Consider the following 72,089-nt stretch of genomic DNA (forward strand, 5'->3'; position numbering starts at 1 on the left):
TTTAAATGTATGTATTTGGGACAAACCTTTATATATAGCCCCCAACACATTAGACGGACGCGATATGGTATCGAAAATTTTGATCTACAAAGTGGTGCAGGGTATAATATAGTCGGCCCCGCCCGACTTTTGACTTTCCTTACTTGTTTTAATTCTAAGTTAGTTCATACACTGAAAAAACAAATATTATAGTGATGCTAAAGTTTTCTTATCCGTAAAATATGAATGCGAATACGCATTTCTCTTATGTTACATAAAGTCATTTTCTTTGTCATCGGAAGCTTTTCAATGAAGTCATTATGAGCTTATAGTTAAGTGGTTAGGCTTAAAAATGAGTTTCTTTATATAAAAGAACATTTTATGGGCCTAATGTTAACTTGGCTTAAATAATTCTGAAAAGTTGTTCAAATCCAATGAAATTGTGTTTAAATTTGTTAACTTTTTGTTGCCTGACTACAAAACTAAAAACCTTTAAAAAATAGGAGATGTTTCGTAAAATTTTATTTCAGGTTGTCGTTTACCCGTCTTTGAAAGACTTTGATAACACAGGAGAAACAAATAAATTCATATTTCTCTCCTACACTGAAAAAAATATTGTCGTGTAAGGCCAAAGAATTCATGTCCTTAAAATACGAATGCGAGTTTTTTCTTAGAATAGAAGACGCATTTCTCTGATATGAAGTTTTTTGTCTTGTCCAAAATTCTACAAAACTCAAATTTAGAAGAGAATTATATCTTGAATCCATTAGGCTCAAGAAGTTCAATATGGTGATCGGTTTATATGAGGCTACCTCTAATTATGGACTGATATAGAAAGCTTTTTTAACATTTCTTAGTGAGCATATACTGACATAACAACCGGATTTAATGAAATTTTTTCTTACATCAGGCTCCAGAACTTAAATCTAGGGATCTATTGTGGCTGTACCTAAAAGTTGTCAGTTAAGGCCCATTTCCAAAACCATCGCGCCTACGTCAATAACAACTACTTGTGTAAAGTCGTTTCAAATCGATAACTTTTTTCGTTTGGATGTTAGCGTGATTTCAGCCGTCCGTCCGGCTTTAAGAAAATGCAAATTTTCATTAATATTACGAAATATTTTGTTATTAAATAGAATAAATACATTACATTGTAATTATGACATTGCTTCTCCGGCTCAATTTAAATAACAAAGATCGTAACAAAATTTAGTATATTTTACCAGTATACAATATATCGAGAAAGAGAGAGAGAGCACAATTAATAGCGCTTTTTGTTTCCCTGTTTTACATTACCCACAACGACATGAATTTTTAGATTGAGTTTTGAAAATAAATTCTAATCGCGAATATACAATATCTATATCCCTAATATTCATTGTGACTACATAGCTAATGTACATACATACATATGTAGTAAAGATCTCTTATATATGGATATAATTTCATGTTCTTATGCTTGCTTAAATATACCATTCGTTTTTTTTTTTTTGCTATGACTGTACGGGGTCATGTGATGTTGTTTTGTTACTCTGCCATACAAAGCTCTGCCAAAACAATTCACTCTTTTAGAATTTTTCTGCAACTAAAATAAAATCCCCAAGAATGATGAAGGACATTTCTTAACGGCAATCTTCTGCTGTCGATGTTGTCATGCTGTCTGGGATGTCGGATGTCTTCCTTTATGCTTTCATTCATTCCGTCGCTCATACAACGCCCTCCATTCATGTATGTACGTTGAGTAAGTGTGAGAGGTTTATTCGCCTAATATGGAACAGCCTCCATTCATGTTAGCATCTTCGACCCTACTGAAAGTGGTTTGTGTTTACATGAACTCCTTAAAAACAACAACAAGATATGACACCAAAATAATATGAAAGCGATGAGAACAAAAAAAAAACAACAGCAATCTTAAAGGAACATAACCGAAGAAGGCAAACGAACAAACATACAACCACCCCCAACAGTGAATCAAAAGGAGAACGAGAACATTTACAAACTATTATTCGGAACACGTACACGTACAGAATGGGGCGCTGCAAAAGCCACCTCGACAATGACGGCGGCGATGTGAGCTAAAATAGCACTAGCTAAATCACTACAACAAACAGCTACGAGTACCTAAAGCATGTTGTTGTTATTCTTAAAACAAAAACTCCCACTCTAAGCGTAAATAATAGAGCAGAAGAATAAGAAAGCAAAGAACGTAACATCAAAAACAAAGAGCAAACAAAAAAAACAAATAGAACAGTGTCCTCTTTCTCACATTCAAACACTACAGTGTTTGATTATGTGTGTCTGTGACTCTGTGTAGTTTTTTGTGTGTGTTGCAAAATGAAGCTAAAACACTTAACAGCAATTGTATGATTATTGTTGTTAAAAACAAAATGTATCCAATTATTCATACAAACGCCACACACTGGTACACACTTGAATAACATAAACATCGCAGTACAATACACCAACTCCCCCACTCAACATCTCTGGCTGTTAGTCGTTGACTTTTTTTGTTGGTTTTCTTCATTCAGTCATTGCCACCCAGCACCATTTGAGCATAGTAATAGAAACAAAACACTCACCCACACAAAGGCACACAGTAAAGCCAAAAACAAGAGAACACCACGAGTGTAGAAAACAGAACTCTTGGCCTCTCGGTAAACAAAAGTACCATCGACTACTGTTTATTAAGAGTTTGGCTCGTTGAAAGTTCGGTTAAGATTTGTGAAAGAGAAGTGTAGAAGCAATGAAAACACAATGAAATGTAAAGGAATTAAGGTTGTTGGTAGCACCAACATCAACTGAATAAATTACAACAACATTCAACATAAGTGTCATGATACTCAATCACATTACAAGACAAACAATTATGATATGGGGTGAAAAGATTTTCTGAGTTAACACCACGGTAAATGAACATTTATGGCGGGGGAAATGGCTACACGTGGGTCACAGCACAAGAGACATCAATAATCTAACATTTGTCAATGTGTCAAATATATGCGCATATAAATATGGTTATTTTTTGATTGTGCTCAAAATGTGTCACATCATTTATGATTTCTTATTCCTTCAACGAACGTATAGAACATGGGTTAACGTACATATATTTAGGAGCCTACGTCCACCCAAATGTTTTTGAACTAGTTGTAGTAGGGTAATATAAATTCAGTTATCAGCTGAAATAGAGAAGAAAACTACCGATTTCATTATGCGCGAAGAAGAATCTAAGAATGGGAATACACACGTGACCATATTTTAACCTTGTGGACATTTTAATATTGAATTTAATTTGAGTAGAATATGAGAAGAGTAGAATTGCGAGAAGTTCAACACTGTGTTATCATTATAGACTGAAATTGCGATCGTGCGATTTAACGTCTTTAGATTACTTTTTGTTGAAGCTATACAAACAAATCCGCTTCAATAAGCGCATTGGAAGATACAATTTAAGCATTTATTTGTGAGACACCGGATGAAAAAGTATGTCAAAATTGGACTAAATTTATAATTTATAATAAAACGATTAAGTAAAGAGAGGGGGCGACTATTTCATACCCTTTGTGGGTATCAATGAAATAGGTTTGGGAAATAAACCGTAAGGGTTATACAGTGCACTCGCGGTAACGTGAACTAATTAAAACCAAGAGAGTTAAAGTTATCGAAAATGTTCACGTTAGCGAACATCAGCGAATTTCAGAATAAAACATTTGGGAATTTTTACACGTTCTAGCGTGATAGTCTTTTATTTTTGTTATTAGTATATTAAAAACTTAATTTAATTTCATGAAAAAATTAAAAAAAAGATCGGAAAAATATCAGTTGGTATTGGATTATAAAGCAATTTAAAGTAATTATTAAAATTCACGAATAAAACCAAACTAGATCACTAAGAGATTCCGTAAGTTTATTTGAAATTGTATTTGGCATTGTAAATCTGCCTTTAACATAGAATTTTATGTTTTTCAGCATTACGGAGTAGTTAATGTAAAGGTGAGTATTAAGTTCGAGTTTAGCCGCTAAAATCGCTAAAGTGAAAACTAAATCACTAAGAAAAAGGCATGAAATTATACGTATTTGTTGCAAATTTGATTATAACTTGATGGGGAAAAGTGCAAAGCAAATTTTCACAAAGTTTGTATTCCTTAAAATAGATTATTATAGAAAAGTAATCGTGAAAAAATGACGTTTTTAGCGGCTAAACTCGAACTTAATACCCACCTTAAGGAAAAGCATGTTCACGTTATGCGGTGTTCACGTTACCGCGAGTGCACTGCATGGTTTCATCTAAATCTGAACAGAAACCCCTGTTGTTGGGAGCTGTACTTAAATTTACACCTACAGAGTTAGTAGCCCAGCAAAAAATGGAGCACTATTTCAGCAGGATTGTAAGGGAGAGAGGAAGTACCAACGCTGATTTGTGTGGGCGATGTCCCGATTTATAGCAGCTTCAACATAGCGCTGATATAATTGCTCATTTCAATAACAATTTTGCTCAGAAGTGAGTAATATTGTTATTGGTATGAAGGAAAACAGCGCTACCTTTCGCGCATCTATACTGCATGAATTGGTTGCAATAACGTAAACGAATGATCATAAACTTGTTTGATTACTCGTTTACATTATTGCCGCCGATACATGTAGTGCGGCTGCACTACCTACTTAATTGCATACCAAAAAGCGCAACTAAATTTTACTGCTGAAATATTTTTTGCTGGGAGGCCACTAATATTGAGACAAAAAAGCGTCGCCGAAAAAGTAGTGACAAATTTCTTTTTGGATGCGTACACGCAAAAAAATAATTCTTTCCTCCCAAACAAAATTTTAGACAAACAAAGTTCGTTTCTCATTTGCTTTTCGTTGAAAGGAAGTGTATTTGGAAGAAAAGTATATACTTTTTGTGATAAACGCTTATTCTTTTCCAGGATGTAAAAGCAATTTCATAAAGACTAACTCAATAAAATTTTTTTCTGGCTAATTGCATTTTCCCTCACATCTTTCTCACTTCCACGAAGTTTTTTAGTTCTTTGCACCTTTTTCTGTAATACAAACAATGTAGAAGAAATTATACGATTTTATAAATTTTTAAATTTTTTTTACCTTTCGCCTGGACTGAGAATCGAACCGCGGACCATGCAATTTGTAAGGCAGCACACTATCCACTGAGCTACGTAGCTGTTATTGTCATCAATAGCTAATTATCCATATAAGTTATATTAATATAGCATAGCTTGCGGCGCCCACGAGCCGATTAAACAAAGTTTATTTGACAGAAAAATACATTTAGTTTGGGACCGTGGAGCAGTGGTTGCTACGTCGGACTTGCATGCCAAGGGTCGTGGGTTCGATCCCTGCTTCGACCAATTTTTTTTTTTTTTTTACATATATTCCAGATATGGTCGGAAGATTCCGAAAAAAATTTTCAACATTACATTCTACTATATTAAATTTTTACTATGAACTGTAAAATGTGTCTTATTAAAGATCTAAAGTCAGAAAAGAACAGTGTTTGATATAAACGAAATGGGCTGTGTTGTTGGTTCAAAAATAACTCTTTTTATTGAAAAAATAAAAATTGTGTAACAAACGAATTTTTTTGGTGATAAAAGTGTATACTTTTCGAAGCAATTCAAAAACTCTAACAAAAGAAAAACGTTTTCGGTACACGTTTTCCAAACGTTTTTTTTTCTTTGCGTGTAAGTGGTGCAAAATTGGCGCAGAAGCGATGAATTAATGAATTTTCATAGAATCGATGATCACCATTTCAACACCCGTTGCACTGAATTTACATCACTTTTTAAGGTGTAATGCGAATATATATGTGAATTAAAACAAGCATATACGGCCGTAAGTTCGGCCCGTTTGAATCTTATGTACCCTCCACCATGGATTGCGTAGAAACTTCTACGAAAGACTGTCATCGAAAATCGAATTATTTGGTTTGTGGTATCTTAAAACTTCTTAACATCGTTTTCTAAATTGTGAGTTAGTTCATACGTGGTATGTATTAGACAATACGTAGAGAGCCAGAATTGAAATATGGGGGTCGATTATATGGGGGCTATATAAAATTATGAACTTGATATGGACCAATTTTTGTGTGATTGGGGATCGATTTTTCTGGTGGCTATATATAACTGTAGACCTATATGGACCTAGTTATGCATGGTTGTTAACGGCCATATACTAGCACAATGTACTTAATTTCAGCTGACTCGTATGAAATTTGCTCTTCCAAAAGGCTCCAAAACCAAATCTCGGGATCGGTTTATATATGGGGGCTATATATGATTATGGACTGATATGGACCACTTTTGGCATAGTTGTTAAATATCATATACTACCACCACGTACCAAATTTCAACCAGATCGGATGAATTTTGCTTTTCCAAAAGGCACCGGAGGTCAAATCTGGGGATCGGTTTTATGGGGGCTATATATACTTATAGACTGATATGAACCAATTCCTGCATTGTTGTTGGATACCATATACTAACTTCAGGTACCAAATTTCAACCGAATCGGATGAATTTTGCTCTTCCAAGAGGTTCCGGAGTTCAAATCTGGGGATCGGTTTATATAGGGCCTTTATATAATTATGGACCGATCTCGACCAATTTTTGCATGGGGGTTTGAGGCCATATATTAACACCACGTACCAAATTTCAACTGAATCAGATGAATTTTGGTCTTCCAAGAGGCTCCGGAAGTCAAATCGGGGGATCGGTCATATGGGGGCTATATATAATTATGGACCGATGTGGACCAATTTTTGCGTGGTTGTTAGAGACCATATACTAACACCATGTACCAAATTTCAGCCGCATCGGATGAAATTTGCTTCTCTTAGAGGATTCGCAAGCCAAATTTGGGGGTCAGTTTATATGGGGGCTATACGTAAAAGTGGACCTATATGGCCCATTTGCAATACCGTCCGACCTACATCAATAACAACTACTTGTGCAAAGTTTCAAGTCGATAGCTTGTTTTGTTCGGAAGTTAGCGTGATTTCAACGGACGGACGGACATGCTCAGATCGATTTAGAATTTCACCACTACCCAGAATATATATATATATACCTTATGGGGTTTTAGAGCAATATTTCGATGTGTTACAAACGGAATGACAAAGTTAATATACCCCCCATCCTATGGTGGAGGGTATAAAAGTGTATGATATTTTGCCAAATAAATATTTTTTCAAATTTTAAAATGCAATATGATCTAAAGTAAATGAAAATTTTCGCACGGTTCCCAAAAATAGTAAGAATGAACTACTGTATGGTTAAAATGGTCATGATTTGGCGCCAATGATTTTCTTCTTTAATGTTAGTTCATCTTTTCTTAGAAAGTACAACATGGCATTATATTTTCCTGGTTTTAACAACACTTTGTGGAAATCTCAAAACAATTATACAATTTAGTTCAATTTTCGCTCAAGGTATTTCATTCTTCCTATAAAACAGTTTACTTTTTTTCGGTGTATGAAACGTTTGACCTCAAATATCTTCAAAAATACGCAATTTTTCTAGAATGGATTTTTGTCGGAAAAGTTTAAATTGTGTATCATTTTATTAATTCTTACTCCGTTTTTAACTTATTTGAAACAGAGAAGTTAAAATCGCCCTTTAAAAATTGAGCAAAAGCGATTAATACTAAATTCAATTAAAAGAACTTCCTGTGTAGTTAAAATAAAGATTTGTTTTAGGGAGAACATTTTTGGAAGTGCTTTTAAAGTTGTGCCTTTAGAAGTACTTCCAATCTTTTTTTTTTGCTGGGTAGTGTGGGTAATGTAACCAAATTTGTGAAAATCAGGCAACATATTTATAAAACAGCTATATGTAAGCCTGAATAAGATCAGCCAATACTTCTAAATTTTAAATTTGAGCATCATTGGGTAATAAATAAGAGTATTATTAAATAGTGGGAAATATATATATGGGAGCTATATCTAAATATGAACCGATCTCTATAATTTTTTGCAAGCATAATTTTTACTACAGAAGATAACACTGGACAATCATTACGTAGCGTAGGTTATAGTAATTAAGAATATTATGGCCAAATTTAGGAAAATCGGGAGACACATATATATGAGAGCTATATCTAAATCTGAATCGATCTCGATGAAATTTGCAGGATTTATTGATACTATAGAAGGTTATCTTGTGCTAAATGTGAGTAAGATCAGTTAATAAACAAGGCTATTATGAAAAATTTTTTGGAAACCATATACCTTCTTTTTATTTATTTATATATATTCATCTTTATTTACCATTTGTTCAGCCAATATTTACAAAGTTACGAGATTTAATATAATATATTACAGCGAGTGAGACTTTAATAAACTTTTTTGCACACTTGAACACTGAAAAAAATATTGTCGTGAGGCCAAATATTCCATGTCTTCAAACTACGAATGCAAATTTTGCTTAGCGTAGAAGAAGCATTTCTCTAATATAAAGTTTTTTTTCTTTGTCCAAAAGTCGATAATTTTTTCAATGAAATCGTATTGTCCTTATAATTAAGTGATTTCACTTAAAAATGGGTATCATAACATGAAAGAAAAAATGGTCAACTTGACTTTAATAATTCACAAAAATTCTTTAAAATTAATGAAATTTTCTTTAAATTTGTTGTCTATTTGCATCTTGACTACAAAGCAAAAAATCGTTCTAATATAGGACATGTTTTTCAACACTATATTTTAAAGACTTTTTACTGGAAACATAGCGTAATTTCTACTGGAAGTCGAGTCTGTATTTGGAAAATAAAGTTGCCGTTAACTCATTATTAAAGCATATGAAGAAAAAGAGCTGAAAAAAAAACAAAAAAAAAATAAGATTTGCTTCCTAGAAGCAAGTACACACCGTGGTGCAATGGTTAGCATGCCCGCCTTGCATACACAAGGTCGTTGGTTCGATTTCTGCTTCAACCGAACACCAAAAAGTTTTTCAGCGGTGGATTATCCCACCTCAGTAATGCTGGTGACATTTCTGAGGATTTCAAAGCTTCTCTAAGTGGTTTCACTGCAATGTGGAACGCCGTTTGGACTCGGCTATAAAAAGGAGGTCCCTTGTCATTGAGCTTAACATGTAATTGGGCAGCACTCAGTGATAAGGGAGAAGTTCACCAATGTGGTATCACAATGGACTGAATTGTCTAAGTGAGCCTGATATATCGGGCTGCCACCTAACCTAACCTAAGTACACAAAACCCTAATTTAAAAGACTATTTTGTCTTAAAACTATCCTTACTTTTAGTCTCCGCTTCTTTGGCTCGGAATCAATACCAAAATTGTTAAAGTAAAGACAAAATCTTTGGAACCGGGCATGCTTTTTTTCAGTGAAGGATGGTGACTTAGAATACTTTGTGATGAATTTGACGTCGATCGGTTAGTAATTTGATCCGATTTTTTCCAAATTCAATAGCGACCGAAATCCTTCCAACAATAAAAACATGGTCAGACGGACGGACACCAAGAGCTATGTCGACTCAGTAGGTGATTCTGAGTTAGGAGGTGGCTCTGGCCACTATGCGGTTTGGGGTATAAATATATATTTTTCCTTTTGTGTTTGTATTGCAATTTTCTTTAAAAATTCCACGGTTAATAGTAACATTGACAAAGCTATTGTCGATGTTACCATTTGGCCACAAATTTGTCCCTTTCGAAATCTCCTCACTTAATAAAAATTCAATTTGTTTCAGTAGATTTTAGCATTGTAAGTACTTTGTCATTTATCCAGTTAGATTTCCACTTCTTAGAGCAGTCCGTATCTCTCCTTCTTCAAATAGACCCCTTACGACCAAGAAACTCTTCGAAAACAATTGGTATGTATTGAAATGTAATAAATCTTTGTAATTTTATTTGCGCACTGACTCAAACCAAAAGAAACAGACAATAGAGGACAACAGCAGTATCAGGGAGCTATTCGACTGCTATTACTTGGTGGTTGGTTGATGGTTAAAGGCAGTGGTGGTATCATTGCTGGTTGTGACACTTTGTTTGCAACACGTTTTTCACTTCATTGCATATGTAATTTTATTTAAATAACATTTGAGACAAACAACTTGTATTGAATACAAACAGACGAAGAAACCGAAAGAACAAACTTGCAACTCGTGCAAAATGTAAATGCTGCATTGCAAGGACATTGGACAGAGAATGAGGACATAAGACAATTTGCAATGCTAAGGACCTAAGACTTGGTAGCTCTTCCAAAATGCCTAAGTCTTAAAAAGTAGGAGGGAAATAAAGAATAGCTTACAAATGCACTTTTAAGAAATAAAATAAAATATATTTTTTTTAAATATTTTTAAAAACCTTTGACCGCCTTAATACTAATTGCAATTTGAGTACTCCTTGTTTTCAATTTCAGTGCCTAAATTTTCCTCTTTTTTCGAAATTTTCACGAGTTAACCAATACTGCAATTCAAAGCTATTGCTGTTTTGGTGAAAAATTTCCCCCCATAATGCCATTTATAACCTATTTATTCATTGAATCCTAGTTATTCCTATAAACGCCCCCAAATTTCTCCGTTAACGATTTTTCTATGCAATTTTCTCACTTTTCTAAGACGATTAGTGGCTTTGGCGAAAGCGGAGAGTTGCAGGATACAACTGAAGTGTTATGGAATGTTGCAACATACTTGCACTTTGAAATATTTTTCGGTTGCATATATAACACGCACACACACAAGAAACACGTTAGCACACTTTTACCAAAAAGCAGTTTTTGGGGGTTGCATGCAAATGCCTTTTAAGTGTTCCCAATTCGAAGAGATTCCAGCCCCAAATACAATTTACATGGCCATAAACATGCTTTTTGCTAGTTAGCTACGTGTCAAGCACCAAACTATATATGGGTCATTTACCATTAAAAGAGGCTAGAGGCCTTTATAAGAGAAAAGTCTAATATGCCGCAAAGCAAATTGATCGCAATTCATATGGGACAAAGACTTCGTACTTTTTATACTTGTTTACATACCATTTCCGTTCGTTTCAATCACAAATATCCAAATGGGAATAAAAGGAATTGCTAAATGCAAGGATGTTAATCAAAATCGAAATTCAAATTTTAAACCTTAGAACGTTTTCAAAATTTCGGAAAATTTGATTTTTGGAGTTTTTTAGCTTTTTCACAATAATCGAAAATCGAGTTTTTGATGTTTTCAAAATTTGGAAAAAAATACATTGTATTCCGCTCCAAAGATTTAGGTAAAGATTCCAAGAAAATGATGCGGCTTTTTCTTAAATTGAGACAATCGATACCAAATAAAATTGAAATTAGAAAAATTGTAATTTTATTTTTGTGATATATTGACATAACTATCGAAATTCTAAAATCGAAATTGTAACAGATATCTCAAAACATCAAAAGTTTTCTTACTTTCAAATAAGAACGAATAAGGCAAGTCTAAAATCGTGCGGTGCTGGCTATATTATACCCTTCGCTACTTTGTAGACCAATAGTTGTGATACCACTTCGAATCCCTTAAATTACTAAACGTGCTATCGTCTTGAAACTTAGCACAAGTGATTGTTATTGATGTAGGTCGGATGTTTTTGCAAATGGTCCATATAGAACCAGTTTTAGGTATGGACCCAATATACCTAAATCGAGGCCTAGGTTTGGCTTGCGGAAGAGGCTAAAATTTTATCTAAACCGCTTGAAATTTTGACCTCTAATTACAGTGCGAAAATTGTTTCGGCTCATAATTATTTATAGACTCCTCCAGATATAAACCTATCAAGAATTGAGTTGGGGTGTATAATCTGCCGTTTTTTTGTCTAACATAGACGCCATATGAACTAATTTACAATTTAGAAGACAATGTTGAAAAGGTTTCATATATCTTGCCATCGATAACTTTTACCACAACCCAAGTAATTCGATTGTGGATAAAAATTTTTAGTATAACTTTTTACGTAATTCATATTGGGGGGAACATAAGATGTTGTTTTCAACAACTGCTCAATTTGGAAGGGCTTCATAGAAAACTAAATTCGGTAACTGTCCATTTTAGTACAAGCGTAGCAACCTCAAGGCTCTTTCCCGTCTTACTTTTTGTGCGTCGGTGAGCTCTTGCACTTTTCGGACCATGCTAATATTTCAATAGATTTTGCAATCCGTTCTGGCGATATGTTTAGCTCACGAGCAAGCTTATTGCCCCTGCTTCGTGAATTTCGAACAAATCTGGTCAAAACCTTTCCGATCAATTCTGGTGTTGTCACAGTTTTGTCGTTCAATTTTTGGACGCTATGCAACACTTCCAGTATTACGGAAAGGAGCTAAGGTTCGAGAATCAAAAGATATAATCACATTTAAATTCCGGAGTTCGATAAATGCTTGTGGGTTGCCAGCTAAATAAAAAGCATTCACAATATCACGGTTGAATTCCAAAATAGTTTTGTTAACTTGTAAACTATAAAATTAACTGTCTTAGTTTTCAGATGAGCACTTTAGAAATGATAGCAACCCAGCAAAAAATAATTGTAAATTTGGAAGCAGTAAAAATACAGTAAAGGGTGATACGGTCAAAATTTGGTCAATATAAACTTGTCGTATTTCTTTCAATTTTGCATTTAAAAAACCTGAACACCCCTCATTTTGAAGGTGTGTGTGTGTAGAATGTTGCTTCTATTTTGATTTTGGAATTCACTCTTCAGTTGTCAAAATGCCGTCGAAGCAAGAAGAGCAGTGTATCAAAATTTTGCTCGCGCATCGCGAAAATCCGAGCTAATCGCACGCAAAGCTGGCAAAATCGCTAAAAGTTGCCAAATCAACCGTTACAAATGTAATTAAAGTGTTTGGGGAACGTTTGTCGACAGCCAGGAAGTCTGGATCGGGGGGAAATCGAAAACCGGAAGCCGCTGAGACGACAAAGAGAGTTGCCGGTAGTTTCAAGCGAAACCCTAACCTCTCTCTCCGAGATGCCGCAAATAAGATGGGTGTATCGTCTACAACCGTGCATCGAGCCAAAAAACGAGCCGGACTATCGACTTACAAAAAGGTAGTGACTCCAAATCGCGATGATAAACAAAATACGACGGCCAAAGCGCGATCCCGGGGGCTATACACGACAATGCTGGCGAAGTTTGACTGCGTGGTAATGGACGACGAAACCTACGTCAAAGCGGACTACAAGCAGCTTCCGGGACAGGAGTTTTATACGGCAAAAGGAAGGGGAAAGGTAGCAGATATTTTCAAGCACATAAAACTGTCAAAGTTCGTAAAGAAATATCTGGTTTGGCAAGCCATCTGTACCCGTGGCTTGAAAAGCAGCATTTTCATAGCTTCCGGGACTGTCAACCAAGAAATTTACATGAAAGAGTGTTTGAATAAACGTCTGCTGCCTTTCCTGAAGAAACACGGTTGTTCCGTACTGTTTTGGCCGGATTTGGCATCTTGCCATTACGGTAAAAAGGCCATGGAGTGGTACGCCGCCAACAACGTGCAGGTGGTTCCCAAGGACAAGAACCCTCCCAACACGACATAGCTCCGCCAATTGAGAAATACTGGGCTATTGTCAAGCGGAACCTAAAGAAGACCAAAAAAACTGCTAAGGACGAGCAGCAGTTCAAGACAAACTGGCTTTCTGCGGCGAAGAAGGTGGACAAGGTGGCTGTACAAAATCTGATGGCAGATGTCAAGCGTGAGGCCCGGCAATTCGGATTTGGAAAAGCGAAAGCCTAACTGAATATTTTTCCTGAATTTTATACTAATTGAACTTGAAAAAAATTTAATTTGATTTTCTAAATAAACGATTTCACCGATTTACACGCGTTTTCCCTTGACCAAATTTTGATCGTATCACCCTTTAGCCACTACTTTTCCTTACAACATTTTCAGTGCAGAATATAGCACTTCATTCTACACATATAAGACGAACAACGTACTTAAAATCTGTAAATAATGGTGGTGCTGAAATTAGCGCATCGTCATTCGTCTCATCCATATTTTGTGCTTCTGATAGCATTGAAATTCACACGTAGAAGAAGCACATTTAAGTCAGACATTTCATTATAAATTTATGGATGAATTCCTTGCAAGGGTTAGGTAGGTGGCAGCCCTATGTATCAGGCTCACTTAGACTATTCAGTCCATTGTGATACCATATTCGTTAACTTCTCTCTTATCACTGAGTACTACCCGATTCCATGTTAAGCTCAATGACAAGGGACCTCCTTTTTATAGCCGAGTCCGAACGGCGTTCCACATTGCAGTGAAACCACTTAGAGAAGCTTTGAAACCCTCAGAAATGTCACCAGCATTACTGAGATGGGATAATCCACCGCTGAAAAACTTTTTGGTGTTCGGTCGAAGCAGGAATCGAACCCACGACCTTGTGTATGCAACGCGTGCATGCTAACCATTGCACTACGGTGGCTCCCAAGGGTTAGTGCTGCTTGACTGTTCTTCCTTTATAAAGCTACTGAAAATTCAGTAAGTTTTTTTTGCTGGGAACCTGAAGTTGGTTGCAATACCAGCTGGTTGCAATATCAGCCACCCTGTATAACATAATTTATGGCTTTGGTTAATTTAATAATGAATTGTCCATACTAATACAGTTTAGAAGAATTTCCAAATATATTGTTCGACAACAAATTCATTTTCCAAACTCACTTGAACGTGAATGCATCCGCAGGGTTCATGTTGTACAGTGGTTTTGGAATTTACATGGAATCGTAGCAAGTGCTCAATGAAATAAAGTCAATTTGTTATCGGAAGAAATTTTAGTTATTTCTAATAATTTTGAATTTAGTTTAATTTAAAACACAACTAAATTTAAATAAACAATTTTAAAATATGGAAAGCTTATTGCTTGTCACATAATTCCTATTTCTAATGTAACTACTGTTCATCATTCTTTTCAACGACCGGTAACGATATTGCAAATTGATTGTTTGTCGTTAGGTTTGCATGTTAAGCACGTGACTATTGAAAACGACCAAGAACTTTGGAGAAAACAACAAAACAAGGATATCTAGGAAATCTTTCATCACCAAACAAAATTTGGGGTTTGCTGACGATACTACTATACACTACACAACTTCATTTTCATTGAATCTGATGAGAGAGTGCGGAAAACCAAATTGAGAGGCAAAGAAAAGTATTTCGATTGCATGCAGAGATTTTTTTCCTTCGATATCCTTTTAAACTATTGCGGTAGAGTAAGAAATTTTGATATGATGCAAAAAGGAATTTGAGGTATTTTTTTTTTTTTTGCATTGCTTCATCATCAAGCATTCGAATAACATTATCGTCTAATATAACAATCATTATCGTTTTGCTTGACTTCTTTTTGGCACGTATAAAATGCTTTCTGTTTCTTCGTTGTTCTTTTTTCTTTCTTATATACAAAAGAAAAATAAGGTTTAGTGCATTTTGCCCCAAAATGGTTCTCAATATGTCTGTTCTCTAATTTGATTTGAGTATTTGTTAAGAATATCGATTAAAGTGGGATTGGTAAATATTACTGAGGCAGCATTTGTGAAAAGGAGTTGATTGTGATTTTCACTATGAAACAGTAAAAAAAAAAACTAAAAAAGGCAAAAAAACATTTGAATGTTCCTATCCTGGATAGGATGTCATATCGAGAACAAAATTGTTGCATGTTTTGAGGAATTTTCTTCCACGCCCTAACAAACTCTAAAGTGTTCCCAAACACACTATGAATGAAATAGCATTTATATTTTGTGCTTCATAAACTAAACAAGTTAATCGGACATGCAAGTTATTTAAGTAGTAAATCATTTAATAGTTTTTATACCATCCACCATAGGATGGGGGTATATTAACTATGTCATTCCGTTTGTAACATATCGAAATATTGCTCTAAGACCCCGTAAAGTATATATATTCTGGGTCGTGGTGAAATTCTGAATCGATCTGAGCATGTCCGTCCGTCCGTCCGTCTGTTGAAATCACGCTAACTTCCGAACGAAACAAGCTATCGACTTGAAACTTGGCACAATTAGTTGTTATTGGTGTAGGAGGTCGGATGGTATTGCAACTGGGCCATATCGGTTCACTTTTACGTATAGCCCCCATATAAACGGACCCCCATATTTGGCTTGCGATTGCTCTAAGAGAAGCAAATTTCATCCGATCCGGCTGAAATTTGGTACATAGTATAAGTATATGGTCTCTAACAACCATGAAAGAATTGATTCACATCGGTCTATAATTACATATAGCACCCATATAAACCGTTCCCCCGATTTGGATTGCGGAGCCCCTAAGAAAAGCAAATTTCATCCGATCCGGTTGAAATTTGGTACATGGTGTTAGTATATGTTCTCTAACAACCATGCAAAAATTGGTCCACATCGGCCAATAATATATAGCCCCCATATAAAGCGATCCCCCGATTTGGCTTGAGGAGCCTCTAAGAGAAGCAAATTTCATCCGATTCGGCTGAAATTTGGTACATGGTGTATATGGTCTCTAATGACCATGCAAAAATTGGTCGAAATCGGTCAATAATTATATATAGGCCCCATATAAACCGATCCCCAGATTTGACCTACGGAGCCCCTTGGAAGAGCAAAATTCTTCCGATTCGGTTGAAATTTGGTACGTGATGTTAGTATATGGTATCCAACAACCATGCAGGAATTGGTTCATATCAGTCCATAATTATATATAGCCCCCATATAAACCGATTCCCAGATTTCACCTCTGGTGCCTTTTGGAGAAGCAAAATTCATCCGATCTGGTTGAAATTTGGTACGTGGTGGTAGTATATGATATTTAACAACCATGCCAAAAGTGGTCCATATCAGTCCATAATCATATATAGCCCCCATATAAACCGATCCCGAGATTTGGTTTTGGAGCCTTTTGCACCCAGAGAAGGAATATGATCACTTCAAACATGTTTTAAGAGCAAAATGTTATTTTTGGGTGGTGACCATGTAACACGGTTTTCGCAACCATGTTATTTTCTCGGAAATCATGTATCTGATTTCGGCAAGCAGGTTATATTTGACGAGAAAATAACATTTGAATGGCAAACATGTTACATGGTCACCATACAAAACTATCATTTTGCTCTTGAAACATGTTTGAGGTGATCATATTCCTTCTCTGCGTGTGGAGGAGCAAATTTCATCCGAGTCAGTTGAAATTTGGTACATTGTGCTAGTATATGGCCGTTAACAACCATGCCTAACTAGGTTCATATCGGTCTATAGTTATATATAGCCCTCAGATAAATCAATCACACAAAAATTGGTCCATATCAAGTTCATAATTCTATATAGCCCCGATATAAACGACCCCCAAGTCCATGTCGATTCGTAATTATTTGTAGACTTACCTATACATTTTTATACCCTCCACCATAGGATGGGGGTATATTAACTTTGTCATTCCGTTTGTAACACATCGAAATATTGCTCTAAGACCCCATAAAGTATATATATTCTGGGTCGTGGTGAAATTCTGAGTCGATCTAAGCATGTCCGTCCGTCCGTCCGTCTGTCCGTCTGTCCGTCTGTCCGTCTGTCCGGCTGTCCGTCCGTCTGTGGAAATCACGCTAACTTCCGAACGAAACTAGCTATCGACTTGAAACTTGGCACAAGTAGTTGTTATTGATGTAGGTCGGATGGTATTGAAAATGGGCCATATCGGCCCACGTTTACGTATAGCCCCCATATAAACCGATCCCCAAATTTGGCTTGCGGAGCCTTCCGGAGCAGCAAAATTCATCTGATCCGGTTGAAATTTGGTACGTGGTCTAAGTATACGGTCTCTAACAACCATGCAAAAATTGGTCCATATCGGTCCATAATTATATATAGCCCCATATAAACCGATCCCCAGATTTGACCTCCGGAGCCTCTTGGAGGGGCAAAATTCATCCGATCCGGTTGAAATTTGGTACCTGATGTTAGTATACGGTCTATAACAACCATGCAAAAATTGGTCCATATCGGTCCATAAATATATATAGCTCCCATATAAACCGATCCCCAGATTTGACCTCCGGAGCCTCTTGGAGGAGCAAACTTCATCCTACCCGATTGAAATTTGGTACGTGGTGTTAGTATATGGTCTTTAACAACCATGCAAAAACTGGTCCATATCGGTCCATAATTATATATAGCTCCCATATAAACCGATCCCCAGATTTGACCTCCGGAGCCTCTTGGAGGGGCAAAATTCATCCGATCCGTTTGAAATTGGGTACCTGATGTTAGTATACGGTCTCTAACAAGCATGCAAAAATTGGTCCATATCGGTCCATAATTATATATAGCTCCCGTATAAACCGATCCCCAGATTTGAACTCTGGAGCCTCTTGGATGAGCAAAATTCATCCGATCCAATTGAAATTTAGTACGTGGTGTTAGTATATGGTCTCTAACAACCATGCGAAAATTGGTCCATATCGGTCCATAATTATATATAGCTCCCATATAAACCGATCCCCAGATTTGACCTCCGGAGCCTCTTGAAGGGGCAAAATTCATCCGATCCGTTTGAAATTGGGTACCTGATGTTAGTATATGGTCCCTAACAAGCATGCAAAAATTGGTCCATATCGGTCCATAATTATATATAGCTCCCATATAAACCGATCCCCAGATTTGACCTCCGGAGCCTCTTGGAGGAGCAAAAGTCATCCGATGCGGTTGAAATTTGGTACATTTCGTTAGTATATGGCCTCTAACAGCCATGTAAAAATTGTCAAATTTTATTACTATAGAAAGTTTTGTCAAAATTTCATTTCTATAGAAAGTTTTGTAAAAAGTTTATTTCTATAGCAATGTTTGCCAACATTTTATTTCCATAGAAAATTTTGTCAAAATTTTATTTCTATAGAAAATTTTGTAAAAATTTTATTGCTATAGAAAATTTTGTCAACATTTTACTTCCATAGAAAATTTTGTCAACATTTTATTTCTATAGAAAATTTTGTCAAGTTTTTATTTCTATAGAAAATTTTGTCAAAATTTTATTTCTATAAAAAATTTTGTCAAACTGAATTATATACGTATTTAATCGGCTTTTTTTTTTGTTTAATATATACCCCTTATGGACTTACTTACAATTTAGAAGACAGTGTTAAAAAGTTTTACGATACCTTGCCATCGGCAAGTGTTATCGCAACCCAAGTAATTCGATTGTGGATGACAGCCTTTAGTAGAAGTTCCTACGCAATCCATGGTGGAGGGTACATAAGATTCGGCCTGGCCGAACTTACGGCCGTATATACTTGTTTTGTCTAATATATACCACGTATGGACTAACTCACAATTTAGGAAACGATGTTAAGATACCACAACCCAAGTAATTTGATTGTTGATTAAAGTCTTTCGTAGAGGTGGTGGAGGGTACATAAGATTCGGACTGGCCGAACTTACGGCCGTATATACTTGTTATACCCTCCACCATAGGATGGGGGTATATTAACTTTGTCATTCCGTTTGTAACACATCGAAATATTGCTCTAAGACCCCATAAAGTATATATATTCTGGGTCGTGGTGAAATTCTGAGTCGATCTAAGCATGTCCGTCCGTCCGTCCGTCTGTCCGGCTGTCCGTCCGTCTGTGGAAATCACGCTAACTTCCGAACGAAACTAGCTATCGACTGGAAACTTGGCACAAGCAGTTATTATTGATGTAGGTCGGATGGTATTGAAAATGGGCCATATCGGCCCACGTTTACGTATAGCCCCCATATAAACCGATCCCCAAATTTGGGTTGCGGAGCCTTCCGGAGCAGCAAAATTCATCCGATCCGGTTGAAATTTGGTACGTGGTCTAAGTATACGGTATCTAACAACCATGCAAAAATTGGTCCATATCGGTCCATAATTATATATAGCCCCCATATAAACCGATCCCCAGATTTGACCTCCGGAGCCTCTTGGAGGGGCAAAATTCATCCGATCCGGTTGAAATTTGGTACCTGATGTTAGTATACGGTCTCTAACAACTATGCAAAAATTGGTCCATATCGGTCCATAAATATATATAGCTCCCATATAAACCGATCCCCAGATTTGACCTCCGGAGCCTCTTGGAGGAGCAAACTTCATCCTACCCGATTGAAATTTGGTACGTGGTGTTAGTATATGGTCTCTAACAACCATGCAAAAACTGGTCCATATCGGTCCATAATTATATATAGCTCCCATATAAACCGATCCCCAGATTTGACCTCCGGAGCCTCTTGGAGGGGCAAAATTCATCCGATCCGTTTGAAATTGGGTACCTGATGTTAGTATACGGTCTCTAACAAGCATGCAAAAATTGGTCCATATCGGTCCATAATTATATATAGCTCCCATATAAACCGATCCCCAGATTTGAACTCTGGAGCCTCTTGGATGAGCAAAATTCATCCGATCCAATTGAAATTTAGTACGTGGTGTTAGTGTATGGTCTCTAACAACCATGCAAAAATTGGTCCACATCGGTCCATAATTATATATAGCTCCCATATAAACCGATCCCCAGATTTGACCTCCGGAGCCTCTTGGAGGAGCAAAAGTCATCCGATGCGGTTGAAATTTGGTACATTTCGTTAGTATATGGCCTCTAACAGCCATGTAAAAATTGTCAAATTTTATTACTATAGAAAGTTTTGTCAAAATTTCATTTCTATAGAAAGTTTTGTAAAAAGTTTATTTCTATAGCAATGTTTGTCAACATTTTATTTCCATAGAAAATTTTGTCAAAATTTTACCATTTTATGAATTCTTAAACTGTTTTTAACCAATTTGAAACAAAAAAAGTTAAAATTACCCATTAACACCCATTTGCATGAATCCCCGTTAGTTCTCCGTTAGCTAACGAACTTTTAAACCGTACTACGGACATATCTGACATCTTGCTTATATATTCCATATGTTAGTTAGGATCTTAACTGCTGAAAAATTCTCAGTTAACGTTAACCGGAGAGACGATATTTCGATTTTACTTTCTGTTAACTGGTAGTTAAAACCTAGCAGAGCTACATGAAAATGGCCGTAAAAATATGAAAAAAGCATGTTATAAAAAATTGAATGAAAAGAACTTTCTTTGTAGTTAAAATAAATCACATCATTGGGAGTACATCTTCTGGAAGTGATTTTAAAGTTGTACCTTTGGAAGAACTTCCAAATTTTTTTTCCTGGGTTACTATAGAATGTTAAAAGATATTTTTTTTTTTGGATTTTGCATTCCCAAACAATACCCATCTTTACAATACTGATGTTGTCATAAAGAAAAAAAAAAAAACAATTGCAATTGACACATTTGAGTAATACATTCTCACAAACCTCTCCTTAAATAAAACTTCAGCGATATTATGTTGCATGTCACGTAACGAGGTCGAGGTGAATAAAAACATTGTCTATTTTTTGTTATACGAAATTCATATTTTTGTGACATAAGTGCCAAAAAATTATGAAAATATTTTGGATAATAGGTGAAAGTAGAAGATAAGACAGGTCAACTGAAAATAAACGTAAGTGGCTGCAATTTCACAGGGTCTGTGTCAAAAAAATGCTATTAATATGCCCTAAGAGTTCAGCGCTTTTATTTCATGGGAAAGCTAAAATTGGATTTCGCTTGTGACCTCTATATTTTTTTAATTTTTATTCAAATATTTTTTTCATTTTCTTATCACAAATCTATTCACTTTATACCTGACATTTCGGCAAGGAGACCAATTGGAATGAAAGTGAAACAGAAAATTGCAGTCGGTATTCATAAATGTCTGACAAATGAAAATACCGGTATTTCTTGATTGACATGTTACCGATTAAAAAAAAAAAACAAAAACATCGGAGATACGTGATGGCACACTTCAACAGCTCCAGCAAGGACGTGTGGAAATATAACTTCAATGTATAACGATTTATGTATTGGAATCTTTAAAAGATATACGAATTTTGTGATTAAGAAAACTTAAAATATGACAAATAAGAAAAATTTATTGACTTTAATTTTCGATTGTATAAAAAATTTCATTACATACGAGAGCTTGGGAGCCACAGTGGTGCAATGGTTAGCAAGGCTGCCTTGCATACACAAGGTCGTGATTTCGATTCCTGCTTCGACCGAACACCAAAAAGTTTTTTCAGCGGTGGATTATCCCACCTCAGTAATGCTGGTGACATTTCTGAGGGTTTCAAAGCTTCTCTAAGTGGTTTCACTGTAATGTGGAACGCCGTTCGGACTCGGCTATAAAAAGGAGGTCCCTTGTAATTGAGCTTAACATGGAATCGGGCAGCACTCAGTGATAAGAGAGAAGTTCACCAATGTGGTATCACAATGGACTGAATAGTCTAAGTGAGCCTGATACATCGGGCTGCCACCTAACCTAACCTAACCTACGAGAGCTTATTTTTAGCTACTATTTTTGATATTTTCAGTTAAACAGGACAAACAAAGTTCATCTAAATGTTTACATTTAAATGACTTTAAGGCCCAGACGAATCTTAAATTACCATAAATCTTAAATACCATAAATATATAAATATAGACTAATAGATTAAATATAGACTAAAATATCAATATAACAAAATATAAATATAGACTAAAATATCTCTAGATCTCGAATTTAAGGTCAATTAGAGAAAAATTGCGAAGTTATCTAGAAGTTATCGGAAGAACTGTCTATAGAGGGCTTTATCAAACCATGGATCTATAAAAACCAAACTCAGCAGATATATTTGTGGATCTAGAGTACATCCAGATTTCCACGCAAATCAGTAGGACTAATTGTTTCTTACTTAATTTTTGTATTGTCCATAGGATGGCAGTTTTATTAACTTTGTCATTCTGTTGGTAAGCCATCGAAGTATTGTTTTCAAATCCCATAAAGTATATAAATATATATTCTGGATCTTGGATGAAATACTGAGTCCATCTAGCCATGTGAAATACTCAGTCCATCTAGCCATTGAAATCACGCAAACTTCCGAAAAAAAAATCCCATAAAGTATATAAATATATATTCTGGATCTTGGATGAAATACTGAGTCCATCTAGCCATGTGAAATACTCAGTCCATCTAGCCATTGAAATCACGCAAACTTCCGAAAAAAAACAAGCTAACAACTTTAAACTTGAAACAAGTACTTTTTATTGATGTATGGTATTGCAAATGGGCCATATCGAACCACTTTAAGATACAGCCCCCATGTAAATCAAACCCCATCGGTTTTCAACCGATCCGAATATATTTTGCTACTTTATGCTAGCATATGATTTCAACTTGTAATGAAACAAGTAAGGAAAGTCTAAAGTCGAGCGGGGCCGACCACTTTGTAAATCCACATTTTCGATACTATATCAAATCCGTCAAATGTGTTGGGTGCTATATATAAAGGTTTTTGTCCCAAATACATACATTTAAATCTGACTCCATCTGAACAAAATGTATAATCTACAGACTTAAAATTTAAGCCGGCTAATGCCCAGGGACGTTACACTATGTTAGTAAAAACAAGTAAGGAAAGTCTAAAGTCGGACGAGGCCGACCATATTATACCCTGCACCACTTTGTAGATCTAAATTTTGGATACCATGTCACATCCGTCAAGGTTTGTCTCATATACATACATTTAAATATCACTCGATTTGGACAGAATTTGATAGACTTTTACAAAATCTATAGACTCAAAATTTAAGTTGGCTAATGCACTAGGGTGGAACACAATTTTAGTAAAAAATTTAAATCTGAAAAAATTTTAAGAAAACTTTTATACTAATTGTACTCCTTGTGCAAAATTTCAAGCTAACCGGGATAAAACTCTGGCTTCTGGGTCCATATAAGTGGATATCGGGCGAAAGATATATATGGGAGCTATATCTAAATCTGAACCGATTTCAACCAAATTTGGCACGCATAGCTACAATGCTAAATCTACTCCCTGTGCAAAATGTCAACCAAATTGGGCCAAAACTCTGGCTTTTAGGACCATATTAGTCCATATCGGGCGAAAGATATATATGGGAGCTATATCTAAATCTGAAGTGATTTCAATCAAATTTTGCACACTTGACTATACTACTAATTGTACTCCTAGTGCAAAATTTCAACCAAATTCGGCCAAAAATCTGGCTTCTGGGGCCATATAAATCCATATCGGGCGAAAGATATATATGGGAGCTATATCTAAATCTGAACCGATTTCAATCAAATTTTGCACACTTGACTATGCGACTAAGTGTTATGTTTGTACAAAATTTCAAGCAAATCGGTATAAAACTCTGGCTGCTGGGTCCATATTAGTGCATATCGGGCGAAAGATATATATAGGAGCTATATCTAAATCTGAACCGATTTCTTCCAAAATCAATAGGGTTCTATTCTGACGCAAATTAGGAACATGTGCCAAATTTGAAGGCGATTGGACTTAAATTGCGACCTAGACTTTGATCACAAAAATGTGTTCACGGACAGACGGACGGACGGACGGACGGACAGACGTACATGGTTATATCGACTCAGCGACCTACCCTGAGCATTATTGCCAAAGACACCATGTGTCTATCTCGTCTCCTTCTGGGTGTTACAAACATATGCACTAACTTATAATACCCTGTTCCACAGTGTGGCACAGGGTATAAAAATATGGGAATCATTTTAATCTAAACCAATTTTGAGGCAACTTCGCAAAAGTGTATTTATGATTTATCGGTCGATAGATATGTAATAGAAATAAAGGAAAATTTGAGTCACTTTTAGAAGTTTTCAACTTAGCAGTGGCGATTTTTTAAGGAAAATGTGGGTATTCTGGCCATTTTTGCCCAAATCGGAAAAACATATATATGGAAGCTATATAGAAATCTGAACCGATTTCAACCAAATTTGACATGCAAACTTAGTATTTTATTTCTACTTCTTGTGCCAAATTTCACGTAAATCAGACTACAACTTTGAACTCTGTGGCCATATGACGGAAAATCGGGCGAAAGATATATATGGGAGCTATATCTAAATCTGAACCGATTGCAATAAAATTTAGCACACTTGACTACACTACTAATTGTATTCCTAGTGCAAAATTTCAACCAAATTGGTCTTAAACTCTGGCTTCTGGGGCCATATAAGTCAATATCGGGCGAAAGATATATATGGAAGCTCTATCTAAATCTGAACCGATTTCTTGTGTCAAATTTGAAGTCGATTGGACTTAAATTGCGACCTAGACTTTGATTACCCCATATAAATCGACTGTCAAAATTTGACTTCTTGAGCCTCATGGCGGAACATATTTCATCCGATAAGGTGGGTATTAAGCTCGTATTTAGCCGCTAAAAACGCCATTTTTTCACGATTACTTTTCTTTCGTAATCCATTGCAAAGAATATAAAATTTATAAAAAGATGGTTTGGGCTATTCCCGACCATGCTACATATATTGAAATTTGCATCAAAGAAGTAAAATTTTAAACTTGTTTTGCTGATTTATTTTTGATTTTAGCGGCTAAACTCGAACTTAGTACTCACCTATAGGGTTGAATTTGGCTCTCTAATTACCATGCGAAAATTGGTTCATATCGCTTCATAATTATTTACACACAAAAAAATAATACATTTATTTTATGAATAGTGTTCACAAAAATTTTCCAAACACGGGATTCATAAATTATATGAAAACAATTCATAAAATAAAAAATACAGGTTTTCATTGGCTACGAATGTATACATAATATGAATGGAGTTTTTAATATTATAAATGAAGTATACATATTTTTCGCCATTGAAAAATATGACTTTTCCTTAATATATATTAAAAACGTCATGCAATACATGTAACTTTTCCTTTAGATTTTTCCCGTGATTCTTAATGCCTGCATAATTGGTCAAAATTTATGAACCCATTTACTAAAAACCGCATTATAGTCCAACCAGTAAAGAACATAATTTTATAATATTTTATATTACTTATGAGCACCAACGCTTCCATTTAATATTGTTTTTTTGTCAATTTTTTTACAGCAATAAAAAATTCTTCGAATCGCGACGGCGACTCAAACTGTACTGAAAAACTCAAACACACGTGTTGCCTTCAAAACGTTATGTTTCGTTTTTTTTTGTCTCGTATTATATGCTTGTATTGTTACATATGAGAGTAACTCTATGTTTTGGTTCTCTCACGCTAAGAGAAAACCAGTATTTTTTGATATATTAAGTAAAGTTTCATTGATTTTATGAAACCGTCCATATATATTACTAAAAAATTCATAATTTCACAACAAGTATTTACGAAAACAGTATATAATGTAAGTGTACATAATTTTTATGAAAAAGTCCATAAATTTATAAAAATGTACAAATATATGTACAAATTCAAATTTTATTTTTTTGTGTGTATGGACTTCTCTATATAAACATTCTAAGAACAGAGTTGACTTATATAGGTATTCATATATATGGACTAACTTATAATGTATAAGACTATGATATGTTTTAAGATACCTTATCATCAGCAAGTGTTTCCACAACTTCCATTGTGGATAACAGACTTTCTATGCAATCCATGGTGGAGAATACATAAGATTCTGCTGGCTGAACTTACGGCCATATACCTGTTCCTGTTTCTATTTTAATTTAGTATCTATATATGGCAGAAGACATTGTATAAATTTCTTATCCAAAATTAAACATTGCCCAAAATATACTACAGACTTCACATCATTATCGGTGTATTCCTAAGAAATCCGTGCGAAATTAAATGGGCTAATAATAAACTTAATCAACATTTGTACATCTGTAGGCTGTCACGTGTTCAACAAAAAAAAAATTCCATTGAAAAGCGTGCAAATCAAAACTCTTGATAACATCTCATTTATGTTGATTTACAGAATATTTGTGCTTTGTGTCGTGGTATTGTGTATTAGAAAAATTCCAATTTATTTCATCATTAACCCATGTCTTCAAGAACAAAGATCATGCGATTTCATTTGCCAACAAGCATTTCACAAAATTACAAATCACAAATAATTGGAAAATATTTTCCCAAGCACTAACGTATGACACATTTCTAACTGGGGAGGGATCTCATCACTGATGAAAACAAAGGAAACTCGGCGAAACAAAAACAAGAGGGAAAATTATCTGCAAAGACGTTAGGCATTTTCATTTTAGGAAGATTTCGTGGAAGTGGAAAGTGTTGTCAAGATGGAAGCCCCAAGTGTTAATTGACATCTCGAAAGGTTAAATGATATCCCAAACACTCATATGCCATCTTCTATTTCTGATTAAATATATCTAGAGAGAAAGATAAATGGAATTTAATAAGAAAGTCGTCAAAACCAAAGCCATACCAATGATTAATCTTAAAAATTCTAATAGATTGGGTCAAATTTTAACTAGGGCTCGATTTATATTTCATATCAAAATCCTGAAAAAAAATTCTTTGTAATAAACTATTGCAAATAATTGCTAAAAAGCATTTTTATACCCACCACCATAGAATGGAGATGGGGGTATAATAAGTTTGTAACACATCGAAGTATCAATTTCCGACTATAACATATAAAGTATATATATATTTTTGATCAGGAAGAAATTGTAAGACGATACAAGTATATACGGCCGTAAGTTAGGTCAGGCCGAATCTTATGTACCCTCCGCCATGTATTGCTTAGAAACTTCTACTAAAGTTTGTGATTGTGGTAATGCTTACCGATGGCCAGGTATCTTAAAACATGTTAACACCGTCTTCTAAATTGTAAGTTAGTCCATTTGTGGTATATATTAGGCAAAAAAAGGTATATACAGGGAGTTTTATGGGGATATTTTTATGGAAAACGATTCAGTATAATAAATTGGGTTTACATTAACATTTTTTATTTCTATATTACACAGAAAAAAATAACACCAATATATTTCCAATTAAAAAGTTAATTGAAGTTGAAATTTTTTTCAATTATTAAATTAATTGGTACAATTAACTTTTTAATCAAGATAGAAAAATTAAGTTAATTAATTCAATGATTGAAAATTTTAAAATTTTTAATTAAAAAGTTAATTGATACAATAAACTTTTAATCAAATTCGGAAGACTAAGTCAGTTTATGATGATGATGAACATTTTTTTTAAATTTTTAATTACATTTTTTTCAAACAATCAATTGTTAATCCAAGTAAAAATTCTAAGACAATTCAGAATGTAATTGAAAATAGTTACCTTTTTTAATTAATAAATTAATTGAGTTTTGCAATCAACATCAATTAAATTTTTAATTGAAATTTGGCAATGAAATCAATTAATTTTTTAATCAAGAATTTTTTCTATGCCCAATTAAAATTGTGATTGATACTATCATTTTCGTGATTGAAGACATTTCAATTAAAAAATTAATTGGATCAATTAATTTCGAGATTGAATCAAAAAAAAAATTTTTTTTGTGTGTATTAAAGAAGAGTCAAAGCGCATTTTCAAAATTAAAATTCATTGCTCCTCTTTATTCCAAAATTTTATTTCTATAGAAAATTTTTTCAAAGAATTTCTAGAGAAAATTTTATCAATATTTTATTTCTATAGAAAATTTTGTCAAAATTTATTTCTATGAAAATTTAAATACCTCTTAGTTGGAGAGGAATGTTTTGCAAAATATACAAAAAATCAACCCTTTTTTGGTAGAATTCTACCAACTGTGGCAACCGTGTCTACCACCCATTTTTACTACTTAAGATACATGGTAAATTTATTATTTCTATAGATAATTTTGTCAAAATTTAATTTGTATAGATAATTTTGTAAAAATGTAATTTGTAGAGAAAATTTTGACAAAATTTTATTTCTATAAAAAATTTTATTTCTATAGAAAATTTTGTCAAAATTTTATTTCTATAGAAAATTTTGTCAAAATTTTATTCCTATAGAAAATTTTGTCAAAATTTTATTTCTATAGAAAAATTTGTCAAAATTTAATTTCTATAGAAAATTTTCTCGAAATTTTATTTCTATAGAAAATTTTCTCAAAATTTTATTTCTATAGAAAATTTTCTCAAAAGTTTATTTCTATAGAAAATTTTGTCAAAATTTTTTTTCTATAGAAAAGTTTGTCAAAATTTTATTTCTATAGAAAATTTTGTCAAAATTTTATTTTTATAAAAAAATTTTGTGAAAATTTTATTTCTATAGATAATTTTTTCAAAATTTTATTTGTATACAAAATTTTGTCAAAATTTTATTTGTAGAGAAAATTTTGTCAAAATTTTATTTCTATAGAAAATTTTGTAAAAATGTTATTTCTATAGAAATTTTTATCACAATGTTATTCCTATAGGAAATTTTGTCAAAATTTTATATCTATAGGAAATTTTGTCAAAATTTTATTTCCATAGAACATTTTGTCAAAATTTTATTCCTATAGAAAATTTTGTCAAATTGTATTTCTATAGAAAATTTTGTCAAAATTTTATTTCTATAGAAAATTTTGTCAAAATTTTATTTCTATAGAAAATTTTGTCAAAATTTTATTTCTATAAAAAATTTTGTCAAAATTTTATTTCTATAAAAAATTTTGTCAAAATTTTATTTCTATAGAAAATTTTGTCAACATTTTATTCCTAAAGAAAATTTTGTCAAATTGTGTTTCTATAGCAAATTTTGTCAAAATTTTATTTCTAAAGTAAATTTTGTCAAAATTTTATTTCTATAGAAAATTTTCTCAAAATTTTATTTCTATAGAAAATTTTCTCAAAATTTTATTTCTATAGAAAATTTTCTCAAAATTTTATTTCTATAGAAAAATTTGTCAAAATTTAATTTCTATAGAAAATTTTCTCGAAATTTTATTTCTATAGAAAATTTTCTCAAAATTTTATTTCTATAGAAAATTTTCTCAAAAGTTTATTTCTATAGAAAATTTTGTCAAATTTTTTTTTTCTATAGAAAAGTTTGTCAAAATTTTATTTCTATAGAAAATTTTGTCAAAATTTTATTTCTATAGAAAATTTTGTAAACATTTTATTTCTATAAAAAAATTTTGTGAAAATTTTATTTCTATAGATAATTTTTTCAAAATTTTATTTGTATACAAAATTTTGTCAAAATTTTATTTGTAGAGAAAATTTTGTCAAAATTTTATTTCTATAGAAAATTTTGTCAAAATTTTATTTCTATAGAAAATTTTGTCAAAATTTTATTTCTATAGAAGATTTTGTCAAAATTTTATTTCTATAAAAATCTTTGTCAAAATTTTATTTCTATAGAAAATTTTCTCAAAATTTTATTTGTATAGGAAATTTTGTCAAAATTTTATTTCTATAGAAAATTTTCTCAAAATTTTATTTCTATAGAAAATTTTGTTAAAATTTAATTTCTATAGAAAATTTTGTCAAAATTTTATTTCTATAGAAAATTTTGTCAAAATTTTATTTCTATAGAAGATTTTGTCAAAATTTTATTTCTATAAAAATCTTTGTCAAAATTTTATTTCTATAGAAAATTTTCTCAAAATTTTATTTGTATAGAAATTTTTGTCAAAATTTTATTTCTATAGAAAATTTTCTCAAAATTTTATTTCTATAGAAAATTTTCTCAAAATTTTATTTCTATAGAAAATTTTGTTAAAATTTAATTTCTATAGAAAATTTTGTCAAAATTTTATTTCTGTAGAAAAACTTTGTCAAAATTTTATTTCTATAGGAAATTTTGTCAAAATTTTATTTCTAAAGAAAATTTTGTCAAAATTTTATTTCTATAGAAAATTTTGTCAAAATGTATTTTTATAAAAATTTAAGTAACATAACTCTTAGTTAGAGAGGAATATTTTGCAAAATCTACCCTTTTTTGGTGGAATTCTACCAACTGTGGCAACCGTGTCTACCATCCAATGTTACTACTTAAGATACATGGCGATCACAGGTCTCCTGGTTTTGTGTTTCGATATCTTGATTTTATCTTATATTATTACTGATTTTCTACAGCAGAGCCATTTCCATGATTTTTTATTTGTCATAAAAACTTGCCAACAATTTATAGTTTTTTTTTGTTTAATTAAATTGGAAATTTTAAATTAAATTGGGGACAAAAGCCAAAAAATGCTGGCAACACTAACACCTCGTCTCAAATTTCAACCGGATTTTGCTCCTAGAGGCTCCGGAGGTCAAATATGGTGATCGGTTTATATGGGGCCTATATATAATTATGGATCGATATGGACCAATTTTTGCATGGTGGGTAGATATCATATACTAAGACCACGTACCAAATTTCAACTGGATCGGTTGAATTTTGCTCCCCCAATTGGCTGCACAGTTCAAATTTGACTGATCTGCTTGGGAGAATATCTGTCATGGAACCCCCCTGAAATTTTCAAAGGAAACTATTATATTTGATTCATGGTGGTGGGTATTTAGCCTTGGGCCTGGCCGAACTTATGGCCGTATATACTTGTTTTAATCTAAGTTAGTGAAATATTCACAATATTCCGAACAGTGCTTCTAAATCCCTTTTATTATGTGGTTAAAGTTTTTGCATTCTTTTTTATTTACAATGAAGTTTCAGACAAAAAATTCTTTAAGTAAATATTTCACTTTATCATCTCTATTACAAAATGTAAATAATTCTACTTTACTCAATGGCCTAATGATCTTCCTTTCGAACTGTTGTATTTGTTTACAGCTCAATTTGCCTTCTCATAAACGGCAAACGAAACTATTTCCCACTGAGAATATTTACAAAAGGGATTATTAGTTCATATACGACAAGAAATCCTTCAAAATCGAAAAGATATGAAAGAAATCTTTTTTGTAGTAATTTCCTATTTTAAATGACATCATAAATTGCACATAATTCAGGCAGTCTTACAATCACTTCCTGTGTCAATCACAAACAGCAAATTTATAGATATTCTAAAAGATTTGACATTCACACAAACACATTCATTCAAAATAATTGCGTGTGTGTGAAGTGTGTATATATCAAAAGATGTACGAATGTATGTAACAGCCGAAGCCTGAGGCTTTGAATATACAAAGAAATGCGAATTAGTGTCAATATGAAAGAGGACACGGATACATATTAGAATAAAATGTTACAAAAGGATAATGAAATTTAAAATTATTGTCAAATAAATAGGACGATTCATTTATACAAAGTCCTGGACAGGATTCCTATATACCTTCATACATTTGTTGTCAAATGCAATTATCCATATATTGTAGCGGATATAGATATTAAAAAAAACATGAAAATTTAAAATTCGATTGAAATACGAATAAAATTATACAAATTTTAGTAAAGGTACAAGCACTTTTACAGAAATAACGCCCAAATATATCGAACTACCAGAAGCATTTCAATTAAAGTTGAAAATTTTATGAAAATATAATTTTTATAGGAAATTTAAAGAAAATTGAATTACATACAAGCAGTAATGTATGTAACGAATTTTCAAAGTATTCGATGAAAATTCTTCGAATTCTCATAAAATAGATTGTATGAAAATAGAATGTCCATAACCAATTTTATAAAATCGAATTTTCATAGAAATTGTGATTAAAATCAAATCACATAGATTTTTAATTTTCATAGAAAATAAAATTCGAACGTTTATGTGAAATTTTATTAAAATCATGTTACATAGAAGATCTAATGAAAATTAAATTTTCATAGAATATTTTATAAAATTAAAAACTATTAAAATCGAATTTTCATAAGAAGTTTAATGAAAATCGATTTTTATAGACATTGTGATTAAAATCAAATTATACAGAAATTTTATTCATTTTAATAAAAATCAAATTTTCATAAAGCCACCTGCCGTGGTCATAGTAATTCTAATTACAAATAAAAATTATATAAACATATAAAAATAAGTGTGATGAAAACCGAATTAAAAAAATTCGATTTTTTGAGAAAACTGAATTTTATTAAGAGATGTAAAATATTCTAGTTTTTATAGAAAATGTGATGAAAGATGAATTTCTATAGAAAATTTTATGAACATGTTATTTTCTTGAAAGAAATGTGATGAAAATGAAATGAATTTGATTCAAATGAAATATTTTGAAAATTGAAATTATTTATGTAAGAAAGTAGAGTAAAACCGACTTTGCATAAAATTTGATTTGTTAAAATCGCCATTCCTTAGAACATTCTATGAACATGACTTTTTTACAGATATATTTTTCCATTGATTTACGGACACCGAGTTGTCGTAGAAAATTTTATGAAAATCCAATTTTCGTATAAAAGTTTGTGAAAATCGTTGAATCATTGAAATTTTATAAATTTCAATTTTGATAAAAATTGAATTTGCATAACAAAGTTGATAATGGATTTTGAGGCCATATATGTTCAAATCGGACGAAAGATATATAAGGGAGCTATATCTAAACCTGAATCGATTTTGACCATATTTAGCACATACAATAGTATCGTTAAAAGTACCGCTTGTGCAAAATTTGAAGTAAGTCAGGGCAAAACTCTGGCTTTTGAGACCATATAAGTCCAAATCGGGCGAAAGATATATATGTGAGCTATATCTAAATCTGAACCGATGTTAACAAAATTTGACACACTTAACGATACTATTAAACGTACCCCATGTGCAAAATTTGAAGCAAATCACGGCAAAACTCTGGCTTTTGTGGCCATATAAGTTTAAATCGGACGAAAGATATATATGGGAGCTATATCTAAATTTGAACCGATTTCAATCAAATTTTCGAGACTTGTAATATATTTGGATGTACGATATTTCAAGAAAATCGGTTGATAAACACGCTAACTATGACCAAATCGGGGATAAATATATATGGGAGCTATATCTAAATTTGAACCGATTTCAATCAAATTTTCGAGACTTGTAATATATTTGGATGTACGATATTTCAAGAAAATCGGTTGATAAACACGCTAACTATGACCAAATCGGGGATAAATATATGGCAGCTATATCTAAATCTGAACCGATTTTTTCCAAAACCAATAGCGATTGTCTCTGTCCCAAGAAACGGCCCTATGCCAAATTTAAGGACGATCGGACTTAAATTGCGAGCTGTACTTTGTGCACAAAATTACATATACAGACAGACGGACGGACATCGCTAAATCGACTCAGAATTTAATTCTAAGCCGATCGGTATACTAAAAGATGGGTCTATGGCAATATTTCTAGGCGTTACATACAAATGCACAAACTTATTATACCCTGTACCACAGTAGTGGTGAAGGGTATAAAAATTAGAAAAAAATGCTGTAGAAGATTTTATGAAAACCGAATTTTATAAATTGAATTTGCATAAGAAAGTTGATAAAATCGCCATTGCATAACAAATTTTAGTAGACATTTTTTTAATATCAAATTTCTGTAGAAATTTTTATGAAAATCGAAATTTCATTAAACTTTGTAAAAGAATTTTTATACAATATTATATAAAAATTGAATTTCTATAAAAAAAATAGAAAAAATGCTGTAGAAGAGTTTATGAAAATGGAATTTCCATTAACATTTTTAGAAAGTTTTGTGAAAACCAAATCTCATATAAAATTTTATTAAAATCAAGATTTAATTAACATTTTGTGAAAATCGAATTGTTTTAGAAAATTTTGTGAAAATCGAATATTCTTAGAAAATTTTGTAAAAATCGAATTTTTGAAGAAGGCTAGGTTATGTTAGCTATATTGCAGCCAGTTATTTCTGTCGCACATGGACTATGGCCAACTTGTCTCCTATCAATGTGTGGTCATACAATGAAAGAAATATTTACTTGATATTAAAGATAACGCAACTAAATTTTAAGATGCGAAATTTACAAAATATTAAGGACAAATTTCTTTAAAATAATGGAATTTTAATTAATATAAAGTTCATATTCTTAGCTTAAATTTTTTTCATTAAATTTAGGACACAAATTTTGTAAATTTGCTTCCCTCCGTTAAAGTCGCATGCCTTTGAACTACGGCTATTTTTCCTTAAAGTAAAGAAACACATTTTTGATTTAAAGTAAAAGTTCTTAAATTAACTGAAATATTGAAACTTTAGATTTAAGATAAAAACGCTTCAAATATAGGCTATGACTTATTTTGTGGATTTAGCGTCTTTGGTTTCAAGTTTTTTTTTTGGAATTAAGAAAACATTTTTTTACTTTGAAGTATCCGTTATAATTTGGATTTTTAAACTAGCATTTGTTTGTACGTGAATACCTTTATTAATAAACCGCGAAAAGGGAATGAAAAGTTGATAAATGAGATCTGTATTCTAATTTTAATTTTATTGGTCCTAGAGTTAAAGCCAGATAGGTCGCTAAAAAATCCTTTATTTTAAAGAAGCTGCATCTTTGGCTCGGAATCAATACCAAAATCCTTAGGGGAAGGTCAAAAACTTTGGATCCAAGCAAACTTTTTTTTCAGTGTGCGTGAGTAGCTTTATTAGTAAACCGCGAAAAGATAATGAAAATTTGATAAATGAGATCTGTATCCTAATTTTAATTTTATTGGTCCTAGATTTAAAGCCAGATAGGTCGCTAAAAAATTTCTTTATATTAAGATGCAGCTTCATCTTTGGCTCGGAATCAATGCCAAAATCCTTAGGGGAAGGTCAAAAACTTTGGATCCAAGTAAACTCTTTTTTGAGTGTATGTTTAGCCCAATGATAAGGGACCACCTTTAATAACCGAGTATGAAGGACGTTCCACATTCACCGCTGAAAAGTTTTTTTGGCGTTTGGTCGAACTTGGGATTGAACCCATTATGCTTTGTTTGCAAGGCAGGCATACTAACCATTGCACCTATATAAAAAACCTATATACAATTTAAAAAAAAATTGTATCTCTATTGAGGTTTAATTAAAAATGGATTTTCATAGAAAAAAATGATAAAATTTGAAACTTCATAGAAAATCAAATTTGATAAAATCATACCAGAATTTCTATCCACAAGTCCGACGAAATAATAATGGACAATCCCTTAAAAAAACATTTAAAAAAACCGGCCCTCACAGCACATTGCACGATTTCAGGCTCAACCCATTTGTCAATAACATGGAAAAAATGCCGATGCTGCTCCACATAATAAATACTCCTACTAATAAAAGTATGAATCACAAAACCAAACCACAGACCAATGTGCACCGACATAAATCTTAAATAAAATCATAAATGACCATGAACTTTGTAAGAAGAAAATCTATAGCTTTTTAATGCCAAACCTTGAGAAATATTTTTTTAATTATTCATTTATTAAAGAGTTTAAAACCATAATAAATTATGATATTTAATGAGATAGCTACTAACAACAAATGTTTTCGACCAAGAATTATTTTTTTTAATTTTTAAATCATAATATTTCTGTTGATATCTCGTTGAAGACGAAGGTGTATCGAAATATTCGAGTTCCAAAATGAAACAAAGAGGAACTACAACACCAGCTTTTGAGGAACTACAACACCATAGACTCAAGTCAAATAAACATGCCAAAATTATAAATATAAAATTTTGTATAAAATATAATTTTGAACAAAATTAAATGAAAAAATAATTTTCATAAAAATATGAAACAGAACGAATTTTCTAATAACTCAAAAAACATTGTATATTTGATGGGAACCACATTTTTAACACAAAAATTTAAGAAAATAATTTTTCATATTAAATTTTATGAAAATTAAATTTATAGTTATAAGATTAAAAAAATCGAATTTCTTGCTGCCAAAATTAAACATATAAATTATAAATAAATATATACCATAATTTTCATAAAAAAGAAGAAAAATTTGAATTTTTAAAGAAATTGGAAGAAACATTTGATGGAAACCAATTTTTTACAGAAAGGAAATAAATATTCATACACGGTTTTGAAATTTTAATTCCTATGGTACATTTCCATTATTATGCAAATGTCCGAATATTACAGCAATGGGTATTAGACAATAGGATATAAACATTTTCGAGGCTTAAATTTATTTAAAAAAAAATAAAACTTTCGATGATTTTCCTTGCAATATTTCATGATTACAATATGCATTCTATGAGGGGTCATTTCCGTTTTGAGACCTCCCTGTGATTGTAATCCTATTGTTGGAAATTATTAATTTCCGTTTGTAAGCAATTTAAATACAGCTTTTTGGAAGTAATTTGTCAGCCATGATTGCCACGTAATACATTTTCGGCCAACCCCTGCTAAATTTTAATGATAGACTAGGCTATTAACTCACTCACCGTCACTCTCTCTCTCCCTCCCTCTGGACTCTTCAGTCTAAAAAGTTAGCTACTCTTTTTATTTGTCTACATATTTTATTCATCACTCAGTATGAATTAAATCAAAAAATATACACGGAAATAAAAAAAACGTGGTAAACTGTGCTCAACTCAGTTGAGTCAAGTTGTTTTAATTTTAGCCTTTTTGTGTTTTTTTTAGGTATTGCGTTTATTCTGCTCGGAATGGAGCAACCGGTAATTAATTTATCTTCATATTTACACGTTCCTCCATTTGTTTTGACTATTTAAAAATATTCACAGAGAACGTAAGTTGAAAAGGGGCCATAATTTTTCTTGCCATATTGCCTTTATCACCATGAGTTCTCTGACCACACCAGGCTGGGCCATTAAGGTTGTTGAAGAAGAATTGCAAGAGAAAATTTTGTAAAACGTGAATTTAGTTATGAAAGAGGGACTATTGAAACGCGTTAAATATTTTTGCATAATTTAAAATTCTCACATACACTAACAAACAGCAACCATAATAACACTCACACACACCCTCACTCACCTTAACTCATATTTTCACACAATGGAAGGAAAGAAAAGGAAGCGGAAATAAAGCCAAAGGTATGAGAGAATGAACAAAAACCTGTACAAGTAAATCACTACATTAAGTTCAGATATTTTTGCTGGAAATAAATACTGGGAACAAGGAAAGAATAAACAAATGAAGTTTCTCATCTACCGCAATGATGTGTATTGATGATTTATGCCAAAGGGTGTGCTCTGGATGTAACACCTACGCCAAATGTGAAGTCAACTAAATGATTTATGTTGTGAATATTACATGAACAAATAGAAATGAGACACGCAAAGGAAAATCATGTTTAGGCTTACCATAATCTAAGAGAAAAACAAGTATGGAAAGTCTAAAGTCGGGCGGGGCCGACTATATTATACCCTGCACCACTTTGTAGATCTAAATTTTTGATACCATATCACATCCGTCAAATGTGTTGGGTGCTATATAAAGGTTTGTCCCAAATACATACATTTAAATATCACTCGATTGGGACAGAATTTGATAGACTTTTACAAAATCTTTAGACTCAAAATTTAATTTGGCTAATGCACTAGGGTGGAACACAATTTTAATAAAAAAATATGGGAAACATTTAAATCTGAAGCAATTTTAAGAAAACTTCGCAAAAGTTTATTTATGATTTATCGCTCGATATATATGTTTTAGAAGTTTAGGAAAATGAGAGTAATTTTTACAACTTTTCGACTAAGCAGTGGCGATTTAACAAGGAAAATGTTGGTATTTTGACCATTTTTGTCGAAACCAGAAAAACATATATATGGGAGCTATATCTAAATCTGAACCGAATTCAACCAAATTTGGCACACATGACTATACTACCAATTGCATTCCTTGTGCAAAATTTCAAGCTAATCGGGATAAAACTCTGGCTTCTGGGTCCTTATAAGTGCATATCGGGCGAAAGATATATATGGGAGCTATATCTAAATCAGAATCGATTTCAACCAAATTTGGCACGCATAGCTACAATGCTAAATCTGTGCAAAATTTCAACCAAATTGGGCCAAAACTCTGGTTTTTAGGACCATATTAGTCCATATCGGGCGAAAGATATATATTGGAGCTATATCTAAATCTGAACCGATTTCAATCAAATTTGGCACACATGACTATATTACTAATTGTACTCCTAGTGCACAATTTCAACCAAATTGGGCCAAAACTCTGGCTTTTGAGGCCATATAAGTCCATATCGGGCGAAAGATACATATATATGGGAGCTATATCTAAATATGAACCGATTTCAATCAAATTTTGTACACTTGACTATACGACTAAGTGTTATGTTTGTACAAAATTTCAAGCAAATCGGTATAAAACTCTGGCTGCTGGGTCCATATTAGTGTATATCGGGCGAAAGATATATATGGGAGTTATATCTAAATCTGACCCGATTTCTTCCAAAATCAATAGGGTTCTATTCTGACCCAAATTAGGAACATGTGCCTAATTTGAAGGCGATTGGACTTAAATTGCGACCTAGACTTTGATCACAAAAATGTGTTCACAGACAGACGGACGGACGGACGGACAGACAGACGGACATGGTTATATCGACTCAGGGACCCACCCTGAGACTTATTGCCGAAGACACCATGTATCTATCTCTTCTCCTTCTGGGTGTTACAAACATATGCACTAACTTATAATACCCTGTTCCACAGTGTGGCGCAGGGTATAATAAAATGTTTGGCCATATTTTCATCACAAGAATCTAATGTCTCAAGCAGAAGGACAGTAAGGCAGAGCCAAATGAAACGGATCCGACCTATACCAACAGTACTTAATTAGAGCCATTACGAACACCATATTTTGGAGATAATTGGTAAATTAATAGGTTACTTTTGCAAGAAAGGGTACTCAAAATAGTTGATGATTTTCGAGAAGTCCACTAAAATATAAATACGTTACGTCAAAATTTAGAGATTCATTATTAATTTTGAGAAAGCATAGTAATTATATTGAGACCACACGTTTCATCAAAACCTTGAACGTAAAAAAAATGTGTTAAAAAGAGGGCGATACTTATTAATGGATCCAATATGTAAATTTGCTTTTTTTTCTAACTTGAATTTCTGGTGACAAACCACAACCAACGTGAAGAAGAGATAAATTGTATGCAACCGGATATTCAGGCCATTTTTGTTCAAGGAAGGCCCATTATACAAAATGCGGCGTTGATAATATGAATCCTATGAAAATAAGTCCCAAATCCTAAATAGAATCGTTTAGATATGGTAGCATATTGAAGATTACTTCTTTAAATCACAAAAGCTTTTCTTTACTTCAATATAAATTTTCCTCACTTCAAAGACACAAAAAGTAATGAAAAAATCATTGACGCCAAATCATAACCATTTTAATCATACAGTAGTTAATTCTTACAATTTTTGGGAATCGTGCGAAAATTCTCTTCGGCTTTAGTTCATATTGAACTTATCTGTACGTTCATTGATCTTTATACCCACGCTTAGTTCATAAAGTGTATGAGACATATTTTAAAAAGGCCAATGAAATGGCATGTGGAAAATTTCAAAATTTTACTACAAGCAAATAATGTTTTTACAAAAAAAAAACAAGTATATACGGCCGTAAGTTCGGCCAGGCCGAATCTTATGTACCCTCCACCATGGATTACGTAGAAACTTCTACGAAAGACTGTCATCCACAATCAAATTAATTTGGTTGTGGTATCTTAAAACTTCTTAACATCGTTTTCTAAATTGTGAGTTAGTCCATATGTGGTATATATTAGACACAAAAGGTATGTATAGGTAAGTCTACAAATAATTACGAATCGATATGGAATTTGCACGGTACGTAGAGAGCCAGAATTGAAATATGGGGTCGCTTATATGTGGGCTATATACAATTATGAACTTGATATAGACCAATTTTTGTGTGATTGGGGATCTATATATCTGAGGGCTATATATAACTATAGACCGATATGGACCTAGTTAGGCATGGTTGTTAACGGCTATATTTATTTATTTTTATTTATTTATTTATTTATTCGTATTTTGGTGATCCTTAGTACAACAAGATTAAATCTTATATATGACAGCACTAAGGTTTAAGTCGATTAACAATTTATGTTAGGTTTTTGGATACAAAAATAAAATAAAAAAATAAAGGGAACTATATAAATGGATTTTAATACATTTAACATTAATTATGAACATTAATTGTATTTAATAGTTTATATGAATGACAATAAAAATGGTTGCGATTTTAAATGCTACAAATATACACATTAATCAAGATTGTATAATAATAAGATTATTCTAAATGTGATTTTAATTCTTTTTTAAAAATCAATGCGTTGCTTATTAATTGAATTGTTGTAGGGAGATTGTTCCAGAGACGGATCGCATATATCAGAAATTGCTGCTCAGATCTGGAATATTTGTATCTTAATTGGATGATTTTTCTTCCTCGATTTGATCGAGCGAACTTTAACCTCTTGAATATATAAGGGGGCTCGCCACTATAAATAATTTTTTGCAGAAAAAGTAAACATCTGAATTTAATCAAGTTTTCGAAACTCATGTTGAACAGCTGGTAGGAAAACGACGATATGTGATCATAACGTTTCTTATTGAAGACATAACGGGCAATATTGTTGTAGGCTACAAGTAGCTTTTGTTTATCATCACAACTGCAATTTGCAAATATTTCAATTCCATATAAAAGAGTTGGTACAAGATACGTTTTCGCCAAAAGCATTCTGATTTGTATCGGTGTAGATAATTGTACAGCCCACAAATTCCTTAACATTCCATATGTTTTAGCGATATTTTGTTGTAAGTGGTTGGTCCAAGTTAGCGAATTATTGAATATAACTCCAAGGTTTGTAGCTGTTTGTACAATGTCGATATTGGTGTTATTTATGGTAATTTGATATTGTGAATGGTTGATGAATTTGTTTTTGGAAATTAACAGACATTTAGATTTTTTTGGATTTAGTTTAAGGTCATTGTTATAAGCCCAACTATTGATTCTGTCCAGATCATCATTTAGTTTAGATATGCAGCACGGAAGATCGTCAAGATTTGCACTTGTATAAACTTGAACGTCATCAGCATAAAGGTGAATATTGCAGTGGTGAAGGACAAGTGGCAAGTCATTAACATAAATACAGAATAGTAGCGGCCCGAGTATTGAACCTTGTGGAACACCTTTGTAAATACTAAGTATATTCGAGTTTTCTGAGTTGTGACAAACTGATTGTGTTCTACCGCTCAAATAAGACGAGACAAGTCTACATGCTGATTGAGAAAAATTAAATCTTCGTTGCAGCTTTTGAACTAGAATAGAGTGGTTTACTGTATCAAATGCTTTGCTATGGTCGAGGAGTACGAGTATTGATACCAAATTTTGATCCATCTTCGATCTTAAATATTCGACGACATCAGTAAGTACAGTAGCACAGCTTCTCATAGGTCTAAAGCCTGATTGCCGTTCAGTCAACAGTTTTTTTGATATTATATATGTATTTATTTGTTCATACATTAACCGCTCTAAGACTTTCGACAGATACGGCAATATGGCAATTGGACGAAATTCTTTGTTTGGTTTAGGTAGAGGTATTATCTTTGTGTATTTCCAAGTATTGGGAAAAATCGACTTTGTCAGAACTGTGTTGAAAATGTGTGTGAAATATGGCAGGCATATTGGTAATAATAACTTTAAAAATTTTGGGTTCAGTTCATCCATACCTACAGCGTTCGATTTAATAGATAGGAAGCTTTTTCGAACATCATATTGATCTACGCACTTGAAGGTGAACTCTTCAAACGAGAGATCTCCACAAGAGGGAAGACATTCACATGCAGAATTATTATTTTGATTGCCTAACGCAGTTTGGTTAGCAAAAATCTCATTTAGATCATTAATATCAATATTAATAGGTGTGGTACTTTTCCGCCCAATTCCAATGTTTCGAATTGTCATCCATTTTGCTCCGCTATCAACTGCATCATTAAATTTTCTTTGATAATAAGAAGATTTTGCGATATTTATTGCTTTTGTAACTTCACGTCTGGCAAGTTTAAAATGGTCATAAAGTTGTGTAGTTTTATAGCGTTTCCATCTTTTGTATTTATTATCTCTATCACGTATCAACTTCTTAATTTCATAATTAAACCACGGCTGCTGAGTAGGTTTAGTCCTTAAAACTTTTTTAGGCACACAGGCATCAAACAATATTTTTATTTTACCTTGCATAAAATTTACTTGATCTTCAACTGCTTCGTAGTAATAAACCTCGTTCCAGTTTATATTGTTAGCTATGTCATTCAGTAGATTATAGTTAATTCTGCGGAAGTCTCTGAATTCGAATACTTTGCTCTCTTTGAAAACGGTTACATCATAAGTCAAAAATAGCAAATCATGTTTGGAGAAGGATGATGCAGAAAGTTGATCATATAGTAGAACTTTTTCACAATTGTTAACAAATATTAAATCAAGTAAGGTATTCCCCGAATTCGAGAAATGCGTAGGTATAATTGTGTTTACTGAGTACAAGTCAAGAGTATTCATAGATTCATTGAGTCTCTTTTCTACCAAAATGTTGCTGTTGAAATCACCTGCGATTATAACATCATTGTAGAGCAATGTAAGATTTTCCAGAGTATCAATCAGATTATTAAAAGGTATAGTTCGATGCGGCCTATAAACTGTGCCGACAAGTAATTTCGTATTATCTGCAGTACAAACTTCTAAGAAGATGAACTCTATTTGGCTTCCACTATCTGATTTTAGTTTCATACAACTATTCAGTTCGTTGCGCACGTACATACACACTCCACCAGCATGAGAATCTCTATCTGAACGAAATAGTCTATAACCTTGTAGATTATAAATGCCATCAACAATTTCAGGTTGAAACCACGTCTCAGAGACACATATGATATCAATATTTGATGATATAAAGATTTGCCGGAACTCGTCTAATTTATTTTGTAGACTTTGTGCATTGATATGGACTATAGTTAATCCTGGTTTCTGCTTTGTTAACACACGTACCATATTGAAAAGACCGTCTTTGGAACTGTAGCAATTATTAAATGTCAGTGATGTATTTAGAGAAGCAACGCATTTTTGGTTGTATTAGACATGTTATTATATTATTATTTTTTGTTGAATATTTTATTCTGGTTATTTGATTCGGTTGTAATAAATAGAATAATCGCAATTTATAAAGAAGAATTAGGGCAAAACATATAATTATTTTTGTAATTACTATTACATTAAAATTTGGTTTTGATAAATTTAAATCGTAGATTTTAACGAAAAAACTGTTCAAGCTGTTCCTGGGAATCAATACGTACACCTCTGTCGTTGTCTGAAAGTTTCACATATACGAGCCCGCGTACTGTGAATGCAGCTGTCAATTTTTTAAGTTTTTTGTATTTAAGTGCGGATTGAAATATTTTATAATTTTCTTTACTTAAATCTTCATTGACAAAAAAATGTCTATCGCTGTCAAAACCGCACATTGTTAACGAAAGTTGGGTTTTTTTAACGCGTTTGAATTGAGCTATAGTTTTCATAATAAAGTTTTTATGCATTGGTGAACATAGTTTAATTAATATTGTTCCATCATTAGTTTTAGAACGGGTGTTAATGCGATGGATACTATTTATATTTGGCGTCACAATCTCAAGCGATTCACACATAGTTTTGAAAATTTCGTAAAGATTTTCATTCTTATATGATGGAATGCCGTTTAATCTCAGATTACATGCTACATTTAGATTATCTTGTCGATGTAATTTAAATTTGAGTTCATGAATTTCATTTTTTAGTACACTAATTGATTCATGTTGGTTTTCAATTTCAATAATCCTCTTCTTGAGATCATTTATATCTTTTGTCATTTCAATAATTTTTGTATCCATAGCACTCATGGCTTTTGATACTGCCTGATCTATTTTTGCCGTCAAAATTTCGGTTTGACGAGCAAATTTTTGATCAATTAATTGAATCAATTTAGGTGAATTGTATTTTGATGATATTGGAGTATTATCAAGATCCGGTTTATCTTTAATTGGTGTTGAAAGAACGGTTTTTCGAAGGTTTATGCTTCTGTTGTTCATATTGACGATTTATATTAATGTCTTTAACACAATAGGGGGTGGTAACACTATAAAGTCACGTTTTAATAGTAGTTGTGTTACCCTGTTATTGCTTTCGATGAGAGAGTAGTTCTTGCAGTTTCTGTTATCGTTATCGATCAAAGTATCTTCACTATGTTTGAAGGAAAGAGTAAGCAGTTTTGTTTTGATATTTTGTGTTGTGGTAGTGTCAGTGATTAAACTTTCCAATATTAAATTCGCGTAGTCATTTAACACGATATTTTATTTCATTAAAAATAAAATGGTTGGTAGATCCCCACAAGCGGACTCCAGCACACAGTGTCACAAAGTTTACAAACAACAGCTTCACTCATCAAAATCCTTTGTAAGGTGCGTATATTGTCTTTTTGCAAACAAAAACTCGGAGCAAAACACAAACACGACCAAGCGCGAGAACAACAAATTTCTGTAGCACAATGTACCAAATTTCAACTAACTCGGATGAAATTTGCTCCTCCAAGTGGCTCCAAAACCAAATCTCGGGATCGGTTTATATGGGGGCAATATATGATTATGGACTGATATGGACCACTTTTGGCATGGTTGTTAAAAATCATGTACTAAATTCACGTACCAAATTTCAACCGAATCGGATGAATTTTGCTCTTCCAATGGGCTCCGGAGGTCAAATCTGTGGTTCGGTTTATATGGGGGTTATATAATTATGGATTTGCATGGGTGTTTGAGGCCATATATTAACACCACATACCAAATTTCCACCGAATCGGTTCAATTTTGCTCTTCCACGAGGCTCCGGAGGTCAAATATGGGGATCGGTTTATATGGGTGCTATATATAATTATGGACCGATGTGGACCAATTTTTGCATGGTTGTTAGAGACCATATATCAACACCATGTACCAAATTTTAGCCGGATCGGATGAAATTTGTTTCTCTTAGAGGCTCCGAAAGCCAAATCGGGGGATCGGTTTATATGGGGGCTATATATAATTATCGAGTTAAATTTATCGTAAATTAAATCACGGATTTTTTTCAGTGTCCTCATTGCAGAGTACGCTAAATCGACGTAGCATTTTTGGATGGAGTTCGTTGTTTTTTATTCGGATTGATGTGAATTGCATCCTTCAAAAGTTCAAATTTATTGGACACTACTATCAAAAGTTATGGTTAATATTGTACGTAGCATGTGACCAAAGTTTTAAAAATTTCCAATCCAAAAAGGGCAATTATACACAAATTAAGCATAAATATTTACCACATTCGTGTTTTTTACAAAATAGTTCATTATTTCTTAAAATTTGTCAAGTTTACTACAAATGCGCCCATTTTGATCTTCGTATGACACTAAAGACATTCTTGCAATTTTTAACTCCAATTTTTTTCTTCAAACTTCAAAATTTTCTTTACCAACTGAAAAAAATTGATAATGTCTAATAAATTTTTTTGAATTTGCCGAAAAACATTTACTAGTTTTTGTGATATTGGCGTGATTTCAGCGTTTTAAATTGTTTACTTAAAATTTTCTAAAAACTATTCAAATTTTCTAAAATTAACCGAAATTGTTTTCTTCCTAATGGGTTCACTGTTTTTTTTAGTGTACTTGATAATAGGAAACAAAATTATTATTTCTATAAAATCAGTCATAAACATGTTAACCACAACTAAATCTATAAGGATATCTCTTATTTTTGAATGTATTTTATCTTAATAGCCACCGTGGTGCAATGGTTAGCACGCCCGCCTTGCATACACAAGGTTGTGGGTTCGATTCCTGCTTCGACCGAACACCAAAAAGTTTTCAGTGGTGGATTATCCCACCTCAGTAATGCTGGTGACATTTCTGAGGGTTTCAAAGCTTCTCTAAGTGGTTTCACTGGAATGTGGAACGCCGTTCGGACTCGGCTATAAAAAGGAGGTCCTTTGTCATTGAGCCTAACATGGAATCGGGCAGCACTCAGTGATAAGAGAGAAGTTCACCACTGTGGTATCACAATGGACTAAATAGTCTAAGTGAGGCTGATACATCGGTCTGCCACCTAACCTAACAAAACAAACAAAACTTAATATTTAAAAACGATTTCTATAATAATTCGGAAGTGGATCAGATTGCAGGAATTGGTTCATATCAGTCCGTTCGGACTCGGCTATAATAAGGAGGTCCCTTGTCATTGAGCTTAACATGGAATCGGGCAGCACTCAGTGATAAGAGAGAAGTTCACCAATGTGGTATCACAATGGACTGATTAGTCTAACCTAACCTAACCTAACCTAAGATACAAACAAAACTTAATATTTAAAGACGATTTCTATAATAATTCGGAAATGGATCAGATTGCGTCCTCCCCGCCCCCACAAAAAAAAAACAACAACAAAAAGCAATTGTAATAAAAATTATCAGTAAGTTTATAACAAGTTTTTATGACATAAAAAAATACAATACAAAATCCGTAATAATTTAATTTCAAAATTTAAAAAAATACAAAATGTTCGTTATGCCATTTTGCGAGTTTAAATAAGATCAAGATTTAAAAAAGACAAAACCAGGAGACAAGTAATAAAAATACCATACGATAGTCATCAGAATTAATTGTGGTTATAAAGAGCCGTCGAATTTGTATGTTATCTCGAAAAATAAAAATGTGAGTTTGGTCAATATGAAGGCATTATTCAAAATAGGTCGATATGTACCGTATTCATCATAGCCATGTTTATGCTAAAGGTATATTGAAAATTAGTATTTGGACCCCCATAAAAAATTGTGCATTCTAGTTCTAGTTCAAATGCTCCATTTGCTTCACATACACAGAAAAAAATTTCACAAAAATTTTTCCAATTAAAATTTTATTTGAGTTTTAAAAAATATTCAATTAACAATTTAATTGATTCAGCAAATTTTTTAATTGAAACAAAAATCAATCACAAAAGTTAATAGTATCAATTAATTTTTTAATTGGATCAATTAATTTTTTAATTGACCTTCAATTAATTTTTTAATTGATACTATCATTTCTGTGCTTGAAGACATTTCAATTAAAAATTAATTGGATCAATTAATTTGGTGATTGAACCAGAAAAAATTTTTTTTTGTGTATATGCCGTGGAATAAAGAGGAGAAAATATTTTTTTTTATATTTTGTATTTTTTTTATATACATATTTTTTTTATATATTTATTTATATATTATATTTTTTATATTTTCGCCATTTTTAGGATTGTAGAAAAAAAAGAGTTTCATGTAACTCAGCCTGATTTATTATACTCCATCGACTTCGAAATATCTCCACAAAAATCCCCAAATTTCTGTAAATACCTCATAAAATCATCTAGGCCATAACTCAAGCTTTCGCCCTATCCACGAAAAATATTCTGGTTTCCCAATATTGGCAATAGTGAACGGAATTTTCTTTTATTTAAAGATACCCATACAAAGTCGAAACAAAAACCCCTTAGATTAGGTGATTCGAAAAGTGTATTGACTTTTGCTCAAGTAAAGAATCCTTGTAGCAGAGAAATGCTTCTACCATGCCACGAAAAATGACTGGGGCATGTATTTACTTGTTGATTTTTAAAACATTTCTCTCGAAATAGGAAAAAATCAATTTTTGAAAATTTTGAATATTAAAATATTAGACTTTTCGAGTTTTCAAAATTGGGGAAATCTTCTAAAATTGAATTTTGATATCCCTTTTTTATAAGAAAAATGAAAAATGCCGTGGACTTTTGAAGTGTATTAAAAAATCTTTTTTAAATAAATGATATGATCGTCTACACATACTCTCAGAGTTACCGTATAAATACATGCATATATTCCCCTTTTAATGCAATGCCAATATTTAGACTTTTTCGTTAAAAATAAAGTAGTCGATTTTGGCCAGCATCAAAAGTCGACTAAGTCGATTTTTAAAAATATCGAATGTCGTTTAAGCAAATTTTAAGATTACGATCGACTACCGCTTTTCCACATTTTTGACGAAAAGGTTTATTTTTAATTTTTAACCTACTAATAAATACATATAAAATATTTTGTAAAAATAATTCCAAGCTTAACACCAAACATTAACTATATGTAATTTTGTAAATTGTAGCATAGTGTAGTTTTAACAATTATAAAATTAAACAATAACACAGCCAAGTTCGTAAACCTTTGTAATAGAATAAACTTTAAAAAATCCATCATTCTTGTCAAAAAGTCCTTTTATCCTCGTTTGAAAAAACAGCACACACAATTAGTGATAGTAGTTGTTTGAACAAGTTAAGGTGGTAGGTAACACCTTGTATGGAAGACAAAAAATCGCACACACACTCACAGAAATATATTTGGCATACGTTTTGATGTTTTTTCGTAAAATTTTGAACTTTTCCTTTTTTTATTTTTTTATCTCCCATTTGGTTACCAAAATCACTGATGAATGTTCTACAGAGCAAACAAGTAAAAGTACTGCAACTTGTTATTGGTTTTGTTGTTACACTAAAAGGGATTCCATATAAATTTTTTAATTTCACTTCTTTTTGTGTTTCTTTCACTTTTTTTGGACACAAAATTTTATTATGTCAGCAGAACATGCAAAATTGTGGTAACACAAAAAACGCACACACTCACACACACTCTTATCTCTCCACCATGCAAGTGATATCCTGCTTTAATTCATATGTTTTCGTAGAGACGAGCAAAGGGGGTGGGGGCAAAACATATGGGTGTATGAGAAGAAGAATAAAATCCAGAGTGAATGAAATGTTATCAGCTGTAATTAAAAGCGTGCAGAGAAAATTGCTTACGGGGGGGATAGGATACAACATTTACATTTGCTGCTCTTGTAGTTTTTGCCCTTTAGGCAACATGATAGGATCACGCCACAAACAATTACCATTAAACAAAAGGATGTGCATAGATTCCAGGGCAGATGCTAGTGGACATTTTCGGGAATTTCGTTTTGCAACACAGTTAGCACATTTTCACTTTCACTCGAATGACAGTTTATACGCGATTTAAGGATATTTTATGAATTTTCTTTTATATATATTTTTTATAATTCGAACATTTCTTGAAATTAAATTTTCTTTATTTATCTTTTTTTGAATAAATAATCACTATTATTTTGCTTTTAATTTTTATTTAACCATTTTTTTTTCCACACTTTACTTCATTTTCCATTCTCAATTTTTCAATTAAATTTCTAAGACGAATTAAACTCTTCTTGGAGCATCGTCTATAACACTCACGTTTTAACGCGTTTTGCCAAAACCCGATTTTGCACCGTTTGCGAGATTCGGTCGTCGTTCGTTCGATTCGCTTTTATGTGTGTGTTTTAATTTTATCCGTTTTCTGACATCCATACGAGCGCACAACAAACACGAAACTGAACAAGTGTTATTGTTAGAGGCCATAAATTCTGTTCCATTTCCCTATCATTTCCATGTCAGTCAATATCCCATTGGAACTTCGTCTTTGACTCACATTCTTGTTGTACAAGAAACCAATTCAGGACATTGATTTTTCTCTGTTAAGGTCCTGTGAGTTTCGTTAATGGTCTCGCTCTCTCGTTTGTTTCGGAACCTTTGGTAATAACAGCGCCAGAGAGCTTTAACATTCTTATGATGAGAATATACTGTTGTGTGAGTGGTGGAATGATGTGGCAAATGAAATGGCAGATGGGCTGTTGCTTGTTATGTTATCGTACTCACCACTTTTCGGAATTGTGTTATTAACATTGCTATGTTATGCTATATGCTATGAAATGTTTACTAACATAACATGTATAAGATGTTTACTTTTACTATTTGCTAATGAAGTAAATGAATTTGTTTCTTATTGAAAGATTGGCTTAACGTCCTAAAGGCAATACCTCTCATTTACATTGCAGTGAAACCTTACAAACTTGGACACTCTGACACCCGTACATCTCTAAACTAGACTATTGCTATATTAATACATTAAAATGAACCTCTCATAAGTGGATTCCTCTCAAGTTTGGACAAAATTTAGGAGTGCGTGGGTCTCCATTTCTGCGAAGGTTCTCTGCACTGCAAACTACTCCATTTTATTTAGAAATTGATTACTATATATCCTAAATCTGATCTTGGTGACAAGTAAATGCTAAATATGGATATACAATGGCATACAATTCGTTCAGATGTTCAACAAATCATATCATAATCTAAAGCCCAAGTAACCATGTTAATATGAAAATACGTCACCTCATTTTTTTGACATCTGGTCGCGGAAGGAGACCTCTTGTCCAACTTTTTGAAAATTGGACCAGTGTTCTCCGAGTTGCTTCAAATTTTATTTACGTCAGTTTTTGATATCTGTTCGGGGAGGGCGACCTCCCCCTTGTGCGACTTTTTGAAAATTGGACCAATGTACAAGAAAAAAACTAAACTTTTGGGAATTACTTGTAATTTACAGTGGTTATGGGGGGAGCTAATGTGGGATATTTAGTCCCTTTTTATACCCTGCGCCACACTGTGGAACAGGGTATTATAAGTTAGTGCATATGTTTGTAACACCCAGAAGGAGACGAGATAGACACATGGTGTCTTTGGCAATAATACTCAGGGTGGGTCCCTGAGTCGATATAACCATGTCCGTCTCTCCGTCCGTCCGTCTGTCTGTGAACACATTTTTGTGATCAAAGTCTAGGTCGCAATTTAAGTCCAATCGCCTTCAAATTTGGCACATGTTCCTAATTTGGGTCAGAATAAAACACTATTGATTTTGGAAGAAATTGGTTCAGATTTAGATATAGCTCCCATATATATCTTTCGCCCGATATGCACTAATATGGACCCAGCAGCCAGAGTTTTATACCGATTTGCTTGAATTTTTGTACAAACATAACACTTAGTCGTATAGTCAAGTGGGCAAAATTTGAAATCGGTTCAGATTTAGATATAGCTCCCATATATATCTTTCGCCCGACATGGATTGAAATTTTGCACTAGGTTGAAATTTTGCACCAGGAGTACAATTAGTAGTATAGTCAAGTGTGCAAAATTTGATTGAAATCGGTTCAGATTTAGATATAGCTCCCATATATATCTAATATGGTCCTAAAAGCCAGAGTTTTGGCCCAATTTGGTTGATATTTTGCACAGGTAGTAGATTTAGCATTGTAGTTATGCGTGCCAAATTTGGTTGAAATCGATTCAGATTTAGATATAGCTCCCATATATATCTTTCGCCCGATATGAACTTATATGAAGCCAGAGTTTTATCACGATTAACTTGAAATTTTGCACAAGGAGTACAATTGGTAGTATAGTCATGTGTGCCAAATTTGATTGAAATCGGTTCAGATTTAGATATAGCTTCCATATGGCCCCAGAAGCCAGATTTTTGGCCCAATTTGGTTGAAATTTTATACTAGGAGTACAATTTGTAATATAGTCATATGTGCCAAATTTGATTGAAATCGGTTCAGATTTAGATATAACTAGCTCCCATATATATGTTTTTCTGATTTCGACAAAAATGGTCAAAATACCAACATTTTCCTTGTTAAAACGCCACTGCTTAGTCGAAAAGTTGTAAAAATGACTCTAATTTTCCTAAACTTCTAATACATATATATCGAGCGATAAATAATAAATAAACTTTTGCGAAGTTTCCTTAAAATTGCTTCAGATTTAAATGTTTCCCATATTTTTTACTAAAATTGTGTTCCACCCTAGTGCATTAGCCAACTTAAATTTTGAATCTATAGATTTTGTAAAAGTCTATCAAATTCTGTCCAAATCGAGTGATATTTAAATGTATGTATTTGGGACAAACCTTTATATATAGCACCCAACACATTTGACGGATGTGATATCGAAAATTTAGATCTACAAAGTGGTGCAGGGTATAATATAGTCGGCCCCGCCCGACTTTAGACTTTCCTTACTTGTTTAACAATATAGATAATATCCGATTTTCTTCAAATATCCAGGGAAGAGGATGGTCCCTGTTTGGGAAATAACTGCTTAATTGTTTGATATTTGCACAGGAGGCAAATCCCATTCTTGTCGGAAGTTTTTAAGTAAAAAACATAGAAAAAATATTGTCAGAAATGTATCTTCCGCGTGCTCGATATTTTAAAAATGTTATTATGATCAATTTTTAAGAAATTTTTAATATTTCCTTTTTCTTATTTTTTTGGTAGGAAACATAGAGTGTTTTTATGCAGTTGAAATAGGATACCACACAGGAGGAAGAAAAAGGTGTACTTAATTTTTTTTTTTAGTAAGGAGACTTTCCCATGTACTACTCTTCGAAAAGGTCATTGATTTAATTTTTGGTTTGATTTTTTTTACAAATTCTCCGTATAATAATTCTGCATATCTGTTACTGTTATGGCAATAAATTTATAAAAATAATTCAGCAATAAAAGTTTAGTTGCCCTTTTTGGGATACAATAAAGTAAGCAGTGCATGCAAACTGCATGTGTCGTTGGCAATAGAGTAAACGAGTAGTCAATCTAGCTTATGATCATTCGTTTACGTTATTGCAACCAATGCATGCAGTATAGATGCACGAAAAGTAGTGCTGTTTTTCTTCATACCAACAATGCTATAAAATATGCAATCCAATATTGTATAACAATTCCGAACAATTCTGCACTAATGTAAGACAGAAAATGAAAACTCATTTAGTGCAGTATTGTGGAAGTAAAAATTGTTATAAAAAAAGGCTACCAATTCTGCTGTGCCATATATCTGAATTCATCGGGTGCAATAACGTAAGGCAGAGAGCGATTTGTCATTTCATGCAAATTATGAAAAATAATGAATACATTGTATTCGTATAAGGCTCTCTCCCAATCTCTCTCTCTTTAATATCGCATGTATAAGACAGACAAAAAATCAGTTGAATGTGGTACTCACACGGAAACGCAAGAACGCGGACTAAGTGGATGGTTTTGGCGTATACGAAGGTAAGTGTTGTTTTTTGTTGTTTCTAACTGTATTTCATTTCATTTTAGTGGGTTTGTGGTCTACATTGTCATCACAAACAGTAAATTCCCGCAAAATCATGATGTATAAAAATTTAGGGTAATTGCTACATGTAATTATTTTTATACCCTCCACCATAGGATGGGGGTATATTAACTTTGTCATTCCGTTTGTAACACATCTAAATATTGCTCTAAGACCCCATAAAGTATATATATTCTGCGTCGTAGTGAAATTATGAGTCGATCTGAGCATGTCCGTCCGTCCGTCTGTTGAAATCACGCTAACTTCCGAACGAATGAAGCTATCGACTTGAAACTTGGCACAAGTAGTTTTATTGATGTAGGTCGGATGGTATTGCAAATGGGCCATATCGGTCCACTTTTACGTATAGCTCCCATATAAACGGACCCCCAAATTTGGCTTGCCGATCCTCTAAGAGAACCAAATTTCATCCGATCCGGCTAAAATTTTGTACATGGTGTTAGTATATGGTCTCTAACAACCATGGAAAAATTGGTCTACATCGGTCCATAATTATATATAGCCCCCATATAAATCGATTCCCCAAATTTGGCTTGCCGATCCTCTAAGAGAAGCAAACTACATCCGATCCGGCTGAAATTTTGCACATAGTGTTGGTATATGGTCTCTAACAACCATGCAAAAATTGGTCTATAATTATACATAGCCCCCATACAAACCGATCCCCAGATTTGGCTTTCGGAGCCTCTAAAAGAAGTAAATTTCATCCGCTCCGGTTGAAATTTGGTACATGCTGCAAGTATATGGTCTCTAACAACCATGCAAAAATTGGTCCACATCGGTCTATAATTACATATAGCCACCATATAAACCGATCCCCAGATTTGGCTTGCGGAGCCTCTAAGAGAAGCAAATTTCATCCGATCCGTTTGAAATTTGGTACATGGTGTCAGCATATGATCTCTAACACCCATGCAAAAATTGGGCCACATCTGTCAATAATTATATATAGCCCCCATATAAACCGATCCCCCGATTTGGATTGCGGACCCTCTAAGAGAAGCAAATTTCATCCGATCCGGCTGAAATTTGTACATGGTGTTAGTATATGGTCTCTAATGACCATGCTAAAATTGGTCCATCGGTCCATAATTATATATAGCCCCCATATAAACCGATCATCAGATTTGACTTCCGGAGCCTCCCATATAAACCGATACCCAGATTTGAACTCCGTTGCCTTTTGGAGAAGCAAAATTCATCCGATCTAGTTGAAATTTGGTACGAGGTGGTAGTATATGATATTTAACAACCATGCCAAAAGTGGTCCATATCAGTCCATAATCATATATATCCCCCATATAAACCGATCCCGAGATTTGGTTTTGGAGCCACTTGGAGAAGCAAATTTCATCCGAGTCAGTTGAAATTTGGTACATTGTGGTAGTATGTGGCCGTTAACAACCATGCCTAACTAGGTCCATATTGGTCTATAGTTATATATAGCCCTCAGATAAATCGATTCCCAATCACACAAAAATTGGTCCATATCAAATTCATAATTGTATATAGCCCACATATAAGCGACCCCTATATTTCAATTCTGGATCTCTACGGACCGTGCAAATTCCATATCGATTCGTAATTATTTGTAGACTTACCTATACATACCTTTTTTACAATTTAGAAAACGATGTTAAGAAGTTTTAAGATACCACAACCCAAGTGATTCGATTGTGGATGACAGTCTTTCGTAGAAGTTTTACGCAATCCATGGTGGAGGGTACATAAGATTCGGCATGGCCGAACTTACGGCCGTATGTACTTGTTTTTTTTTTTTTTTAATTTGAAATGAAAAATTCATTTTAGAATAAATTAGAAATTGCAAGGGTTATTACTTTTAGTATGATGTTTTTTAGTCCTTTAGCATCTAAAAAAGAATAATACGCGCAACAACTAGCGCTTAATAGATGTTTTAAAATCAATGCTTCAAAGTAGCAATTATATCAGCGCTGATTCGGTTGTTGTGTAAGCAGTTGGTACTGCCTCTCTCCCTTACAATCCTACTGAAATAGTGCTCCATTTTTTGCTGGGTCTTTAGTCATGGTGGAGGGTACGTAAGATTCGGATTGTCTACTTAGGTTAGGTTAGGTGGAAGCCCTATGTATCAGGCTCACTTAGACTATTCAGTCCATTGTGATACCACATTGGAGAACTTCTCTCTTATCACTAAGTGCTGCCCGATTCCATGTTAAGCTCAATGACAAGGGACCTACACACAGAGAAGATATTGGTTGAAAATCGATTGTTGTAATGAAAATTCTGCAATTGGAATGAAATCACAGTTGTGTCAATCTATTTACTTTATTTACAACCATTATTTGGTTCCTTCTACCTTTTAAAGCTTATTATTATAGATTGTTGTTTGAAATACAAGTCAAATGGTTGTGTGAATTAATTCCCTCTGTCTTGAAAAATTTTGATCGAATTCGATACGCACAACCTACCTTATAAAACCTTCATAACCGTCATTTAGTATTCAGCACTTACAATTGATAGTCACAGCCGAATTCCGTTGGAAATATTTTTAGATGTCAATATTGTTATTATCAATTATTCAATGTGGAAGGAAAACGTGTTTTATTTTTCATTTAATATAAGAACCACTGAAAACTGAATATATTTCAACCGTTTCTAAGCTTATTTAAATCCTTGGTGGACTGTCTGTCATATATTTTCACGAACTACTCGCGCAATCGTCAGGATACTCAATGCTACGAGTCAGATAAACAGTGCGCATCAATTGTTTGGGATCAAATGGAGATCGAGTTATATAAAGTATAAATCATGCAACGACGCTAAAGGGCCTCTAATGGAAAAATCCATCTCCACGTCTTTTCTTTATTTATGAAACCCCAAAGGAAGTGACCATGTAGAGTAGATTCTTATTAATTTTTTAAAGCTCCACACCAATTTTCTAACTTAATTTGTTGTGTTTTTAGGCAAGCTATGGTGACCCATTTTTATGCTATGTGCTCAGTTTTGGACTCCATTTATAAGTACTAATGTAATAAGAGTCTCAGAGATTTAACTCCCACTGCCTGTCAATTTAACAATCCAAGCTGGCGGGTACTTTTAAAGGTGACAATTTTTGTTGAATTGTTATCAATGTATTGTATTTAGGTATAGTGTGATTTTATCTTTAAAAATTTAAAAATGTAAAATACAATATTTTGAGGAAAAATGTATTTTCAATTCGGTTAAGGTGCTAATAAAGTTGGGTGATACAACCAAATAAGAAGGGAGTAACGACCTATTGCATCGTCTAGTACAACCAACTCCATATATGGTATTGGTTGGATTTCCCATAATTCGATTGAGTCGACCGAATTTATCGGGTATCACAACTGCCATCAGATAGTTGCTGCAACTGCAAAAAGGAGGTTGGCAATAAATTCGGTCATCACAACCAATATGTATTCTCTGTGTACTTTTAGCCGAGTCCGAACGGCGTTACACATTGCAGTAAAACCACTTAGAGAAGCTTTGAAACCCTCAGAAATGTCACCAGCATTACTGAGGTGGGAAAATCCACCGCTGAAAAACTTTTTGGCAAGGCGGACATGCTAACTATTGCACCACGGTGGCTCCCATTGTCTAGTTGAAAATCTTTTGAAATTGATTATTATTCGATGGAAAAAATGCATGTAATATTTCGACTAAGCCATTTTGTAATCAAAAATGTACAGTATATTCAAAATACAAGTCCCGCTTATTTTTACGGGAACTTACTGATTAAGTACAAATGTTATTTAGTTTTGAAAAAATAGACAAGAGGAAGATTATTTTCTTTCATCCCTTATTGGCCAATCAAGTGCCAATTTAAAAAAGATATTTGTTTACACAGAAAAAAATTTCCGTAGTTAACGCTAACGCGAAATTTAACTTATTGGAAAAAAAAAATTATTTGCTTGTAGTTAAATTTTATTATTTTTATCGAAATTTTCCATAGCTTAATGAAATCTTACTTTTTTATAGTATGTCTCAAAAATTGTATGAACTAAACGTGAGTATAAAGTTCAATGACCGTACACATAAGTTCAATATGAACTAAAACAAATGCAAATTTTCGTGCGATTCCCAAAAATAGTAGGAATGAACTACTGTATGGTTAAAATGGTCATGATTTGGCGCCAAAGATTTTCTTCTTTACTTTTAGTTAATTTTTTCTTCTATGTGAGGATATAATTTCGTGAACTGCAGTTAAAAAGTACAAATGGCATTAAATTTTCCTGGTTTTAACAACGCTTTGTGGAAATCTCAAAATGTGGAGTAACATTTAGTTCAATTTTCATGCGTAGTAGTTCATTCTTCCTATAAAACAGTTCACTTTTTTTCGGTGTAGGACAAACCTAAAACAAATTCTATGAAACCAATAACATATACCGTTTTGGGGTTTCGTAAGAATTTGTAAACTATTTACAAATAAGAAATACAATTTCAATTCAGCATTTATTCCACTGAACCATTAATGCAAAATAATATGTCCTTTGAGGATAATTGTGAAAACGTAAATATCCTCTTTTCATTTCATTAAATTCAAAAAGAGGGTTTATACGGCAACATATACCCCACATGTCTATTTGACTACCAACTTTAACTTTACGAGAGCTGAGAAAATTATTTTTTTTTTATAAATAAAAAAAACATATTTCTGACACCATTAAAAAACTTGTTATTGCGTGTGGGTTTAATCAATTTTTTCTGATGGTGTTACACCACTTAAGATTCACTTTAGTTTTCCATTTCATTTGTGGCCTTAATGTTAGCCAACGACAAATTATTTGACACTCATGTGGTAGACACTTTGTCCTTGCAGGGCCATATAAAAATGTTATCCATTACGGTAACAATTAAATTTAATTAAGCATACACAACTGTCCGTCCGTCTGTCTGCCTGATGGGCTTAGTAAGGACCAAAAAATTGTTCACATTTAATTCAATTTCGTTGTGGAATAAGTTTTATGATTTTGTTTTTAGGGGGATTTTTTTTATTATAGCTCATTAATTAGATATTTTTCTGGAAAAGAAAAATTATTTTTAATTAACAAAAAGAGGACTAAACTAAATAAATAATCGCAGTCTCCCCATCAACGTATCCCAGTTGTGAAGTTGTAACTTTATATGACAATGTTGTAAAATTCAAATGAACATTTTTGGCCAACATTTGTAATTTTCTTGCTGAAAATTATTTTGAAAACATAGTTGGAAATGGTGATAATTTATTTGAGTAGAAATATTGGAGTACAAATTATAGTGATAAAAAAACAAGTTTAAATCCCTATACACTGAAAAAAAAAAACAGTGAACCCACCAGGAAAGAAAATTTTTGTTAGTTTTAGAAAAAATATATTAATTTTAGAAAATTTTAACTAAACTGTATTAGAAACGTAGATGTCACGCCGATTTCACAAACCTAAGTAAATAATTTTAGATTAATTCAAGAAATTCTTAGACATAATTCATTTTTTTCACTTGTTAAAGAAAATTTCGAAGTTTGAAGGAAAAAATTGGAGTTAAAAATTGCAAAAATGTCTTTAGTACCATACGAAATTCATGATGGGCTCATTACTGGTAAAATTTACACATTTTTAGAAATTCATGGTGTAAGTATATGGTCTCTAACAAGTATGCAAAAATTGGTCTACATCGGTCAATAATTATATATAGCCCCATATCACCCGATTTGGCTTGCGGAGCCTCTACGAGAAGCAAAATTGATCCGTTCCGGCTGAAATTTGGTACATGGTGTTAGTACATGATATCTAATGACCATGCAAAAAATGGCCTACAACGGTCCATAATTATATATAGCCGCCATATAAACTGATCACCAGATTTGAACTCCGGAGCCTCTTGGAAGACCAACATTCATCTGATTCAGTTGAAATTTGGTACGTGGTGGTAATATATGGCCTCAAACACCCTTGCAAAAATTGGTCGAAATCGGTCCATAATTATATATAGCCCCCATATAAACCGATCCCCAGATTTGACCTCCGGAGCCTCTTGGAAGAGCAAAATTCATCCGAATCGGCTGAAATTTGGTGCGTGATGCTAGTATATGGTATCCAACAACCATACAAGGAATTGGTTCATATCAGTCCACATTTATATATAGCCCCCATATAAACCGATCCCCAGATTTGACTTCCGTTGCCTTTTGGAGAAGCAAAATTCATCCGATCTGGTTGAAATTTGGTACGTGTTGGTAGTGTATGATATTTAACAGCCGTGCCAAAAGTGATCCATATCAGTCCATAATCATATATAGCCCCCATATAAACCGATCCCGAGATTTGGTTTTGGAGCCTCTTGGAGGAGCAAATTTCATACGAGTCAGTTGAAAATTGGTACATTGTACTAGTATATGGCCGTTAACAACCATGCCTAACTAGGTCCATATCGGTCTATAGTTCTATATAGCCCTCAGATAAATCGATCCTCAATCACACAAAAATTGGTCCATATCAAATTCATAATTCTATATAGCCCCCATATAAGCGACCCCCATATTTCAATTCTGGCTCTCTACGTACCATGCAAATTCCATATCGATTCGTAATTATTTGTAGACTTACCTATACATACATGTTTTACAATTTAGAAAACGATGTGAAGAAGTTTTAAGATACCACAACCCAAGCAATTCGATTATGGATGACAGTCTTTCGTAGAAGTTTTTACGCAATCCATGGTGGAGGGTACATAAGATTCGGCCTGACCGAACTTACGGCCGTATGTACATGTTATAATTAAGAACTACGATGTCATAGCCTTATGCCCCTTATAATTGTACTTTGTAAATATAATATTTACTTATTTTTATATTTTATTTTTTTTTCTCAATTTCTCTTTAATAAACTTCATTTGAATGAAAATATCTTTGCGAAAAATATTGGACCGATACCCTACATATTTCCTTTTATTTATTATATATCATAAATTCCAACAAGTAACTTTTCTCAGTGTTAACAATAGGGAAATAATAAAACACAATAACAATAAAAAATAAACGAATTAAAAAATTCAAATTGGCAATATAACAATTAAAGCATAAAATTTGGATACTTTTTCCTGTGGCCTTGTCAATTGGTCATAAAATGTTTAGCTAGAGGACCGGAAGTACACACAAACACAGCGACAACACACACACACATTCAAGCAAAGACAAAGAACAGCCAGCCACCATAAGTTTCAGCAGTAACTGTGGGCAGTAACATACCTAAGTGACAGGAGGACTAAGTATTTACAAAACCATTGACATAGACACCAATGAATCTTCACAACCATGTGCTCCTTAGTCATTTCGGTTATGTTCGACAGTCTATTGAAATGGCAAATTTGTTGTCGGGTTGTTTATTCCTGCCATTCCATCGATGGTCTGGATATGTGGTAGTAGCATGGTTTGAAAAATTTGCGGAGGAGTTACACAACAAGGCCAACCATTCGAGTGGCTACGATTGAATGTCGGAATGAATGAATGAAAATAAATTGAACACAGACACAAGCGGCAGCAGTAAATGATACTCTCTTTGAATTGTAAACCGCCTCTTGATTAGAGCCATAATAAATGTATTCTCGGTTCCTAACCAGCAAAAAAGAAAAAAAGTATAAAAACTGTTTAGCACAATTTTGTTCTCATTCCAAAGAACAAACTTAAAGAAACATTTACACAAAAAACAGTGTTGAAGAATTGAACTGTGGCGATTTCATGCAGTAGAGAGTTTAAGAAAACAAAAAACTGTAGCGAGCACATGTATATAAGATAAACTAAGATATAAGATAAACTAAAGCTAACCATGTTTTCGATCTTAACTAATCATTACGATATTATTTGAAAAACAAAAAAAAAGAGAATTATTGACGAATTTTATGAAAACAGTTAATATATTCACTAGTGCACGATTTGGTGGTGTAATACGTTTGCTATTCCGTTTATACGACATCGAAATATCGACTATGGACTACAAAATATATATTACCGTTCTGCCACTTAAGGGCCTCTAAATTCCATACTTGCTATTCCGTTTGTAAGACATCGAAATATCGACTTTCGATTACAAAATCTATGTTACCGTTGTGTCACTTAAGGACCTCTAAATTTCATACTTTGTTTTGTGCCACTTTTTGCTCAGTTTTATGCCACTTTTTCCCCATAAGATTACGAATGGGGTCGGTGCCTTAACAAATAAGCGAGTTTCCGCTACCATTACTGTATTTGGGACCACTTCGCATAATATAATGTTTTTAAGGGGGCACATATAACGTCTAAAACTATGCACTGAATGTTATCTGTACACGAAAAAAGAAAAGTTTGGAAAACGGGTATCGCAATCGTCGTTATTTTGAATTTCTCCGAAAAGTTCAAACATGTTTTACCAATAATAAATTTTTATTATAAAATTATTTTTTTTGCATTCTAAAATACTTTTTATTCCATTTCGTTTATTTCAAGTACTGTTCTTTTATGGCTTAGGCGTTTTCGATTTGCAAAAATATTTTGCCTTGGTGTTACACTACTTTTTTCCTCATTGTATTTTCGTCCAAATGATATTGTCATTCCAAAGTTATTATACCCTCCACCATAAGATGGGGGGTATATTAACTTTGTCATTCCGTTTGTAACACATCGAAATATTGCTCTTAGACCCCATAAAGTATATATATTCTGGGTCGTGGTGAAATTCTTAGTCAATTTAAGAATTTCCGTCCGTCCGTCTGTTGAAATCACGCTAACTTCCTAACGAAAAAAACTATCGACTTGAAACTAGGTACAAGTAGTTGCTATTAATGTAGGTCGGACGGATATAAACGGACCCCAAAAATTGGCTTGCGGAGCCTCCAAGAGAAGCAAATTTCATCCGATCCGGCTGAAATTTTATACATGGTGTTAGTATATGGTATCTAACAACCAGCCAAAAATTGGTCCACATAGGTCCATAATTATATATAGCCCCCATATAAACCGATCTTCCGATTTGGCTTGCGGAGCCTCTAAGAGAAGGAAATTTCATCCGATCCGGCTGAAATTTGGTACATGGTGTTAGTATATAGTCTCCAACAACCATGCAAAAATTGGTCCATATCGGTCCATAATTATATATAGCCCCCATATAAACCGATCACCAGATTTGACCTCCGGAGCCTCTTGGAAGACCAAAAATTCATCTGATTGAAATTTGGTACGTGGTGTTAATATATGGCCTTAAACACCTATGCAAAAATTGGTCGAAATCCATAATTATATAAAATATATATAGGCCCCATATAAACCGATCCCCAGATTTGACAGCCTGAGCCTCTGGAAGAGCATAATTCATCCGATTCGGTTGAAATTTGGTACGTGATGCCAATATATGGTATCCAGCAATCATGCAGGAATTGGTTCATATCGGCCCATAATTATATATAGCTCCCATATAAACCGATCCCCAGATTTGACCTCCGGTGCCTCTTGGAGAAGCAAAATTCATCCGATCTGGTTGAAATTTAGTACGTGGTGTTAGTACAAGCAAAGAAAAAAAAACATTTGGAAAACGTGTACCGAAAACGTTTTTCTTTTGTTAGAGCTTTTTGAATTGCTTCGAAAATTTTAAACTTTTATCACCAGAAAAATTTGTTAGTTACAAAATTTTTATTTTTTAAATAAAAAAAGTTTTATTTGAAACAACAACACAGTCCATTTCGTTTATATAAAATACTGTTCTTTTCTGACTTAAGGTCTTTAATAAGACACATTTTACAGTTCAAAATTTAATATAGTACAATGTAATGTTGAACATTTTTTCGGAATCTTTCGAACATATCTGGAATATATGTAAAAAAAAAAAACAAACAAAAAAACTTTGGTCGAAGCAGGGATCGAACCCACAACCCTTGGCATGCAAGTCGGACGTAGCAACCACTGCTCCACGGTACCAAACTAAATATTTGTTTCTGTTAAATAAACTTTGTTTGTTCGGTTCGTGGGCGCCGCAAGCTATGCTATATAAATATAACTTATATGGATAATTATCTATTGATGACCATAACAGGTACATAGCTCAGTGGTTAGTGTGTTGGCTTACAAAGTGCATGGTCCGCGGTTCGATTCTCCGTCCAGGCGAAAGGTAAAAAAAATTTTAAAAATTTATAAAATCGTATAATTTCTTCTACATTGTTGGTATTACAGGAAAAGGTGTTAAGAACAAAAAAACCTCGTGGATGTGAGAAAGATGTGAGGGAAAATGCAATTAGCAAGAAAACAATGTTTTGTTTTTTGGAGTTAGTCTTTATGAAATTGTTTTTACATCCTGGAAAAGAATAAACGTTTATCACAAAAAGTATATTCCTTTTTTCCAAATACACTTCCTTACAGCGAAAAGCAAATGAGAAACGAACTTGTTTGTCTAAAATTTCGTTTGGGAGGAAAGAATTATTTTTTTGCGTGTATATGATATTTAATAACCATGCCCCCCCCATATAAACCTATCCCGAGATTTGGTTTTGGAGCCTCTTGGAGGAGCAAATTTCATCCGAGTCAGTTGAAATTTGGTACATAGTTATATATAGCCCTCAGATAAATCGATCCCCAATCACACAAAAAATGGTCCATATCAAGTTCATAATTGTATATAGCCCCCATATAAGCGACCCCCATATTTCAATTCTGGCTCTATACGTACCATGCAAACGTCCATGTTGATTCGTAATTATTTGTAGACTTACCTATACATAACTTTTTTGTCTAATATATACCACGTATGGACTAACTCACAATTTAGAAAACGATGTTAAGAAGTTTTAAGATACCACAACCCAAGTAATACGATTGTGGTTGACAGTCTTTCGTAGAAGTTTCTACGCAATCCATGGTGGAGGGTACATAAGATTCGGCCTGGCCGAACTTACGGCCGTATGTACTTGTTTTTAATTGAAAATATTGTGAGATGCGAGGAAGTCGAACCTTTTTTCCTAATCGAAATCACCATTAATAAGACAAGAAATTTTATTATTTATATTTCCAAAAGTTGTATTTGGTAAATCGTTTGCAAGAAAGCTGTTGTTTAAAGAGTATGTTTATTTTAAATAAAGTTTCCTTACATCAGTTTGTGGGTGCCCTCTTCCCTTTGCTTGCAAACTCCTTCCCCGCGTTGGTAAATTATAATCTTCGTGACCCAAACTTTTTGTAGCCAACAGCACGAGAAGTACCCCGAGACTCGTCCGTCCATCCTCAGCACTCCGGATAGTGACAATCTGCGTATGGAAAACTGAACTGTTATTGAATTTACCATTAATTCTGTGATTATATAAAAATCGTGTAACAATAAATAATTGCATATACAGTATACATTATGAGAACAGAATAATTAGCATTTCTCTCTCCCTCTCTCTCTCTCTCTCTCTCTGGAAGTCCAATAAATAGTAACACCCTGGAAGCCGCTGAGCCTATCCTGGCTTATAGTATTGAAAACATGTCGTTACATCCTTAAACTAAGCATGGAATCTAACATCACTCAGAGATAAGAGAAGTTCGCCACTACGATAGCATAATGGACTGAACGGACTGCCAGTATGCCTAACCTAACTTAACTAAAATTCAATCAATTTTATCTACAATTGAGACCCTCAATAAAGATGACAATCAACTGAGAATATATTGATCATATTTTTCTGTTTCATATAGAGGATATTCTAATTCCGGACACTGTTTCTATACCACACACAAAAACTTTTGTCACCCTCAATGAACTTCCCACAGACCTCCATTTCTATTGTGACAATCTTGGGTGGATAAACAATATGTCCATCCTATGGCAAAATGAGTTGTCCATATCTTCAGATTTATCCTTCAACAAAATTCACTTTTGTTTGTTGTCCTTGTCAACGATTAATAAATTTTTACAATTCTGTGGTCGGTGACGACAGTAACCGCAACAAAAGGCGCGTGCAGCACAACACAACGACCCTCAACTAAACCAAACTGCCAACCATTAAACCATCCAAACAACCAACCCTTAATTCAAACCAGTGAAGGACAGACCTTCGAGCCAAAGCAATTATAAGACAGTTTGGATGAGTTTCGAAATCTGATCGTAACCAAAACTAATTCAACATAGCCAAAACAAATCTGTATTTTATAAACCATAAAAAATTTTAACGTTTTTCTGCTCATTCAAAAAATGGTGGGATTTTTCGATTTCTGTGGGAGAAAGGGGAAAAATGTGGGGTAAGCTAATTCAAACGCAAAGGACCTTCATTTTCCGATGAAAGACAAGATAACATGGAGTAAGAGCAACAGAAGAATGATTGTTTTTATGAAGGGGGAAAATGGTTAAAGAAACATGCTATTCCATTTTCCGATGAACACAAAAGAATGCAATTACTGTAATGCCATGACATAAAGCGACGAAGAAAAATTGCAATTATGACCCAAAAAGTCAAATGGATAAACATCACTAGTATAAGCAGTAATTTTAGGATCAACTTAATATTATAGTCTTTGGGGTAAGACCATACTCAAGCTATAAACAATGCTGGTATGGAAGCAATTATATCTCCATACCAAATTTCAATTTATCTCTTTAATTTTGGTCTATAACAATTCAAAGCTGGTATTTGTCGTGGTATCTTCAAATAATGTGGTTCGCAGTTCCACAGATGAAGAAAACTGGATACAATTGTTTGCCAATGAATTCGGACAAGTTTGTCAACGTGATCTTTAAATTAACAACATACTTAAATTTGATGTTGGTGTTGTTAGCAGCAGATACTTCTCTGTCCTTTGCTGTTCTTGAGTTTGCCATGTATACTGAGAAAAAATATTGTCGTGAGGCCAAAGATTTCATGTCCTTAAAATACGAATTTGAATTTTTCTTAGCATAGCAGTTTCTCCGATTTCCTTGTCCGAGAGTCGATAAACTTTTCAATGAAGTCATTTTGTATACTTATAATCAAGTGATTTGAATTAAAAATGTGCACCCTAACATGAAAGAAAATTTCGTATTATTCAAAATTAATGAAATCTTTACAATTATTGACGTTTTGTATCTTGGCTACAAAGCTATAGAGCGTTTAAAAATATGAAATGTTTTTCAACACATTTTTTAATGATTGTTTGTACTTGAAATGTTGCATAATTTCTACTTGAAGTCGATTCTGAATTTTGAAATTTGCGTTGTCGTTAACACGTTTTTAATGGACTTTGATACACATGAACAAAAAAGCTGAAACATTAATAAATTAAAATTTGTTTCCTAGAATCAAGTACACATAACTCAAATTTGAAAGAGAATTGTGTCTGAAATGTGTCCTTACTAGAGGTGTGCACGTAACACGAAATTGTCGTGACTCACGAAAATTTTCGTGACTCACGCGTGAGTCGTGTTTTCAAAAATGTTCTACAGGTAAATTACCATAATATTGTTCGTGAGTCACGACATTTAAAAGATTTTCGCGCGTGAGTGTGCGTGAGTACAAATTTTCTTTTCGTGAGCGTGCGTGAGATCTACAAAAAAACATCGTGCGTGAGTGTGCGTGAATAAGATTTCACCGTCGTGAGTGTGCGTGAGCGTGAGCAAAATATTACTCACGTGCACACCTCTAGTCCTTACTTCAATTCTCTGCTTCTTTAAGTCGCAGTCAATACCGAAATCATTACTTAAAGCCAAACAAAGGGTTTTTGTCAGTGTATCTGGAAGTGTTGGTCAAAAATGCCGTGTACTTAATGACAAAAAATGGTTTTTGTCAGTTTATCTAGTGGTGTTGGTCAAACATGCCGTTTCCTCAGGTTCAATGTACCACTCATCGGCTCTCATTTCACTGGAGGTAAAAAGAGATAGCAATATATATAGCTTCATTCTTTTTCGGCTATTTTCTTTTTTATTATTTGGACAATCCTTTATGTAATGATCTTCCTTTTTGCAATCATGGCATTTTCGCAAAAAAATGCATGTCCTAATTTTTTATGGCATCAAATTTTGCATCCCACAACAACAAATTTTTGACTATCCACACTGAAAACAAAAAAATATGCCCGATTCCAAAGATTTTGTCTTTACTTTAAAAATGTTGGTATTGATTCCGAGCCAAAGAAGCGGAGAATTCAAGTAAGGATACTTTTAAGATACGATTTCTTTTAAATTTGGGTTTTGTGTACTTGCTTCTATGTTAGGAAGGAAATTTTAATTTTTCGTTTTTCAGATTTTTTTAATGTGCTACCAAAGTTCTTTAAAACGAGTTAACGAAAACTTTATTTATCAAATTCAGACTCGACTTCCAGTAGAAATTATACTATGTTTCAAGTAAAAAGTCTTTAAAATAAAGTGGTGAAAAACATGCCCTATATTTGAACGAGTTTTTGCTTTGTAGTCCAAATGCAAAAAGACAACAAATTTTAAGACAATTTCATTAATTTTAAAGAAGTGTTCTGAATTATTAAAGTCAAGTTGACTTTAGCCGAAACATGTTATGATACCCAGTTTTAAGTCAAATAACTTAATTATAAAGACAATTCGACTTCATTGAAAAGTTTTTCGACTTTTGTACAAGGAAAAAAGCTTTATATCAGAGGAATGCATAGAAGACGCATTTCTCTAATATAAAGGGTGATACGGTCAAAATTTGGTCAAGGGTAAAGCGTGTAAATCGGTGAAATCTTTTTTTTTAAATCAAATTAAATTTCTTTTTCAAGTTCAATTAGTACAAAATTCAGGAAAATATTCAGTTAGGCTTTCGCTTTTCCAAATCCGAATTGCCGGGCCTCACGCTTGACACCTGCCATCAGATTTTGTAGAGCCACCTTGTCCACCTTCTTCGCCGCAGAAAGCCAGTTTGCCTTGAACTGCTACTCGTCCTTAGCAATTTTTTGGTCTTCTTTAGGTTCCGCTTGACAATAGCCCAGTATTTCTCAATTGGGCGGAGCTCTGGCGTGTTGGGAGGGTTCTTGTCCTTGGGAACCACCTGCACGTTGTTGGCGGCGTACCACTCCATGGCCTTTTTACCGTAATGGCAAGATGCCAAATCCGGTCAAAACAGTACGGAACAACCGTGTTTCTTCAGGAAAGGCAGCAGACGTTTATTCAAACACTCTTTCACGTAAATTTCTTGGTTGACAGTCCCGGAAGCTATGAAAATGCTGCTTTTCAAGCCACAGGTACAGATGGCTTGCAAAACCAAATATTTCTTTGCGAACTTTGACAGTTTTATGTGATTGAAAATATCTGCTACCTTTCCCCTTCCTTTTGCCGTATAAAACTCCTGTCCCGGAAGCTGCTTGTAGTCGGCTTTGACGTAGGTTTCGTCGTCCATTACCACGCAGTCAAACTTCGTCAGCATAGTCGTGTACAGCCTCCGGGATCGCGCTTTGGCCGTCGTATTTTGTTTATCATCGCGATTTGGAGTCACTACCTTCTTGTAAGTCGATAGACCGGCTCGTTTTTTGGCTCGATGCACGGTTGTAGACGATACACCCAGCTTATTTGCGGCATCTCGGAGAGAGAGGTTAGGGATTCGCTTGAAACTACCGGCAACTCTCTTTGTCGTCTCAGCGGCTTCCGGTTTTCGATTTCCCCCCGATCCAGACTTCCTGGCTGTCGACAAACGTTCCCCAAACACTTTAATTACATTTGTAACGGTTGATTTGGCAACTTTTAGCGATTTTGCCAGCTTTGCGTGCAGTAGCTCGGATTTTCGCGATGCGCGAGCAAAATTTTGATACGCTGCTCTTCTTGCTTGGACGGCATTTTGACAACTGAAGAGTGAATTCCAAAATTAAAATAGGAGCAACATTCTACACACACACACCTTCAAAATGAGGGGTGTTCAGGTTTTTTAAATGCAAAATTTAAAGAAATACGTCAAATTTATATTGACCAAATTTTGACCGTATCACCCTTTAAAAGCAGTACATACTCGATATGGATTCTTAGTGAACTCTAGTTTAACACCAGATTCACCAATTGCTTGGCTAGTCATTTATATATTGCAACAACAACACTATCAACATTACAACACCAATAGTAACAACAATAAGCGCAATAGAAGATGCTTTTGAATAGGGTTCCTCGATTTCTCTTTCTCTTAGCCCATCATCATATGTCTCGTGTGCAAATGAGGATGAATAGTTTTCAAGTGTCATTGGTATAACTGGCTATTGTTACTCACGCTCACGATGCTTAAACGGGGTGGGTATTTACAATGAATATACTGCTGATATTGAGATTGTATGTTGTGTGTGTTTGTGTTGAATATGCGTGAGTACCATTGAAGTCTGCAATTGTTTACCCGATAATCTCATTGACTTCTCTTAAGCACGTGCACAAGTCAATTTTAGAGTTGTCTTCTCCAACTCCAATGTTTAATTGTATTGAACTGTGTAGCTATTCAAGGGTTTGTGCGAACAAGTAAATTAGTTTGGTAGTTTTATTGTTTTATGGGATTTTTATGATGTGCTAGATAAGTTTAGTCTTTTGTTAATAGCAAATTGAATTGGATGAGGATGTAGTGAAATTGTCTGAAGAGAAGGAGAAATGTTTAGAATTGAAGATCTAAATCTATCATTAAGGACGTGACCTCCATTAATGCGCAATGCGAATATGTAAGAAAAAGTTAGGTTTTCCACAAATCAAGAAATTTGTTTCTTTTAATACACAGAGAAAACTTTTTTATGGGAAAAGCAAGTACAAGTACAAGACAGAAAAAAGGTCGATCCTACCGAATCTTATGTACCCTGCACAATTATTCTAGTTTAGTATCCATCGACAAATATCTAAGGGGGTTTTACTCACAGCAGACATATTCGACAAACTCTATAAATTACAAATTTTATACTGTGTTTATGTTTTGCAAGCCATAAAATATATTCTTTATTACATTTCTTTTTCTTTTTCGATGAAAAAAAAAGCAATAACAAAAAACTCTTTTCAATAGCAAAACTCTTTGAGAATAACCATTCACCTTATCTTTGGAAACTTGAGTCTTCTGGAAGAGTTTCACAATCATTTTGTTTACCTTGATACGAATGAAAACAAATTATTGATACCACCTTATACTTTTTCGTTTGCCTCAAAAACCAAAGAAGTTAGAACAAAAGCGATATGCCAACAGAACAAAAACAATGTTGGAACAAAACAAAAAAGTGAAAATAATAAAACTTTGGTATGTCTTACAGAAAAGACAAGTGATGCTATGTGGAGGATATTCGCTTTGACACAAAACACGATTGTAACAAACAAAGAAGTAAACAAGGAACGATGGAGCTGCAGTTCGGCGGAGACGAAGCTCATGCACACTCCACAAAAATTTTTAAATATTAGATTCTTCCTTCAAAAATATTGCTGTGATGTCTAAGATTTTTATGTCCTTAAAATAAAAATGCGAGTTTTTCTTAACATAGAAGATTTCCGATTTCAAGATTGGAGAACAAAAACAATTATTAATCGGCAAAAATCGGTTTTTTGTTTTTCGAAATATTCCCCATTAAGATCTATACAATTTTGCATACGTTTAGACAACTTGTCGAAGGACCTTTGCCACTATGATGAAGGAATCTCCAAAGCATTAATTCTGAACCCATCAACCGCTTCTTCAGGTGTCGCAAAACACTGACTTCCCATATTAGTTTTTACGTTAGGAATAAAATGAAGTCATTCGGTGTCAAGTCAGGACTATACGGCAGATAACTCATCAAATCGATGTTTTGAATGCTCAAAATGCAGTTTTTTGAGCCGATGTGTGTAAGCTCGCGTTGTTGGGTTGAAATTTGGTCCGTCTTCGGCATTTGGTTTTCCTGATTTTATGGAAGACAACGAGCAAACAAATGATTGTGTACCACTCCGAATTGACTTCTCTGGGTTGTTCTAGTGGTACGATTGCGACATTCCCAGCTCTTTCGAATAAAAAATACAAGGCGATAATTATTTTGAAAGTGTTTCGTGCGCGATTTGGCTCATCTTGAAACACCCATACATATGTTTTTACTTTCGGGCTCATACGCATAAATTCCCGATTTATAACCTGTTACGATGTCATAGGCCAGTTTCGAAGCACCGCAATCGTATTTTTGGAGCATTTCTTCCTAAATCTTGCAAGGATTAGAATCCAATTTCTCTATTCGCTCAAACAGATAGAACTAGCGGATGAAGATGATAACATCCCAAAAATACGTGTATGTTACTCTTTAGATCCTAGACCTACACATCGATATGTTGCAAACCTAATGACATAGTAAGTTTACCTCCTACTTCTATCATTGATGGCAAGAAAAAAAAAAAAAACATCCCGCAAGAAAAGTAATAAACAGAGCAGAAAAAAACTAAAGATAAATTATAAA

General features: G+C 33.4%; 1 protein-coding gene across 1 annotated transcript; it reads right to left on the minus strand.

The window, feature by feature from the left end:
• Positions 1-9,896: 9,896 nt before the first annotated feature.
• LOC142236575 (uncharacterized) lies at positions 9,897-44,799 on the minus strand. Its single transcript, XM_075307804.1, has 4 exons — positions 44,198-44,799; positions 41,218-43,751; positions 10,090-10,209; positions 9,897-9,976 (listed from the first exon to the last, which is right to left on the minus strand). Exons 1-4 carry the CDS (start codon positions 44,797-44,799, stop codon positions 9,897-9,899), a joined length of 3,336 nt encoding a protein of 1,111 aa, XP_075163919.1.
• Between the last annotated feature and the right edge of the window lie 27,290 nt (positions 44,800-72,089).

Source organism: Haematobia irritans, chromosome 1, assembly GCF_050003625.1.
Source record: "Haematobia irritans isolate KBUSLIRL chromosome 1, ASM5000362v1, whole genome shotgun sequence".
NCBI classification, from domain to species: domain Eukaryota; kingdom Metazoa; phylum Arthropoda; class Insecta; order Diptera; family Muscidae; genus Haematobia; species Haematobia irritans.

Coding starts and splice junctions, on each gene's coding strand:
- LOC142236575 (XM_075307804.1), bottom strand. CDS start 44,799: ATGAACAACAGAAGCATAAACCTTCGAAAAACCGTTCTTTCAACACCA. Junction 43,752..44,197: donor ACCCAACTTTCGTTAACAAT/GTGCGGTTTTGA, acceptor TAATTGCTACAG/TTCCAAAGACGGTCTTTTCA. Junction 9,977..10,089: donor ACATTTTGCACGAGTTGCAA/GTTTGTTCTTTC, acceptor TTGCAAACAAAG/TGTCACAACCAGCAATGATA.